A 72,089-nucleotide genomic window follows, 5' to 3' on the forward strand; every position below is an offset into this window, starting at 1 on the left:
TTAGGGATTGTGAAGCCCTGGTGTGTACTCATGCTGCTTCCTGCTACACTCTCTCAGCCCATTGGTCCTGTGACATTGTGCGACTCCGCCTCCACATCCTCTACTGTGTCCTAAGCCTCCACTGCCCTGACAAGTCTCAGTGGCCCTCCAGCATACAATGTGTGCAGGGCACGGCGTTGTCTTGCTGTTCTTTACATGGTTTGCCTTGGCGAAAAAGTCTTGGAAACAATGGCCGGTCAGGGCAATGGAGACGTTGCGCCTACATCTCACGGCCACATGAGCCCTGTGGGGGCTTGTTGGATTTGGTCTTTTGTACCAACACGCTGGGGTCCGGGACACTCAAAATTTGATTTAAATTTCAAATCAAAAAATGATGGTGCTGCTTGGCCTGGGTCTGGGAATTTCAAATTTTCTCATAGGCAGCACCCGCTATCCAAAAACTTTTTCAAAAATTTCTAAAATTGTTGTGTTTTTTGGGGGGATTGTGAAGCCCTGCTGTGTACTCGTGCATCAGCCAACTACAGGCTGTGTCATTCAGGCAATATATGGTTTACTGATGCAGCTGTGGGGCCTGGGTCTGGGAATTTCAAATTTTCTCATAGGTAGCACCCGCTATCCAAAATTTTCTTCATAAATTTCTTAAATTGTTGTGTTTTTTTGGGGGGGGGGATTGTGAAGCCCTGGTGTGTACTCGTGCATCAGCCAACTACAGGCTGTGTCATTCAGGCAATATATGGTTTACTGATGCCGCTGCTGGGCCTGGGTCTGGGAAATTCTAATTTTATCATAGGTAGCACCCGCTATCCAAAATCTTCGGTTTAAATTTCTTAATTCATCTTTTAATCTTAGGGATTGTGATCTCATGCTGCTGGCATCTCCGGGCTGTGCCATTCATCCACTATTTGGTCTGCTCATGCTGCCAACACCTCCACGCTGTGTCATTCAGTCACTATATGGTGTCCTCATGCTGCCAACACCTCCACGCTGTGCCATTCAGCCACTATATGGTCTTCTCATGCTGCCAACACCTCTATGCTGTGTCATTCAGCCACTATATGGTGTCCTCATGCTTCAGCCTCATCCAAGCTATGTCATTCAGCCACTATATGGTGTCCTCATGCTGCCAACACCTCCACGCTGTGTCATTCAGCCACTATATGATGTCCTCATGCTGAAAACACCTCCATGCTGTGCCATTCAGCCACTATATGGTCTCATCATGCTGCCAACACCTCCACACTGTGTCATTCAGCCACTATATGGTGCCCTCATGCTGAAAACACCTCCATGCTGTGCCATTCAGCCACTATATGGTCTCCTCATGCTGCCAACACCTCCACGCTGTGCCATTCAGCCACTATATGCTCTCCTCATGCTGCCAACACCTCCACGCTGTGTCATTCAGCCACTATATGGTGTCCTCATGCTTCAGCCTCCTCCAAGGTGTGTCATTCAGCCACTATATGGTGTCCTGATGCTTCCAACACCTCCACGCTGTGTCATTCAGCCACTATATGGTGTCCTTATGCTTCAGCCTCCTCCAAGGTGTGTCATTCAGCCACTATAAGGTCTCCTCATGCTGCCAACAACTCCACGCTGTGTCATTCAGTCACTATATGGTCTCCTGACACTGATGCCACCACCAGGCTCTGTCATTGCGCTGCTGTGCGGCAGTGATTCTAAGAGCGATGCCGGTAATCTGCATGTTATTCGGAATAACTTCACGGAGTAATTTCACTACCCCAGCACACTCCATATGCGTTTTAGAACACAGCAAAGTGTTCTTTACCCCTATCGAGACTGTATGTAGGCTAGAAATAGCCTATTTTAATATAGATTTGGCGCAAAAATTTTCGGATTGAAACAAACTTTTTCGGCAAATTCGGCAAATCGGCCGAATCAAATTTTTCTAAAGTTCGCTCATCTATAACTATGACTCCCAACAATAAACCAATACCTGCTGTCCTCTGGTTAATACAACTCCTAACAGTTCACTACTACCTGCTGTCCGCTGACTACAACTGCCACCACTGCACCATTACCCTTGCTACCGCTGCTACCTGCCAAGCCTACAAATACACAAAAAAGGATAATTTTTTTCAGTGTTTCTTACTTATTTCTTCTTCACTATTTTGTTAAAACATTCCTTTCAAAAAGTGAGAATTTTTTGGACGCTTGAAAAAAGCCATTGCATCTTCCGATACCTCTGTGTGCATTTTCACACTGGCAGACATCTGCAAACAAAAAGGGATACTTTATGCAGCTAGTGTTAAAAAGCATACAAACTCCCCTAGTGCAGTGTGTTTTAAACAAGCTATTAGTTACCATGAACCACACGTTTCCGAAAGTTCGAAAAGCCCGCCAAATTGAAGCTTTGAAAAGTTCACACAATACTAATTGTAATATTTTATTTCAAAGTATGATCATGTTATTTTATAGTTTCTTTTTCTTTCTTTAAATCATACAGGAATTGTTTTTTTTTTTTAAATTTTAATTCTAGCTGTTCTGGTTCAGTGCTGTGAGCTCCCCGGTGGTTTCGATTTTTTTGATGCAGTGATTTATATCAATGTTCTGTATTTTAGTTAGTTTAAGACTGAAATTACTTGAAACTGGTTATATAAACCTCTCCCTGCTACAACCTCTGCAGTAGAGCTGCATGAATCCTTGTGTGTCTGTGCTGTTGGTCCTGATACATCTGCTGGGACATCGGAGGGTGCACACTGTATACATCTTCTGTTGTCTTGTACTAAACATGTTGTTATTATTATCAGTTCTCTGTGTGACATTCTGCATCTCTGAGATCCAGGACCCTGCAACTCAATGCCATCTTGCAATGAAGAATTATACATTTGAGTACAAATATTCTCAGGAAGGAGATATCATTATCGGAGGGATCTTCACTGTACATTCCTGGGTGAAAAGGTGGAGACAGAAAGGGAGAACTTTATATAACCGGATGTGTATAGGGTAAGTAGAATTCAGCATTTATGAGATAAAGAGCAACCGTATAAAGTATAATAATAACATTTACTATTTCTAGTGGACAATCACTCTTCTACACATTTGATAATTATTATCTGTAATTTTAGTTCTATTGTCTTTTATGCTGATGCCAAGGCCTCTTTCACACTACAAAATTACTCCGTTTTAAAGATTTGTACGAAGTTCCGTCAGAAAATCAGCTGTAAAACGGAAGTTACAAAATCCCATACGGCCGTTAGAAAATCCCATTATAGTCTATGGGATTTTTCTAATAGCTGCTTTAACCCGTTATAGCCCGTTATTAATAACAGCCATTATTTTGTGACGGAAGATAGTAACGGGAGAAATAGTGCATGCAGGCCGTTGCTCAGGTAGTGCAGCTCATCCAGGATGGCGCATCAACGCGAGCTGTGGCAAGAAGGTTTGTTATGTCTGTCAGCGTAGTGTCCAGAGCATGGAGGCGCTACCAGGCCAGTACATCAGGAGACGTGGAGGAGGCTGTAGGAGGGCAACAACCCAGCAGCAGGACAGCTACCTCTGCCTTTGTGCAATAAGGAGCGGGAGGGACACTTCCAGAGCCCTGCAAATGAACCTCCAGCAGGCCACAAATGTGCATGTGTCCACTCAAACGGTCAGAAACAGACTCCATGAGGGTGGTATGAGGGCCCGACGTCCACAGGTGGGGGTTGTGCTTACAGCACATCACCGTGCAGGATGTTTGGCATTTGCCAGAGAACACCAAGATTGGTACAGATGAAAGCAGATTCACACTCAGCACATGTGACAGACGTGACAGAGTCAGGAGACGCCGTGGAGAATTCTGCTGCCTGCAACATCCTCCAGCATGACCAGTTTGGCGGTGGATCAGGAATGGTGTGGGGGGTATTTCTTTGGGGGGGTGCACAGCCCTCCCTGCTTGCCAGAGGTAGCCTGACTGCCATTAGGTACTGAGATGAGATCCTCAGACCCCTTGTGAGACCATATGCTGGTGAGGTTGGCCCTGGGTTCCTCCTAATGCAAGACAATGCTAGACCTCATGTGGCTGGAGTGTGTCAGCAGTTCCTGCAAGAGGAAGGCATTGATGCTATGGACTGGCCGCCCGTTCCCCAGACTTGAATCTGATGCACATCTGGGACATCATGTCTTGCTCCATCCACCAACGCCACGTTGCACCACAGACTGTCCAGGAGTTGGCGGATGCTTTAGTCCAGGTCTGGGAGGACATCCCTCAGGAGACCACCTCATCAGAAGCATGCCCAGGCGTTGTATGGAGGTCCTACGGGCACGTGGAGGCCACACACACTACTGAGCCTCATTTTGACTTGTTTTAAGGACATAACATAAAAGTTGGATCAGCCTGTAGTGTGGTTTTCCACTTTGAGTGTGACTCCATATCCAGACCTCCATGGGTTGATACATTTGATTTCCATTGATAATTTTTGTGTAATTTTGTTGTCAGCACATTCAACTATGTAAAGATGAAAGTATTTCATACGATTAGTTCATTCATTCAGATCAGGATGTGTTATCTTAGTGTTCCCTTTATTTTTTTGAGCAGTGTTGTTGTTTTTGAAGCCTGAATTCTTGTAGGTGGTAGAGCTGCCCATTCATTTTAGTAAAATGCAACAAGATCATGCAAAGTCTTTGGCTGTCTTTTTGAACCACAAGTTTGAGATCTCCCTAGAGGGATAACAAGGGGAAGGAGACTGTGATAGTCACTGCAAAACCATTACTTTTTTCTGTTATCAGCAATGAAGTGTCAACTTGGCCATGAGCTTAGGGTCATTGTCGTGCTGGAAAGTCCATGCGCAGCTTTCATGAAGGAGAATGCAAATTGTTTGTCAACATTTTACATGATAACATTTTACTTTCCTCTTGCTATGACTTTTAACAAGATTCCCCATGGTGCCTATAAAGCATTATCTTACACCTATCCGCATTCAATTTCAGTTGCCAGAGTTCTGAATATTTCTCTATTTTACCTAAAACCTTTCCATCTGGTGTATCCCCCCAAACACAGGGGAAGAGGAACAGTGGTGCAGTTGCCCATAGTGTTGAGCACGAATATTCATAATGTGAATTTTTTTTCGAAAATATTGGCACTTCACGATTTCATGAATATTTAGAATATAGTGCTATATATTGGTAATGATGAATATTTTGTTTTCTTTTTTTTTCTTTTCACTTGCAAATTTTTATGCAAATTTCCCATGCAAATTTTCACATGAAAAAAAAAGGGAACAAACATAGTGAAAATGCGAATTTCACGAACATAGGACAAATAACCGTCAATATATTCACAAAATATTGCAAATTCGAATATGGCCCCTCCCTGCCGCTCATCACTAATAAAAACCAATCAGATTGCTTCTTTTATTTTTCAGAGGCCTTTTCAAAAATTAAATAAGCAATTTGATAAGTTACTCTGGAAAACTGCATTAACCTTATATGAACTTTTGATCAGGGCCATTTGGGTGATTTCTGTTGTCATTGTGATTTAATAAGGAACTAAACAAATATCTGATAAGAAATGGTTTCATATGTTCACTCTCCTCACATAAAAAGCATGGTCAATGATATTTTCTAAATCAATGCCAAAATGTACCAATTTCGCCTGGGTGAGTAAACTTTTCAGCATAACTGTACCACAAACTGAAGCACAGAGAGAGCTTGAGAGGATGATATCGGTTGCTTGTATGGCATATACACAATTTTATAGTGAGGCAATAAATTGCCTTATTTTCTTTATTTTATAAGACCACTCGTTCAGGTTTGTTGCTTGGTGTCATAAAACGTTTTACAAGGGTGTGTTTGTGTAGGGGAGGGGGTTTAGGGCTTCTAGCTACCATAGTAGACCATACTAAGGTTTTGGCTGCAGTGTTTACTAGAGATGAGAGAATCGAAGCTGATGAACCTGAATTAGTTACGAATTTCAGGAAATATTCGATTTACAACGAATGATTCTATCACACAAATCACTTAATTTTACAGCAATCCAGGCTCCAGGCCATTTAAAATGGCAGATCCACATGTCAGTAGATGGGGCAAGAGACGCTGGGAAGGCGGAAAGGCAAGGCGGGAAGGGAAGTAGGCTGGATGACCCTGAATCACATGCAGGAGGCAGCCTATCAGCAACCAGTCACCCCTGTGATGTCAAAGCCCTATATATTCGGATGCCATAATTCCAGCTTCTCACTTCATTACAATACACTGCAGAAGGATCACAGGACACAGAGCCTGTGTGTGTATGTTACAGCAGAGAAAAGCGCAGTCCAGCAGCATTTAACATCCTCCTAGTCACATCAGCATTCTCGTGGACAGAGAGCATTGTTTTTTTCACTGAAAAGGATTTTTACTGCAGCTGCAGGCATTAACCTCCCAGTTACTTTCTTCAGCATAGTATTACAGGGAGGGGCAGAGAGCTGTGTGTTGCCTCATACATTTCAACAAGCTGCATCAACTTCATAAACCTTAGCAGAGGAGGAAGAAATCATTTTTTTTCAGTGCAATTCAGTGTCTTTGTTCCTCAAAAAATCATCTACTGGTTATACTAGTCTGTAGACGGTATAATACCCAGCAGTCCATTCCCAATAATCTTTGACAGAGTCCAATTTTGTGTTCAGTACACAACTTTTTTTTGCTGCAGCACTGTTGTGTACTGCCAGTGATTTATAATTATTTTTTTAAGGGTACTGTACCACAGTTTTCTGCCCTCATCAGTGCATACTGCATACGTACAGGTAGTGTACTATTTTGTACCTGTTAATCTGTCAAGGGCCTATATACTGTGAAAGGACAGACAAAAGTAATCACCGGCTGGTGTTTTACAAAAATACAGAGTTTTTAGGCAAATTGTAGAGCATTTTTTTCCCTCATCAGTACATACCGCATACATACATCTAATTAGTGTACTATTTTGTACCTCTTAATCTGTCAAGGGCCTACATACTGTGTAAGTCCAGGCAAAAGTATTCACCGGCTGGAGTAGTACTCAGATACTTTTTTAAGTGTACTGTAGAGCATTTTTTGCCCTCATCAGTGCATACCACATGCCTACATCTAAGTAGTGCATATTTTGTATCTCTCAATCTGTCAAGGGCCTAGATACTGTGAAGGCTAGCCAAAAGTGCACACCTGCTGCTGTTGTTCTAGACAAATACTGTTTTAAGCATAGTGAAGCATATTGTACTCTCCTCATATACGCACTAAGTATGTCAGGCAGAGAAGTGCCAGGACGTGTACAGAGGAGTGGCAGAGGAATAAATCCTTCAGGCAGAGGTTACAGCAGACTAGGGGTGAATGGCAGCACTGAGAGGCCTGAGCTCCCATTATCAGCTAGCGGTCGTGTCTCGACCAGCAACCCATCCTCCGTCGATTGGTTAACACGGTCATCCACTTCATTACAAGTGACATCTGACACCCCCAGTCGGTGGGTTCCACAGACACAACCCTCAGTTGGCATGGTCTGGGAGCAGTCCCTGTCCTCCCATTGCCTCTGTCCTATACTGTTCCCTCCCTTAAAGAAGTATCTTATGCTGTGGGTTCAGCTCCACTATTCACTGAGGACGATCTAATAGAGAACAGTAAGCAGCTACTGCCCAGCCAAGAAGGGGAGGAGACATCTGCAGTTTCCTCCGCTAGGTGGGCAAGTAGTGATGAGGAGAGTGACGTGGGAGGCGGTGTTGCCAGTGTTCAGGGTCCGGAAGCAGACACTGTTGAGGAACTTGAGGAGGACATCAGTGACGTGCAGACACTTGTTGAAGATGATAAAGCTGATTGCAATTGGGAGCCGGGTGCTTCATCATCATCATCAGGAGAAGAGAGTTGCAGGTTGCCCTTGAGACAGCAGCTGAGCCAGCAAGGTGGTAGCATGGTTGGCAGTCAGCATGGTGGGAGAAGTGGAAATTCTGGAGCCAAACGTGCCCAGGAGAGACCACCTGCTTCGAAGCAGCCTACCTTTCCGGGAGGTAGTGGGACAGGGGTTCCTGGAGACGGCAGCAATAGCAGTCAATTAGTGCGGACTGTTGGTGGGAAAATCAGCTACTCTGCGGTGTGGCATCTGGAGGAGGTTCACATCCGGAGGAGGTTCACATAGCCACATGCAAGATATGTCGGCAGAAGGTGAAGCATGGCCAGGGTCCTAATGTTGGCACCACGACCCTGCGTCAACACATGCTTCGCCACCATAAAGCGGCCTGGGAAAACCATGTCTCTGATGTAGTGGTCCAGCCTGCTGCATCACTCAGTGGCACGCTGCTCCCTCTTTCAGCCAGTCAAGGCCCCACCACCTCAGCTGAAGGGAGCTGTGTGTCATACCCTCCTTCTGTCACTCCAGATCCTCCTTCTCCTCCTACTTTTAGTCAGTCATTCCCCCAACAATCCATCGGCGAAGCCATGTCCAAGATACAACAGTATGCTCCCACTGATCCAACGGCGCAGAAGCTGAATGTGCTCCTGTCTAAGTTATTGGTGCTACAGTCCCTCCCTTTTAAAGTGGTGGACTCTGCACCTTTCAGAGAACTGATGGCTTGTGCAAAGCTGGGGTGGAGAGTGCGAAGCCGACATTTCTTTGTGAAGAAGGCAGTACCAGCCCTGCATAATTTTGTGGAAAAGAAGGTGGTCCAGTCCTTGAGCCTGTCAGTGTGTACCAAAGTGCACGGTAGCGCTGACGTCTGGAGCTGTAACTACAGTCAGGGCCAATACATGTCCTTTAAGGCTCACTTGGAAAGGTCACGCCGCTTCCTCCTCCCAGCTCTCTGCCCGTTGGTCCTGTGACAGTGTGCGACTCCGCCTCCTCATCCTCCACTGTGTCCTCAGCCTCCACTGCCCAGACAAGTCTCAGTGGCCCTTCAGCATACCATCTGTGCAGGGCAGGGCGGTGTAACGCTGTTCTTCATATGGTTTGCCTTGGCAAAAAGAGTCACACAGGGGAGGAACCGCTAAAAGTCATTTGTAAAGAAATCAGAGCATGGCTTACTCCACAAAAACTGGAAATGGGAACCATGGTGACCGACAACGGGAAGAACATCTTTGCATGCACTGTGACTGGGAAGGCTGAGCCATGCGCCCTGCATGGCCCACGTTTCCAATCTGGTTGTGAAGCAGTTTCTGAAGTGTTCCCCCCATTTGCAAGACATCCTAACAATTAAACAGCCACTCGTACACTGCAAAGCACACCCTCCTTGAGCTGCAGCGTCAGAACGGTTTCCCCACAACATAGTCGGATTTGTGATGTTGCCACACGCTGGAATTCCACCCTCCATATGTTGGACCGACTGTACAAACAGAGAAAAGCCATAACCAATTTCTTGATGATCCAAGCGGATAGGGGCACTCCCCTGTGTAACTTCAATGTGAACCAGTGGCAGCTCATACGTGACACCTGCCGTTTACTCAGGCCCTTTGAGGAAGCCACATTATAAGTAAGTCGCCAGGATTACGGGATGAACGATATCATTCCACTGCTTCATTTCTTACAAGATGTGTTGGAAACAATGGCTGGTCAGGGCACTGGAGACTTGGCATCTACACGGTCACATTAGCCCTGTGGGGGTGTAACTGGAGGGGGAATGGCACAGTGGAGCACAGTTTAGGTTTCGCCAAATGGGTGTTTTTTTTTCTAGTAATCTGACAGGAGAAGCAGGAGCAGCCAGAGGAGCTAGAGGGTTATGAGGAAGGTGAGACAGAGGACCCAGATACACAGTGGCAGTATGCAGTGGAGATGGAGGCAGGGAATCCCTCCGAGTAACTTGCACAAATGGCATGATGCATGCTCACCTGCTTGCATAGTGACAGCCGAATTGTCCCCATTTGGCAGCGGGATGACTTCTGGATCTCCACCTTATTGGACCCTCACTACAGCCACAAAATAGAGGCCTTTTTTACACCCACTGAGAGGGAGGACAAAATGACGTACTACAGAGGCATCCTATGTAGTCAGTTGGCCGATACCTATCGGCACCATCGTCCATGCCCTCGCAGGTCTGAATCGGGGGTCCCCCTGCGCTCACCTTCCCCTGCCATGGCTGCTGGGGAGGGGGGGGGTGGCAGGAACAGTACCAGCTCCATCAGCAGCAGCCTGAGTCTACAGTCGCTGATGAGTAGCTTTCTTCACTGCATAGTAAAGCAACTCCTCAGCAGCAGGTAGACCTGGAGCAGGACCTGAACCATCAGGTGGTTGCATACCTTGACATGTCCATGCCAAAACACCTTGAAGATCCGCTGGACTTCTGGGTAGCCAAACTTGATTTGTGGCCTCAAATAGCAGAGTTTGCCCTGGAAAAGCTGTCCTGCTCGGCCAGTAGTGTGCCATGAGAGTGGGTGTTTAGTGTGGTGGGGGCCATCGTCACCCCAAGGATAACTTGTCTGTCCATGAAAAATGTTGAGAGACTGACCTTTGTGAAGATGAATCAGGCATGGATCAGCCAGGATTTCCAACCACCAATGCCTGATGCATGAGAGTAGATTGACCATGGTGCCACACCAACACTTCACAAATATGGATAGTGCCAAACAGATTTAAGGCGCTGCTCCCCAGTTACAAACATTCCTCCGCATCAGACCTTTTTTCACCCACCTTTGTCACTGGGTACTGGTATTGCCACCCACCGTACTACTCCGTCACAAGTCACTTTCAGGACTCCTGATGCTACTGCAGCCACCTCCAGGCTGTCTTATTCAGCCACTATATGGTCTCTTCTCATGCTTCAGCCAACTCCAGGCTGTGTCATTCAGCCACTAAATGTTCTCCTCATTCTTCAGCCACCTCCAGGCTGTACCATTCATCCAATATATGGTTTACTGATGCCTCAGCCAGCTCCAGTGTCATTCAGAAACTACATGGTTTAGTGATGCTGCTGGGCTTAGGAGATTACCTATATCTGTTTATGGTAGCACTTGGTACCATACATCTTCAATGGAAACCTAATCTGCCAACAACTCTAGGCTGTGCCATTCAGACACTATATGATATCCCCATGCTGCCACAAATTCCAGGCAGTCATTCACCCACTATATGGTCTCCTCATACTGATGCCACCTTCAGGCTGTCTCATTCAGCCACTATATGGTCTCTTCTTATGCTTCAGCCAACTCCAGGCCGTGCCATTCAGCCACTAAATGGTCTCCTCCTACTGATGCCAAATCCAGGCTCTGTCATTGTGCTGCCATGTGACATGTGACTCCTTGTTAGATTTGGTCCTTTGTACCCACACGTCGGGGCCCGGGACACTAAAACTTGGGAGTTAAAAGTTCATTTTCAAATCCATCAATTTCAATTTAAAAATCTAAAATTTTTATTTAAAAATCTTAAATTTCAATGGTCTCCTCATGCTTCTTCATACTCCAGGCTGTGCCATTAAGTCACTATATGGTCTCCTCATGCTTCAGCCAACTCCAGGCTGTGTCATTCAGTCATTATATAGTTTACTGATGCTGCTGGGCCTGAGTCTGGGCCAAATTTTTTTTTTTATGGTAGCACTAGCTACCCTAAATCTTTAATTAAAATTTTAAAATTCATCTTTTTTTCTTAGGGATTGTGAAGCCCTGGTGTCTCCTCATGCTTCAGCCAACTCCAGGCTTTGTCATTCAGGCAATATATGGTTTACTGATGCTGCTGGGCCTGGGTCCGGGACTAAAAAATGTTCTTATGGTAGCACTAGCTACCCAAAATCTTCAGTTTAAATTTCAAACTACGTCTCTTTTTTTCTTAGGGATTGTGAAGCCCTGGTGTCTACTCCTGCGGCTGCCAACTCCAGGCTGTGCCACTCAGACACTATATGGTCTCCTCATGCTTCAGCCAACTCCACGCTTTATCATTTAGGCAATAAATGGTTTACTGACGCTGCTGGGATTGGGTCTGGGAATAAAAATGTTGTTATGGTAGCACTAACTACCAAAAATCTTCAGTTTAAATTTCAGTAATGATCTTTTAATCTTAGGGATTGTGAAGCCCTAGTGTCTACTAATGTTGCTGCCAGCTCCAGGCTGTGTCATTCAGCCACTCTATGGTCTCCTCATGCTTCAGCCAACTACAGGCTGTGTCATTCAGCCAATATGTGGTTTACTGATGCTGCTGGGCCTGGACCTAAAAAAAAAATTATGGTAGAACTAGCTACCATAAATCTTCAATTTAAATTTCAAAATTCATCTTTTAATCTTAGGGATTGTGAAGCCCTAGTGTCTCCTCATGATGCTGCAAGCTCCACGCTGTGTCATTCAGCCACTATATGGTCTCCCCATACTGATGCCACCTTTAGGCTCTGTTATTGTGCCGTTCTGCGGCAGTGATTCTAAAAGTGATGCCTGTAATCTGCATGTTATTCTGCATATTATTTCACTACCCCAGCACACTCCATATGTGTGTTAGAGCACAGCTAAGTGTTCTACACCCCTATTGAGGCTCTCTGTAGGCCGGAAATAGCAGTTTGTAATATAGATTTGCCGCAAATAAATTCGGATCGAACCAAATTTTTTCTAACAATTCGGCAAATCGTCCGAATCAAATTTTTCAAAAGTTCGCTCATCTCTAGTGTTTACCTTAATGTTTCTGGTTTTTTTTATTTAGTTTTTTAACTTATAAATTTACTCATTAGCTCAAATAACAAATTTCCCCCCTATAGTTTATTCTTCCTTCTTATAACACAATTGCTGCTGTATGTATCTAGTTACACAGTTGTCTCGTATTATTCCATAGTGCTCACCCCAGAGAATATACACATCTGAGGGCTTTTCTCTTTGCTATAGAAGAAATTAACAATAGATCAGATATCCTTCCCAATGTCACCCTGGGATATCACATATATGACTCTTGTGGACATGAGAATAAAGTTATAAAAGATGTTCTGCAGATACTGTCTGGACACACAGTGACAGCTCCAAACTATTCCTGTATGGAGAATGATGCAGTGGTCGGTTTTATTGGGGATTTACATTCTGGTACTACTCTCCCTATGGCCCAGCTGTTAAGCTTATATGGATATACACAGGTGAGTAAAGTAAGTATCTAAGTGTAAAAATCTACATACAGTATCTGTATCTGATTATTGATACACATGTTGGCCCACATTTATCATTGTAGTGTAAGTGAAAAAAAATGTTACACCTTTTTTGTGTGTGCTGATAATGTGTAGGATCACCAAATTTATTAAATGTTCACCGAGCATTTGATAAATTTTGTGCAGGTAAACATTTTCTAAAATTTCTCTCTTCACATACACTAAAAAGCTATGCCAGGTCTGGGATGGTGTAGTTTTAGACACTTTTCAGTAACTTTGCGCCTTTTTGCGCCTTTTTACAAAAGGCGCAGTTCATAAATCCCTTCTGTATCATGTGTATTGCCAAAATCCGTGGATCGCAACTCAAAATCGGCAGAAATGTGTAAACAAAAAGGCGGAAAAAAGCGCAAATAAACCCTGCTTGCGCCTTTTTGCGCCTCTTGTAGACACAAAAAACAGTCTAAAGACAATGATAAATGTCGGCCGTTATGTCTGTCTGAGTTATTGAATTAACCTGGGAATTGGTATATCCATCTTGTCCACATGACCCCTTAAAGGAGTTATCCAGGAATAGAAGTTTCTTTCAAAACCAGCTCCACGTCTGTCCCCAAGTTGTGTGTGGTATTACAACTTGACTCCATTCATTTCAATGGAACTGAGTTGAAGAACCACACCCAACCTGTAGACAGACAGAGAGTGGTTTTTGAAAGAAGTTAGCTCGGTTTTTCTATTTCTGGATAACCCCTTTAAGGACACAGCCTTTTTTGACCTTGAGGACACAGACAATTTTATTTTTCCCGTTTTAGTTTTTTTTTTCCTTCTTGGGGTTTAAAAGCCATAACTTTTCTTTTTATTTCTACAGACCTTTATAAAATCGATAAGAAAAAACATTTTTGAAACTTTTTTATTTATTTTTTACTTTTATGCAATACATTTTAAGGTAAAACTAATGTTCTCTTTTTTTCTGTGGATCAATATGATTAACCTTAAAGGGGTACTCCCGTGGAAAACTTTTTTTAAATCAACTGGTGCCAGAAAGTTAAACAGATTTGTAACTCACTTCTATTAAAAAATCTTAATCCTTCCAGTACTTTTTAGGGACTGTATACTAAAGAGAAATCCAAAAAGAAATGCATTTCCTGTGATGTCCTCACCACAGTGCTTTCTGCTGACCTCTGCTGTAAATTTTAGGAACTGTCCAGAGAAGCATATGTTTTCTATGGGGATTTTCTCCAGTTCCTAAATTGGACAGCAGAGGTCAGCAGAGAGCACTGTGGTCAGGACATCACAGGAAATGCCTTTCTTTTTTGGATTTCTCTTTAGTATACAGCCCCTAAAAAGTATTGGAAGGATTAAGATTTTTTAATAGAAGTGATTTAGAAATCTGTTTAACTTTTTGGCACCAGTAGATTTAAAAAAAAAAAAAAAAGAGTTTTCCATGGGAGTACCACTTTAAGGATAATGGACAAAAATTAAAGTCCTGCTGTACTGGTACTTAATTTACCAGGACATACAGTACATTTATGTCCTGTACATGAAACGAGCACAGGAACTGCACTCACTTCATGCATGGCAGGTCCCAGATGTTCACCATTTACCCATCATGATCAATATTGATTACAGCATCTGTAGCAATGCAGCGGTTCTGATGGTTGATCTGATCACCCACAGCAGGACTGTGGGGATCAGATCAGCCAAGATAATGGGCAGTGCTAACGGGGGGGTGTGCAGCCTTAGCCAATCATAGCTCATCTCACACACTGAACTGCTCTGGGTTGTTTATAGCAAAGTGAGGGATGAAGTTCTCCCCTGTATAGCTTCAAATGATGTCACGCCTGCTGGGGAATGCCCCTTCCCAATCGGTGAATCTGACTGAGCAGAAAATACAGAGCAAAAGCGATAGACAGAGAGCCGGCACTGTAGTGAGTTTGGGTTATCCAGTGTGTTGCTGAAGCTACGCTGTATGTGAATGGACAGGTGGTGAGGCAGTGATGTCAGGGGTGCGCTTACAGGGAACAAAAAGTGTAGTGTAATACAGCCAGTACATAAAACGCACTCACCCCGTTTCTGCCAAAGAAGAGGGAACTTTATTCCAGGAGTTACATGGAATACAGGAGTATGGGTCGGGAGGAGAAGGAAGGTGAGCTCAGCCGAGCTCGTGGAACAACGGTCCAGTTTCGCGGGTTCTCCACTTGGTCACGCCCACTGGTGATGCTCACGGTGCTTGGTTAAGTACCCTGCCACCGTGGCCAGGGATCATCTGACGCGTCATTGCCAGGCAACGTGACGCTACTGTCAGGCAGCTGCTATGCGGGGTACTCCAGCGCTGCCGAAAGCAGGTACTAACGTCAAGAAGGACGTAATTAACCTGCTTTCGGCAGCGCTGGTGTACCCCACATAGCAGCCGCCTGACAGTAGCGTCACGTTGCCTGACAACTATGTGTCAGCTGATCCCCGGCCACGGTGGCAGGGTACTTAACCAGGCACCGTGAGCATCACCAGTGGGCGTGACCAAGCGGAGGACCCGTGAAAAGGGACCATCGTTCCACGAGCTCGGCTGAGCTCACCTTCCATCTCCTCCCGACCCATACTCCTTTATTCCATGTAACTCCTGGAATAAAGTTCCCTCTTCTTTGGCAGAAACTGGGTGAGTGTGTTTTATGTACTGCCTCATTGGCTGCAGAAAATACAGAGCAATATCAAGGTAGAAAACTAAACAATAATACAAATAAAGGCAGGGGGTGGTTTATCATGATGGGGGCAGTGAACTGGGAGAATTATAAAATTGAACACGATCACGACAGGTATTCTTTAACACCATTTACCAAGATTACTAAGATTTGCCATTTGGAGGCATCCAACCGTTAGAATCTGTCTCTTATAGAAGCCCACAAGGTCTTTATGGTTGCTAATTTTCCTGGTTTCTACAAATCAATTTTAAGAACTGGCTGCCCACTTGCTGCCCCCTTATATAACTGGCCAGTAGTTGCCATTTAATGTTGATCAGTTTTGGTTGATAGCTTGGAGTTATGAATTACTGGTTACAATGAACTTTATATTTAAATGTTCAGTTCTATTTTTGTTCTTTTACAAATTATAGTGCTGTTTAATGTATTTTTCTTCTTTTTGATGGTGAATACTCTAGAATTTATGGTCACAGTATGGACTTGTGTTTTTTTTTCCCTTTAGATCAGTTATGGGGCCAGAGAACCTCTTCTTAGCAATAAAAGACTTTACCCAAACTTTTTTCGAACTGTACCTGATGACAAGATACAATATGCAGCCTATGTGAAGCTATTGGAGAGATTCCAGTGGAATTGGGTTGGGATCATCATATCAGATGATGACAGTGGACGGCGAGAGTTACAGGAGTTGGTCAAACTATTTACATCTCATCAGATTTGTATAGAATTTACTATTCTTGTATCTGAAAATTATTTTAATTATATCCCTCCAGCTTTGAAGGCTTCATCTACTGATGTTATTATTATCTGTGGCTCCTATAGTCTGACTTACATCAAGTTTTTATACAATGTAGCTTCTCTTCTAAAGAACAAGACTCTTATACTTCCAAGTTCATGGTCACTGGCGACGGAACTTATTATTTACAGAGAAAATGTAAGTCCTGGTAATTGTAGTTTAGTGTTTTCAATTCCTATGAACAATATAACTAAAAAAGAGTTTTTCAATATTGTTCAGTTATGCAACCAACCTTCTGATCAATTGCTGGAAGATATTTGGATGACTATATTCCATTGCTATACAGGAAATAAATTAAAGGATTTTCTTATGCCATTAGCAGATCTAAATCCATATCGTCATTGTTCTGAGGAGATGAAACTCAATCAACTGTTTAATTTTTCTGGAGACACAACTCCTTACCAAGTGTATATTGCTGTCTATATTATGGCTCAGGCTTTGCACAAAGTGAACATTTTTCTAAATTACAATAAGAAACCAAATACTTCAAACATTTATGACTATAAAAGAAGGGTGAGTATTGTTAATTCTGGATATTTAATACATTTTATTTTACTGGAAGGAGAAGAACACAAAAATATAAGGAAATAATTTAAAATACATGAATAAATGGGTGATTTTGCCTTGTAATAACACATACTATAGTGCTGGGGTCCTGGATAAAAAGAAAAAAAAAAAAAAAAAAAAAGAAACATATGCTTCTCTACCCCACTGGCCCCACAAACAGATGTAGCGCATATTTTTATGGTCTCCCCCCCCCCCTCACTTTTCTTTTCAACCTACCTCCAAAATAAGTGCTTGATGCAAGACCTTCCCACTCAGCCAATCACTGACCGAGATAGGACAACACTGCTGCCAGTGATTAGCTGAGGTGCAGGAAGATGCTGCCCTGAGTACTCGGTAGCCTGTTGAAGAGAAGAGCAGGGGCCATGTTGTGGGTGTCCGATTAGCTGACAGAGCTAGCCACGATGAAGGATTTAATTCTATAGATGCCTTGATCAACATGCTCACAGCATCTAAATGGTTAAGGACAGGATCATTACTGGCAGGATTATTAGCAGGGTGTCCGGCTACTTATACAGAAGTAGTTAACATTCACCACTATGAAACAAGTGCAGCTACTGTGCTCGCTTCAAAGTTACTTAACACTCCATTGTGCCCTGATGCGTTAAGTTCAGGGCAGCAAGGGTTTACTTGTACATACACATCCGCAACAGGTTATGGTCAAGTGGGGTTACTGATAATAGAGCTATTTTAGGATATCATCTGGTTTGTGATCTTTAGCCATAAAATAAGAGAGGGAATGTATAAATGCTAAACACCTTTAAATGCTTTTTTTTTTTCTTTGTGTATATTTGTTTTGGTATAAAAATAAATTTTCTTCTTTAAGTTTTTATTAAAATTAGTTTTGTAGTTTCTCTTCTACTGCCTTCTTTTTTTTTTTTTTAGTTATTCTTCGGCTGTCTCGAACATCTTCTAAGCTCATTTATGACCAGAGCAAAGTTGACCGCTCTTCTGGTCATAAATCAAATTAGAATAGTGTTCAGGAGAGGATAGATAAGTGCTGAAGACAGAGACAACAAGCTGTTTCTTTGACAAAATCAGACAGAACATCTAGTACTATATGTTAAAAGGAAAATGTTTTAGTAGAGAAACTAAATTAAAGTGGGGCAGTTGCTCATAGCAACCAATCAGGAGGCATTCTCATAGTGGCAAAATCCCATTAAAGTTCAGCCCATCTACTTGAAATGTATCTCATACAATTTGTTGTCTCCTCAACCACCTTGATTAATAAAGTCCAAGGGTTCCCCCCACTACAGCCGTGCGGCAGGTCTGTGAGGCGAGCTCAGGAGCTGTGGGCGCTTCATACCTGTTTGGTCTTGACTGCTGATAGCTAATGCCAGACATTGACAATCAGTTTTAGGTTCAGCATTAATTCTTAAAAAGCCACAACCGAAGTTGATATAAATGACAAAAATCCAGTGCCGGTAACTTAGTGGAGCTAATCAAGTCCATCGCAGCAAAAGCGAGGGATCCTGATCAGCTGAGAGGAAGGGCTCCAATGGTGCAGACAGCCTCAGAAGCCTAATAACACTGACCAATGCTGTGCTATGGCAATAGTCCCATAGGGGTACTAAAAAATTTAGAAAAAAAAAGAAAAAATGTAGTAATAAATGTGAATAAGCCCCTCACCTAATAAAAGTTTAAACAAACCCCCTTTTTATTTTAAAATAAAATAATGTAAAAAAATAAAAAAACATTTACACTGAGTGAGTAAATGTCTAAACTATTAAAATAAAATGTTAATCAAACTTCAGGGCCAATCAAAAAATGCCAAATTTCAGAATTGCATATTTTGGTCAATTCATATACCAAAAGAACATTTTTAAAAAGTGATCAAAAAGTCCCATCAAAACAAAAATGGTACAGACCAAAACTACAAAACTACAAAGTGGACAATCTTAACCCCTTGGGGACGTAGCCCATTATGACCTTAAGGAACAGAGTGTTTTTTGCTAATCTGAGCACTGTCACTTTAACCCCTTCCCGCAGAATGACTTATATAAACATCAGGTTATGCTGGTAGTTCGTGCATCCTGACGTTTATTAAGTCATTCAGTTAACCCGGCGATGTGCGGCATCGCACGGGTTAACAGGCAGAAGTCCTGCTGTTACCAGCAGGAGACAATTTCTGAAAGCCCCCCAAGGACCATCTGTGAATGGTCCTGCTCAGCAATCACTGTGATTGGTCCCTGTGGGGGGTTAAAGTTCAGATCCCTGTCCACCCATAGAAGTCTGGGAAGAGCAGGGGAAGATGACCCCAAGAGCTGCGGGTTGACATACCGCAGGACCGCGTAGGTGGCAGGCAAGTGGAGGAGGCAGCGTCGGCATCAGAGGCAGCAGTGGAGATTGCTGTAATGTGATCTTCACTGCTGCTTCTAGGAGTTTTAAAACTACAACTACCAGCATGCCCAGACAGCCTTTGGCTGTCTGGGTATGCTGAGAGTTATATTTTTGCAACATCTGGAGGGCCACCGTTCCAATCTGTGCATTTCCGGATTTTTCAAAACTACAACTCTCAGCATGCCCAGACAGTTCAAGCATGCTGGGAGTTGTAGTTCTGTGACATCTGGCCCTGTATATGTTGCCGAACAACAACTCCGAGCATGCCTGGGCAGTCTGGGCATGCTTGGAGTTGAAGTTTTGCAACATCTGGAGGGCTACAGTTTAGACACCACAACACAGTGGTCTCCAAATTGTTCTCCTCCAGTTGTTGCAAAACTTCAACTCCCAGCATGCCCTTCGGCTGTCTGGGCATGCTGGGAGTTGTAGTTTTGCAACAACTTCAGGCACACTGGTTGCATAACACTGAGTGTTTGTTACTTAATTCAGTGATTCCCAACCTGTTACATCGGTTATGACATAAACTCACAAACAAAAAACACTCACATGTGACCCCATTTTGGAAATGACACCCCTTAAGGAACGTAACTAAGGGTATAGTAATCCTAAACTACCCACAGGTGTTTGAAGATTTTTTGTTGAAAACGAAACATTTTTTTTTTTCACTAAAATGCTGGTGTTATCCCAAAATTTTCATTTTCACAAGGGGTAATAGGAAAAAATACCCCAAAATTTGTAACTACATTTATAAATACCATATATGCGGATTTAAAGTGCTCTGTTGGCACACTACAGGGCTCAGAAGAGAAGGAGCACCATTTGGCTTTTGGAGAGAGAATTTGGCTGGAATTGAAGGCCAAGTGTGTTTACAAAGCCCCCATGGTGCAAAAACGGTGGATCCCCCCCCCTCCCCAACATGTGACCCCATTTTGAAACCAAACACTCCTCAAAGAATGTAATAAGCGGTACAGTGAGCATTTACACCCCACAGGTTTCCAAAATAGTATGCCATGTGTATTTTTTTTTTTTTTTTTTGCTGTTATAGCACTATAGGGGCTTCCTTAATGTGACATGCCCACCAAAAACCATTTCAGCAAAATTTGCTTTCAAAAAGCCAAATGTGGCTCCTTCTCTTCAGAGCATTGTAGTGCACCAGAAGAGCACTTGATGTCCACACATGGGGTATTTCCATACTCAGAAGAAATGGGGTTACGAATTTTGCGGGGCAAAACCTCTTGTAAAAATGGTAAATTTGGGAAAAAACTGCATTTTTCGGAGAGTGAAAGAAAAAAAATTTCATTTACACATCCAATTTTAACAAAAAGTAATCAAACACCTGTGGGGTTTTAAGGCTCACTGTACCCCTTGTTACATGCCTTGAAGGGTGTAGTTTCCAAAATGATATACCATGTTTTTTTTTTTTTTTCTGTTATGCAACCAAAGGGGCTTCCTAAATGCAACATGCCCCCTAAAACCATTTCAGCAAAATTCACTCTCCAAAATCCCATTGTCGCTCCTTCCCTACTGAGCCCTCTAGTGCAACCGCAGAGCACTTTACATCCACATATGAGATATTTTCTTACTCAAGAGAAATTGGATTACATATTTTGGGGGGATTTTTCTCCTTTTACCCCTTGTTAACATTCAAAAACTGGGTCTACAAGAACATGTTAGTGTAAAAAATGAAGATTTTAAATGTTCTCCTTCACTTTGCTGCTATTCCTGTGAAACACCTAAAGCGTTAACAAACATTCTGAATATCATTTTGTTTACTTTGAGGGGTGAAGTTTATATATTGGGGTCATTTTTGGGGTATTTCTAATATGAAGACCCCTCAAATCCACTTCAAATCTCAACTGGTCCATGAAAAATTCCGATTTTGAAAATGTTGTGAAAAATTGGAAAATTGCTGCTGAACTTTGAAGCCCTCTGATGTCTTCCAAAAGTAAAAACATGTCAACTTTATGATGCAAACATAAAGTAGACATATTGTATTTGTGAATCAATATATAATGTATTTGGTATGTCTATTTTCCACACAAGCAGAGAGCTGCAAAGTTGGAAAAATGCTAAATTTTCTATTTTTTCATGAAATTTGGGAATTTTTCACCAGGAAATGATGCAAGTATCGACGAAGATTTACTACTATGATAAAGTAGAACATGTCACGAAAAAACTATCTCAGAAACAAATTCATAAGTAAAAGCATCCCAGAGTTATTAATGCTTAAAGTGACAGTGGTCAAATGTGCAAAAAATGCTCTGGTCCTTAAGGTCAAAATGGGTTAAGCATTAATAACTCTGGGATGCTTTTACTTATGAATTAGATTCCGAGATTATTTTTTTTTCGTGACAGATTCTACTTTAGGTTAGTGATACATTTTTGTCAATACTTGGTAAAAAATTCCCAAATTTCATGAAAAATTAGATTTTTATTATATATTGATGAATATATATATATTTATTATCTATTATACATTGATGAATAAATGATATATTGATTCACATATACAATATCTCCACTTTATGTTGGCATCATAAAGTTGACATGTTTTTACTTTTTGAAGACATTAGAGGGCTTCAAAGTATAGCAGCAATTTTCCAATTTTTCACATAAATTTCAAAATCAGAATTTTTCAGGAACCAGTTAAATTTTGAAGTGAATTTGAGGGTCATTATGTTAGACCCCTCAACGTATTCAAAATGACATTCAGAAAGTTTTTAACCCTTTAGGTGTTTCATAGGAATAGCAGCAAAGTGGAGGCAAAAATTCTAAATCTTTATTTTTTACACTAACATGTTCTTATAAGCATATATTAAATATATATATATATATATATATATATATATATATATATATATATATATATATATATATATAGTCCAAGTGGAGTGGCACTGTGAAAAGCAGCTTCTGATCTGAAAAATGCGGGTGCTCAGCCACTGCCAAAGTTCAGACCAAGAACTTAAATCCAAGGAACCAAAGAAAAAGCGAACAGGCGGCACTCCAGCGTAGTAATAAACTCAAAGTGATGTTTTATTCACCCATAGTGCAAGGTTTCAACCCACTCAATGGGAGCTTTTTCAAGCATGCTTGAAAAAGACCCCATTGAGTGCTCTGAAACCTTGCACTATGGGTGAATAAAACATCACTTTGAGTTTATTACTACGCTAGAGTGCCGCCTGTTCGCTTTTTCTTTGGTATATATATATATATATATATATATATATATATATATATATATATATTATTATTATTATTTTTTTTACAAGGGGTAAAAGTATGGTCTGTTTAGCATCAATAACGGGAGAAAAGTGGGATAGGAGACAATGGCCGTGTGAACCTAGCCTAAGAGCTCTAAAGCCCTGTTTTAGGCTAAGTTTCTACTTGTTTTTTTTTGTGGCCCAAACAAATGCAAAAAATAAATAAAACACCTGAAAAAAAAACCACAGCATTTTTTTCTTGCGTTTTTTCTGGCATTTTTTGCCTTTGGGTGGAAATTGCACTTTTGCCCCCTTTTGCGTTAAATTTTTTGGGTAAACCAAAGAAACCAATGCGTTTATATGGATCAAAAAGGTACTTTATTACAAAAATCATAAAGACAGACAGTTTACACAATACATAGTAAAATCATTTAAAATGACAAATAACCATAGGGACTCATCCAAAGGTGCTAGTCCAGTGGACCAGAATTAACAGGTGGGGGCCAGGACACAATTGGTGCTGATAAAATAACTGGATCAAAATATGATCTTCACATGGAGCACACCAGGATGCAAGATAATGCAGTCAACAAAGTGCACACCAATATAAAGTGTTAAATTCAAAGGTACAAGAAAAGATATATAATAGCAAATGAAGTGTAAAATAACACTAAACTGCAATATGGTGCATAAAAAGTTCCTAAAAAGGATTGTAGTGCAATACAATAGGGTGCATATATCCCAAAGTTACCAGCTGAGTTACCAAAGGTTTGATACAAAACATTGTCTACAAGTAAGGAATAAATACATATCAGCATGGGAACAATGCAACTTAATACAATGTACAACCTGGTGTATGTGACCTGGCAGACCACCGGACCCGACGTTTCGCTGGACGCTTAAAACAAAATTTGTTGGGTACAAAAAAAAAAAAAGGATGCAATAGTGATAGAAGAAAATGTATTTAATGAAAATTATATTTTTTATAACAAAATGTTTATTAATTTTTAATAAAGTGTGTGTTTCACAATTTTTTACATTTTTTAGGTAGTACTACTCCCAGCATGGAACAGATTGTTCCATGATGGGAGAAGAAGTACTTGTACTAATAGACATATTGCCCCGCGTGTCAGTCGTGACAACCGATGCGATCGTCCATAATATAGCAGAAATGCGGAGCTGCTCTATACAGAGCTCGCATCTCTGCACTATACTCCGGGCCAGCCAGTCATGTTAATAGAAATTCATAATTTAGAGTAGGGATTGGCCAGATGGTTGCAGCAAATGTCCGCTCCCAGAGGGAAATATGAATGAGTGATGTTCCTGCAAGCGCAGGAGAAAGCCGATCCATCTCTGCAATAGATAGGACGACTATATCGGGTGTCAGGAGTGACACCCGCTGTGATCTGTCCTTAATTGCAGGTACTACTACTCCCAACATGGAGCTCACTCTGCTCCATGCTGGGAGCTGTAGTTCCTGCATTAATAGACCGATTGCAGCGAGTGTAACTTCTATCACCCGCTGTGATCCTCCTGGCCAATCACAGCTCTCTGTGGGAAATATGAATCGGTGTATATATATACGGCAATGCAGGGGACCATAAGAAGAGCGGCCAATCGTATCTATACATTATACAGGAGGATCTCAACAGACCTGGGTCGATCTGTCAATTAGTACAGGTACTACTACTCCCATCATGGAACAGTGTGTTCCATGCTGGGAGTAGTAGTACTACCTAAAAAAAATATAAACAATAAAGAAAAAAGTGAAAAACACACACACACACACACACACACACTACATTTTGATTACTGTCGGCTACATTTTTAGTGCCCTGCCCACAAACATAAATTGATCCCTGTTATGAAAATTAATAAAAATGTTGTTATAAAAAAGATAAATTTAGTTAGATACAATTTTTTTCCATCACTACTGTATCTATTTTATTTTATTTTTTTAATGGTACCCTACAACATTTTATTAAAAAAAGGTATCTCCATCACTTTTTTGGACTGCTAGATTCCAAAAAAGAATAAAAACCGCCTGCAAAAACGCCAAAGTTAAAACCCACATGTCGTTTTTCTTAGTGTTGTTTTACTCCCATAGACTTCTATGGGAGAAAAACGCCACGATTTCAGGAAAAAATAACGCCATTGGCTCAACATGCTGAGACTTTGCAAAACCGATGCTGCGACTTTGCAAAACCGCCAAGGAGCTAAAAAAAAGAGTGCAAAAATGCCAAAAGTATTTTTTAAAGAATGGCAAACTGAAAAACGGCAAGTGGAAAAATAATTTTGCGATTTTCTCTGCAAGTTTTTCTCTGTGTTTTTCTCCCAAAAAAGAATACAAGTAGAAACTTAGCCTTGACTACTTTTAAAATACTTGAATACATTTCTAGGTGACTCTAGCAGGGTTAGGCTAAGTTAAAGGAGAACTGTAGTGCAATATAACTTATCCCCTATCTGAAGGAGATAAGTTATAGATCGCAGGGGTCGGACCGCTGGGACCCCCCCGCGATCTCCTGTACGGGGCCGCAGCAGTATGCTGGAAGGGGGTGTTCATCCCCGCATGATGTGGTGGCCGACACACCGCATAATGTGGTGGCCGACACACCCCCTTCATGTATCCCATAGAGATACATGGAGGGGACGACTCTGCTGCGGCTTTCGGCAGACTGCTGCGGCACCGTACAGGAGATCACAGGGGGGCCCAGAGATCGGACTCCCCACGATCTATAACTTATCCCCTATCCTTCGTGTAAGGGATAAGTTATATTGCACTACAGTTCCCCTTTAATATCAATAGTAACATGTGGTAACCAATGGTAACTAACAGCTAGATTAACCCCTTCAGAACACAGGGTGTACAAGTGCCGTCTGGGAAGTACCTGTATGCCCTTGAGTCTTACATGTCTATTAGTAGCTGGGACCTTACTGTTAATAACAGGCAGTGGCGATCCGGCCACTGCTGTCATTAACCCTTTAGATGTGATGGTCAATGCTGATCACTGTGTCTAAAATTAATGTGAAACTTTCCGGCTAGCTCTGTGAAATCCTTGGGACTCAATGTGATTGTAAGGGTCCCGTGAGCTGAAACAGCGGCAGAGGATCCCCTTACTTAGCTTCCTGTTGCATGAGGACTCTAATGAAAGCAAGGAACTTGTAAATTGACTGCTGCAAATCTGGTCTTGCCCGTCTACATCTTCCCCTTGTGTCTGTGTGCAAAAATAGAGGGGGGAGGGGCTTTTGTAGTTGTTTTTTCAATTCCAGAAAGGCAGAGCCATTTTGTTGGTGATTGAAGAGTGGTAAAGTACAGATTACCAAAAGTATCTTACCCACTTTTGCAACTGTGTTAAAAATTTGCGATATATATGTTACATATTTTTATTACCACTTTTTTCCCCAAAATGTTCTAACAAATTTGTATGCAGAGGACTTCTTCTGATTTGTTGGACCTGCGATTGACCACATTTTTTTTTGTTAACTATTAATAAAATGGTTAATGAAGGCTTGTGGGGGAGTGTTTTTTTTTGGGAATAAACGTTTTTAAAACTTTGTTGTGTTCTTTTTTTTATTTACTTAACAGGCTTAGTAGTGGAAGCTATCTTACAGACGGAGTCCATTACTAAGCCAGGGCTTAGCGTTAGCACCAAAAACAACTAGCGCCAATCCGTAATTATTACTCCAGTACCTACCCCCACAGGGGTGTCAGGAAGAGCCAGTACCAACAGGCCGAGAGCATCAAAAATGGTGCACCTAGGTGGTAACAGGCTGGCATTATTTAGGGTGAGAAGGGCCAGAAACAATGGTCCTCGTCCACCCTGGTAATGTAAGGCTGTTGCTGCTTGGTTGTTATCTAGCTGAGAATGAAATAAATAAAACTGGCTGAGAATAAAAACATATTTTTATTCTCAGATACCAACCAAGCAGCAACAGCCTGATGTTACTAGGGTGGGCGAAGACCAATGTTAAAGGCCCTCCGCAGCCTCAATAATGCCAGCCTGTTACCACCTAGGCCCAGGAGCGCCATTCTTGATGCTCCAGGCCTGTTGACACATGCTCTTCCCAGTACCCCTGTGGTGGTGGGTACCAGGGTAATAATTAGGGGTTAGTGCTAGCTGTTTTGTGACTAACACTATGCTCTGGCTTAGTAAAGAATTACGTCTGTAAGACAGCTTCCATTTCTAAGTCTGTAAAGTAAAAAATAAAAAACACAACACGTTTAAAAACTTTTATTCCAAAAAGCACTACCCCACAAGCTCTCATTAATCTTTTCATTAACCCCTTAAGGACTCAGCCCATTTTGGCCTTAAGGACTCAGACAATTTAATTTTTACGTTTTCATTTTTTCCTCCTCGCCTTCTAAAAATCATAACTCTTTTATATTTTCATCCACAGACTAGTATGAGGGCTTGTTTTTTGCGCGACCAGTTGTCCTTTGTAATGACATCACTCATTATATCATAAAATGTATGGCGCAACCAAAAAACACTATTTTTGTGGGGAAATTAAAACGAAAAACGCAATTTTGCTAATTTTGGAAGGTTTTGTTTTCACGCCGTACAATTTATGGTAAAAATGACATGTGTTCTTTATTCTGAGGGTCAATACAATTAAAATGATACCCATTATTATATACTTTTATATTATTGTTGCGCTTAAAAAAATCACAAACTTTTTAACCAAATTAGTACGTTTATAATCCCTTTATTTTGATGACCTATAACTTTTTTATTTTTCCGTATAAGTGGCGGTATGGGGGCTCATTTTTTGCGTCATGATCTGTACTTTTTTTTTATACCACATTTGCATATAAAAAAACTTTTAATATATTTTTTATAATTTTTTTTTTAATAAAATGTATTAAAAAAGTAGGAATTTTGGACTTTTTTTATTTTTTTTCGTTCACGCCGTTCACCGTACGGGATCATTAACATTTTATTTTAATAGTTCGGACATTTACGCACGCGGCGATACCAAATATGTCTATAAAAAATGTTTTTTACGCTTTTTGGGGGTAAAATAGGAAAAAACGGACGTTTTACTTTTTTATTGGGGATGGGGATTTTTCACTTTTTTTTTCTTTTACTTTTACATTTTTTTACATTTTTTTTACACTTGAATAGTCCCCATAGGGGACTATTCATAGCAATACCATGATTGCTAATACTGATCTGTTCTATGTATAGGACATAGAACAGATCAGTATTATCGGTCATCTCCTGCTCTGGTCTGCTCGATCACAGACCAGAGCAGGAGACGCCGGGAGCCGCACAGAGGAAGGAGAAGGGACCTCCGTGCGGCGTTATGAATGATCGGATCCCTGCAGCAGCGCTGCGGGCGATCCGATCGTTCATTTAAATCGCGAACTGCCGCAGATGCCGGGATCTGTATTGATCCCGGCACCTGAGGGGTTAATGGCGGACGCCCGCGAGATCGCGGGCGTCGGCCATTGCTGGCGGGTCCCTGGCTGCGATCAGCAGCCGGGATCAGCCGCGCATGACACGGGCATCGCTCCGATGCCCGCGGTTATGCTTAGGACGTAAATGTACGTCCTGGTGCGTTAAGTACCACCTCACCAGGACGTACATTTACGTCCTGCGTCCTTAAGGGGTTAATAGTAAACAAAAATTATGTTGATCATCGTAATCCACCGAAACCAAAGTAGTCCTCTGCATACACAGATTTGAAATTAGAAGAAAAAAAACACAAAAAACTGGTTCTTACATTTATGACACTCTCCTCTGGGGAGATCACCCATAAAGCAGGGTTTCCAAACAGGGAGCCTCCTGTTTTGCTGTTGCTAAACTATACCACCATCATTTCCCGACAGCCATTACAGGCTGTAGCAACCGAGCACTGATAAAACTGATCAATTGTCTCCTATGGAGCAGCATTGAACAGTGTATGTAATCTAAACATTGCATGTAATAGTTTCCTGATGGGAACTAAAAAATTGGCAATAAAGTGTTTAAAACAAATTTTAACCCCTTAAGGACCGGGGTTTTTTCCGTTTTTGCATTGCATTTAGCATTTTGCATTTTTCCGTTTTCTGCTCCTTTCCTTTAAAAAATGATAACTTTTCAATTTTGAACCTAAAAATCCATATGATGGCTTATTTTTTGCACCACCAATTCTACTTTGTAATGACGTCAGTCATTTTGCCCAAAAATCTACAGTGAAACGGGAAAAATAATCATTGTGCGACAAAATTGAAAAAAAAACCCGCTGTTTTGTAAGTTTTGGGGGCTTCCGTTTCTACGTAGTACATTTTTCGGTAAAAATGACACCTGATATTTATTCTGTAGGTCCATACGATTAAAATGATACCCTACTTATATAGGTTTGATTTTGTCGGACTTCTGGAAAAAATCATAACTACATGCAGGAAAATTAATACGTTTAAAATTGTCATTTTCTGACCCCTATAACTTTTTTATTTATCCGTGTATGGGGCAGTATGAGGGCTCATTTTTTGCGCTGTGATCTGAAGTTTTTAACGGTACCATTTTTGCATTGATAGGACTTATTGATCACTTTTTATTCATTTTTAAATTATATAAAAAGTGACCAAAAATGCACTATTTTGGACTTTGGAATCTTTTTGCGCGCACGCCATTGACCGAGCGGTTTAATTAATGATATATTTTTATAATTCGGACATTTCCGCACGCGGTGATACCATATATGTTTATTTTTATTTTTATTTACACTGTGTTTTTTTTTTTTTTATTGGAAAAGGGGGGTGATTCAAACTTTTAATAGGGGAGGAGTTAAATGATCTTTAATTTTTTTTTCACTTTTTTTTTGCAGTGTTATAGGTCCCATAGGGACCTATAACACTGCACACACTGATCTCCTATGCTGATCACTGGTTTCTCATAAGAAACCAGTGATCAACGATTCTGCCGCCTGGATCTCAGGCACTGAGCAGTCATTCGGCGATCGGACAGCGAGGAGGCAGGAAGGGGCCCTCCCGCTGTCCTGTCAGCTGTTCGGGATGCCACGATTAGCCGCGGCTATCCCGAACTGCCCGACTAAGCTAGCCGGGAACTTTCACTTACGGCTCAGCTCTGAGCGCGCGGCTAAAGGGTTAATAGCACGCGGCGCCGCGATCGGCGCTGCGCGCTATTAGAGGCGGGTCCCGGCTTCACTATGACTGTGTAACCCCGCGTTATATCAGAAGAGCAGGACCAAGGACGTACCGGTACGTCCTTGGTCCTTAAGGGGTTAAACCTTTCCCTAATACAAGTTTGAATCACCCACCTTTTCACATTTTTAAAATAAAATTATGTAAGCAAAAAAATTATAAACAAATGTGGTATCGCCGTGGCCAGAAATTTCCGAATTATTAAAATATATTGTTCACTTAACACATGGTCAATGTCGTAAACTTAAAAATATACCAAAATTAGGAATTGTGTATTTTTGGTTGATTCAGAAATTTGGTTGAGCAGAAATAAAAGCAATCCAAAAGTCCCATCAAAACAAAAATGGTATCAATAAAAACTGAAGACCACGGCGTAAAAAATTTGCTTCATACGTCCCTGTTTATGCAAAAATAAAAAAGGTATAGGGGTCAGAAGATCACAATTTTAAATATGTTAATTCCAAAATAGCACATTTTTGGTCACTTTTTATATCATGAAAAGATGAATAAAAAGCGATCAAAAAGTCCGATCAATGCAAAAATGGTACAGAAAGTGACAATTTTAAATGTATAAATTTTCCTGCATGTATTTATGATTTTTTTTCAGTAGTTATACAAAAAAAAAAACCTATACAAGTAGGGTATCATTTTAACCATATGGACCTAGAGAATAAAGAAAAGGTGTCATTTTTAACGAAAAATTTACTATGTAGAAACGGAAGCTCCCAAAATTTACAAAATGGCATTTTTTTTTTAATTTTGTCGCACAATGATTTTTTTTGCCGTTTCGCCGTAGATTTTTGGGTACAATGACTGATGTCATTACAAAGTAGAATTGGTGGCACAAAAAAATACGCCATAATACAGATTTTTAGGTGCAAAATTAAAAGAATTATGATTTTTTAAAGGTAAGGAGGAAAAAACGAAAAACGCCTGGTCCTTAAGGGGTTAAGGCATTAAGGTTCGGTTCATACATAGTATTTCGATCAGTATTATTAGACAAAACCAGGAATGGGTTCAACACACAGAAAAAGCTACAAATCCTTTATTATAGTTTTTTCTATGTGCCACTTTCACTCCTGGCTTTGGCTAAAAATCTAAATACTGTTTGTGAACCCGGCCTAAAGGTGAGTATTAATATTCTTATCTTGTGTGCCCAGTATGACCAATAGATTGAAATATTTATTGTAACTGATATCACAACCCTGGTTTATCTTTTAAAGCTAACACAATATGTAGAAGAAGAAAATATTATTTTAAATCAAAACAGAGATTGGATAACACCGCTAGATATTATGAATTGGGTAACAAGAAAATACCAAGAAACTGTAAAAAGGTCTATAACGGTTGTCGGAAGATTTGATGCATCTTTTCGGGAAAATAAACAGCTGGATATTAATCCCCAGATAATAACATGGAGACATAACTCAGTAGGTTACCATGAAGTCCTTTACCAGTATTTAACATGTTTTCTAGAAGATCAAACCCAGGAATATGTTAGAGAAATGTATTTATTAACTAAAGGGGCTTTATAGAGGTTTTTATGTACTTTGAATGCCACCAGCTCAGGGTTTGTTGTTTAGTTGAGCAGCCTTTACAGTAGAAATATGATTATTTATCTATCTGGTTAGGGCTGGTGAACAAAAAAAGTGATCACCTATTCCAGTTCCTCACATTTGCCATTCACACAGATCCTGGTCCCCATCCATAGCTGCTTCTTCCTGGATCCATTGAACCACTGTACCCTCAAGAACTACCTGCTCAGCCAATCACTGCCTGAGACCGGACATCAGTGATTGGTTCCTGCGAGGATGATATGTCAACCAGAAAGAATCTGATCAGTTGTCTCAGGCGAAAAATCCTTAGGGGTGCAAAGACTGATGATCAAATGAATATCAATTAATTGTGCCCCTATGGATGTGAAAATAGTGGCAATGCATAAAGAGTAAACATCACCACTCAAAATTTTAAGGGAGCAGAGAGTGTGATGATCCCTGCTCCCATACATACATTTCCCTTTGTCCATAGCTTAGCGCACTATGGAATGTACATACAAGAGCAGGGACCCCTGACCAGTCTGGATTCCCTGCTCCAGTACTTTACTATAATGGTGGGTGCAAGACAGAGGGGTAGGCCGCATGTGATGATGTCATTTCATTGCACGCACCCTGCAAGAGAAGTCCTGTGCCTCTGCAGATGACTGGGCAAGGAGGACGAAGAATAGAGTAGGTGTGTGAATTATTTTATTTATTTATTTTTATATTGATGAGAGGTGGGAACATATTGGTGCCCCTGTATGAAGAAAATTGCCTTCCTAAAGGGGACATTCTGAGGTTAAATGACCTACCTACTCTGGACATCTACCTAAAGTAGGCCTGAAATTATCTACTTGTTGGTGATATCTACCTGTTTGGGGTATCTACATACTTGGGGCATCTACCTCATGGGGGGGGGAACTATCTACTGGGGGAATTATCTAACTATTGGGATATCTACCTAATGGAAAAAAAATACCTAACTGCTGGGGTATGCATGTCGTTTTTTTATGATAGATTTAGGTCAATTAAATTATATATCTTTCCCATATATATATATATATATATATATATATATATATATATATATATGCACAGAAAACTAAGAATGAAGCGGCACTCCAAAGGATTCAATCCAAAAAGTGGTGCTTTATTCACCCATCAGTACAAGATGCAATGTTTCGATGCACATTCAGGATCTTTTTCAAGCATAGTGGAAATTGAACTTTTATATTTACTTATACTTAGGTTCCTAAAGGTCGGTGTAATGACCACTGTCTGCCAGGAACCCGAAAAGTTCTCAGAGGAGGATATCACATCTGCTGTTATGACTGCGTCCCATGTCCAGAAGGAGAATTTACAAATCATCCAGGTGTATAATATACATTAATATATTATATTTCCTTTTTTAACCCAGAACATTTACACATTTATTTATATGTAAATGTTATATAAAAGAAGGACTTTAGGCACAGAGCACTCAGCTCAGCAAGTATAGGGTGTCAAGTGATGAACAGGTGTGTTTGTCTCTTGTTCTGCCAGCAGTGTGTTCAGCTGCCTGTCACATTGACAACTAACAGGCCAATCAGAGGACAAGGACGAAAAGCCAATGGCATTGGGCCTCGGTGTCCTCGTTCTCCTGAGATTGGATATTTAAATGGGTACTCCGGTGAAAAACATTTTTTTTAAATCAACTGGTGCCAGAACGTTAAACAGATTTGTAAATAACTTCTATTTACTAATCTTAATCCTTTCAGTACTTATCAGCTGCTGTATGCTCCACAGGAAGTTATTTTCTTTTAAAATGTCCTTTCTGTCTGACCACAGTGCTCCCTGCTGACACCACTGTCTGTCTCAGGAGCAAATCCCTAGAGCAACCCTAACCTGCTCTTCACAGTTCCTGAGACAGACAGAGGTGTCAGCAGAGCACTTTGGTCAAACATAAAAAAAACGTAAAAGAAAAGAACTTCCTCTGCAGTATACATCATCTGATAAGTACTGGAAGGATTAAGATTTTTTAAATAGAAATGATTTACAAATCTGTTTGATGTTCTGGCACCGGTTGATTTAAAAAAAAAAAAAATCACTGGAGTCCCCTTTAAACCTCAGTCTGTCCTCTACACATCACCTGTAATAGAGATTCTTCCTTGCACTGGTTCTATATTTACTTTGTTTAGTTTTGACTTGCTTATCGTCTCTTTATCTGTCTGTTCGTTCATTCCCTGTGTTTTGGTATTGCTCCCTAAATTGTGTCTGTTTAACCCATTTTGTCCTGACTTTTTTTTTTTGTATGTGTGTCATTATTTTTTGTTGATGTTGTTACATTGTGCACTTTATTCAGAGTAGGGAATGTTGGCAAGTTGGGGGTCTGACTTTTTGGCTGATCGTAGGGTAGTGAGTAGCCTAGGACTGTGTTTATACCGCACCAATGAGCAGTTTTTAAGCAGGAAGTAACTTGATCCCACATGCCCATAATTTGTAAACTTCATGCTCACTATGCTCACAAGAGAATACTATGTATGGTGTAGACTCCATCTGATGAGATCACCTTTTCAAGGTGGGATGGTGTACACTATGTGATCAGACAATATGCTAAGAACCTTAATCTTTCCGTAACAATATTGCAATTGAATATAGTCATCTGTGCCAGTTGAAACTGTCGAGTCCCATATTCCAACTGTGCATGAACTGTCAAGGGCATCCCAAATGCCATCAGCCAAGATATCAATATCAGGGGCTTGACCCAGATGACTAAATAATAACACATGCAGTGGCACTCTTTGATGGTCTAAACACCACTCTAGTCCCTGTAAACAAGGTCTCCTACCAATGTTGGGATTACAACTACCAGCTGGTTCTGGCTAGACCATCGGTACCAACCCTCATATGCAAACATTCTCCCTTCTTAAGAGCACACTTTCACTTAACTTGACGAAGGAAAGAGAAAGTCGGCACTACCTTGTGGCTCCTTGAAGACGGTGTTGAACAGTCCTGCAACAGCTGCAGGTCCACTGGTAAAGTAAAAAAGTTAATCCAATAATGAATAGCAGAAGAAAAGGAAATGTGGCAGCTCATCGGTAAGGTGCAGTCAGACTTCTTTATTCTTTAAAACATGTTGCAGGTACAAAACATGTTCAATCGGGAGAGAAAAGATGCTGTAAACTTCTGAGTAGCAAACAACAGGTAATGCCATTTCACACAACACATGTGCTTCTACAGAGGTCTGTAAAAGCACACGAGTTGTGTGAAACGGTGTTACCTGTTGTTCGTTGCTAAGAAGTTTTACAGTTTCTTTTCTCTCCCGATTGAACATGTTTTGTACCTGCAATGTGTTTTATAGGGGTACCCCGCCCCTAGAAATCTTATCCCCTATCCAAAGGATAGGGGATAAGATGTCAGATAGCGGGGATCCCGCTGCTGGGGACCCCCGGGATCTCGGCTGCAGCACCCACTTGTAAGGCTTCCACCTCACACTGGCAACGCTGGAGGCTTCGGATCCCGACCACAATGGCAGAAGAGTCGACTCCGCCCCTTGTGATATCACGCCCCACCCCTCAATGCAAGTCTATGGGCGGTCCATCACGCCCCCTCCCATAGACTTGCATTGAGTGGGCGGGGCATGATGTCACACTGGGCGGAGTCATGATGTCACGCTCTTCCGCCATTGTGGTCGGGATCCAAAGCCTCCAGCGTTGCCGGTGTGAGGTCCCCTATCAGCGGGACCCCTGCAATCTGACATCTTATCCCTTATCCTTTAAATAGGGGATAAGATGTCTAGGGGTGTGGAGTAACCATTTAAGGCTTAGCAGTGCCCACTGTTCATCAGACATCATGGGCACCAACGGTTTAGCTGGTAATTTGCCTATTAATAAAACTGTATACAATGGTGGACATGTCTGCTACTTGGGCAATGTTAAGGCATCTTTAAGACCTGTATAAATCATGGTGGTGCAGTTGCACACTCTACCAGCTGACTAAGAAACATATTGCACAGACTCCAATTATCAGCAAAGGGATTATCACTTCTTTTACTTCAACACCCTCACTAAGTATGGGCTTTCCCAGAAGCATTGTAGATCCCTCAAAATTTACAAAAGCAACAGCTGGGTAGAGGCAAAGGAATCATCAAGAATAATTATAGTTAGACAAGCCAGAGGTCCAGACAAACAGGCTTCAGGTATAATAATCCACACAATGGAGCAGTTCATTGACAGACATGTCATGGGTCTCCTGTGCACCGTTTTATTTAAAACTGGAAACACATGATATTAGAGTAAAAGGTTCCAGCAAGAAGTAACATCAGTGAATTCTGATCAAACTAATAGACTGATCCAGCAAATAAGGATAGAATGATTGACTACTAGAGATGAGCGAATCGAACAAATCGTAATTTGTTACAAAATTTTTGAGAAATTTGATTCATAACGATTCTGAATATAGCCGCAACTCGATAAAATGAATTGTTTCATTAAACTCCATTTAGTGCGGTCCAGGGGATCTAAAATGGCAGATACACGTGTGTAGACATGGGGCAATGAACTCTGGGAAGGCGGGTAGGCGGGATCACCCTGAATCACATGAGGCATGCAGCCTATCAGCAGCCAGCCATCCCTGTGATGTCACAGCCCTATATATTCAGCAGCCTTCGCTGCAGACAGGCATTGCTGGGATATTGTCCTGAGAGCAGACAGTGTCTGTCTGTGTGTTACTGAGAAAAAAGATCTTTACAGCGCTTAATCAATTCACCCACATCACTGCAGGCAGGCAGATAGACAGAGACAGTAGAGAGAGAGAGTACACTTTATGTTGCAACTGTACTGGGGTGTATTACTCTAAAGCTAATGGGGGCCAGTTAGTGTGAGCACTAAAAGACCTAGTCACCTGCTTTTAATGCCTAATTCGGGTGTAACTTACTGGGGATTATTTTCCTAATATAAGTGTAATATATACGCACTCAGCGCTTTTACGTTTTTTCCTTTTAAACTCATAGGGGCCAGTTATTGTTAAAGGCCATAAATACATAAACACCTGCTTTTAATGCCTTATTAAGGTGTAACCGTACTGGGGCATATTTTCCTATAATAAGTGTAATATATACACACTCAGCTGTTGTACATGTATGTCTGGCAGAGAAGTGCCAGGACATGCACAGAGGAGTTGCAGAGGCCTAAAGTTATCAGGCGCAGGCAGAGGTCGCAGAAGAGTAGGGGTGCCTGGCAGCTGGATTTGCAGCAAGAGTTCTGAGCTCCCGGTGTCGGCTAGTGGTCGTGTCTCGACCAGCAACCCAGCAGCCGTCATTGATTGGTTAACTCGGTCATCCACTTCATCTCAAGTGACATCTGACACCCCCAGTCAACAGTCGGTGGATTCTTCAGACACAATCCTCAGTTGACATGGAGAATACGTCCCAGTACAGTTACACCTGAGTTAGGTGTTATAAGCAGGTGCGTAGGTGTTTATGGCCTTTAACAATAACTGGTCCCTATGAGTTTCACAAGTAAAAAACATTAAAGCACTGAGTGCATATATATAACACCTATGATAGGAAAATACATCTCAGTACGGTTTGTATTGTAGGTATTGTATACTGTGGGCTCAACTCCACTATACAGCTAGGACGATCAACTAGATGACAGTCAGCAGCTACTGCCCAGCCAAGAAATGGAGGAGACATCCGCTGCTACCTCTGCTAGGCGGGCAAGTAATGATGAGGAGAGTGGTGTGGGAGGTAGGGTTGTGAGTTTTCAGGTTCCTGAAACATACACTGTTCAGGAACTTGAGGATAAGATCAGTGACGTGCAGACACAACTCGATGATGATAAAGCCAATCGCACTTTGAAGCTGAGTGCAGAAGGGGCTTCATCATAAGGAGAAGAGGGTGGCAGGTTTCCCGTGAGGCAGCAGCTGAGCCAGCAAGGTGGTAGCATGGTTTGGAGTCAGCATGGTGGAAGAAGTGGAAAGTCTAGAGCTAAACATACCCAGTGTAGACCTACTTCTTCATGGTAGCCTTATAGCCCGGGAGGTAATCAAGCAGGGGTTTCAGGAGTTGGCTGCAGTAGCAGTCAGTCAGTGCGGACTGTTGTAGGAAAATCAGCTACTCGGCAGTGTGGCAGTTTTTATCAAGTATCCGGAGGATGTTAACATGTCCACATGCAAGATGTGTCGGCAGAAGATGAAGCGTGGCCAGGGTCCCAATGTTGGCACCACGGCCCTTCGTCAACACATGCAGCATCACCATCAAGTGGCCTTGGAGAACCATGGCTCTGATGTGGTGGTCCAGCTTGCTGCATCACCCAGTGGCACACTGCTCCCTGTTTCAACCAGCCAAGGCTCCACTACCTCAGCCGAAGGGAGCTGTCTGTCATTCCATTCTCTTTTGGTCCAGATGCTCCTGCTCCTCTTACTTCTTGTCAGTCATTCCGTCAGCAATCCATCACAGAAGCGATGTCCAAGAAACAGCAATTTGCGCCCACTCATCCAATTATGCAGAAGCTGAATGTGCTCCTGTCCAAGTTGCTGGTGCTGCAGTCCCTCCCTTTTCAAGTGGTGGACTCTGCACCTTTCAAAGAACTGATGGCTTGAAGCCATCATTTATTTTCAAGAAAGGCAGTACCAGTCCTGCATAAACATGTAGAACAGAAGGTGGGCCAGTCCTTGAGCCTGTCGGTGTGTACCAATGTGCACAGCAGCTCCGACGTGTGGAGCTGTAACTATGGTAAGGGACAATACATGTCCTTTATGGTCCACTGGGTGATTGTGGTTCCTACACAGCCTCCCCAGCAACATGGCCCTCCACGATATTATGCCGTTGTTCCTGCGACAATGTCCGACTCTGCCTCCTCATCCTCTGACATTCCCTCAGCCTTCACTGCACGGACAAGTCACAGTGTCCCTCCAGCATACTATGTGTGCAGGGCACGGTGGTGACGCGCTGTTCTTCACCTGGTTTGCCTTGGCGAATGGAGTCGAAAAGGGGAGGAACTGCAGAAAGTGATTCGCCATGAAATCGAATCATGGCTTTCTCCGAGACAACTGGAAATGGGAACCATGGTGACCGACAATGGGAACAACATCTTGTCTGCGCTGCGTCAAGGAAGGCTAAGCCATGTGCCTTGCATAGCCCACTTGTTCAATCTCATTGTCAAGCATTTACTAAAGTCTTCCACCCAATTGCAACACATCCTAACAATGGCTGGGAAACTTTGTATGCACTTCAGATACTCGGACACCCCAAAGAACACCCTCCTTGAGCTGCAGCGTCAGAACAGCATCCCCCAACATAGTCTGATATGCTACGTTTTCACTTGTTGGAATTCCACCCTCCATTTGTTGGACCGACTATATGAGCAGAGAAAGGCCATCACCGATTTATTGATGATCCAAGCGGATAGTGGGACTCCCCTATATAACTTCGATGTCAACCAGTGGCAGCTCATATGTGACACCTGCCTTTTGCTCTGGCCCTTTGAGGAAGCCACATTATTAGTCAGTCGCCAGGATTACAGGATGAATGACTTAATTCCACTGCTTCATTTCCTACAACAGATGGTAGAAACGATGGCTGGTCAAGGCACTGGAGACGTGGTGCCTTCCTCTCACTGACACATGAGCCCTGTGGGACTGAAGTGGAAGAGAAGGAGTAGGAGGAGGAGGGGGAGGGAGACAGTAGAGCACAGGCAATATGTAGCAAAATGGGTGGTTTTTACAGTCATCTGATCGGAGAGGAGGAGCAGGAGCAGCCAGAGGAGCTACAGGGTGATGAGAAAGACGATACAGAGGACCCAGACACCCCGTGGTAGTATACAGTAGAGATGCAGGAAGGGAGTCCCTCGGAGTCACTTGCACAAATGTCATGATGCTTGCTACTTATTGACTGCCAAAATTGTCACCATTCAGCAGCAGGATGACTTCAGGGTTTCCACCTTGTTTGACCCTCGCTACCGGCACAAAATGGGGGCCTTTTTTACACCCACTGACAAGGAGGACAAACTGTTCTACTACAGAGACATCTGCGCCATCGTGCAGCCTCTCGCAGGTCTGACTTGGGGGAGGCCCTCTGTGCTCACATTCCACTGCCATGGCTGCTGGGGAGGGGTGGCAGGAGCAGTACCAGCTCCATCAGCAGCAGCCTGAGTCTACAGTCACTGATGAGTAGATTTCTTCACCCACATAGTGAAGCAACTCATCAGCAGCAGGTAGACCTTGAGCAGGAACTGAACCAGCAGGTGGTGGCATACCTTGACATGGCCATGCCAACAAACCTTGAAGATCTGCTGGACTTCTGGGGAGCCAAACTGGATTTGTGGCCGCAACTAGCAGAGTTTGCCCTGGAAAAGCTGCCCTGCCTAGCCAGTAGTGTGCCATCAGAGGCAGGGGCCATAGTAACTCCAAGGAGGACTCACCTGTCCACCAAAAATGTGGAGAGACTGACCTTTGTCAAGATGAATCAGGCTTGCATCTGCCAAGATTTCCACCCACTAATGCCTGATGCTTCAGAGTAGATTAGCCATGGTGCCACACCAACACTTTACAAATATGGATGCAGCAAAAAATGTTTAAGGTGCTGCTCCCCAGTTACAGAAATTCCTTGGCATCAGACCACGAGTAATTATTCAGGATATACATTAGCTAAAACTTAACTTTTCTTAGGATAAAATATATGAACCAAAAACTTTGTTGAAATCAAACAAAAAGAAAGGTGTGCAAAAAACATCATGTGCCACCTAAACCACCAAGTATTGATGTGATGCAAAAACCTCTATAAGGTGGAAGGGAATAACGTATGGTCCATTGTAACAGGTATTTGTAAAATCTTCCCTGTAAAGCCCTACACTCGCCCTATTAATTCCCTTTTTGGCAAGTGTGACTCTCCCTAAAAAGGGCAGCCCCACACAGGAACCTCTCCCTATTTCCAAATAAAAACCCTGTTATTTCCCAGGGTTTTTTGGTGGAAATAGGGAGATGTTCGTGTTTGGGGATGCCTTTTTTAGGGCAAGTAACACTTGCCAAGAAGGGAATAGATATGACGAGAGTAGGGCCTTTAAGAGTCAGTTTTAACCCCCACCTTTTACAATGGACCATACGTTGTTCCCTTCCACATTTTTAGAGGTTTTTGCATCACATCACTACTTGGTGGTGTAGGTAGCACATGGTGTTTTTTGCACACCATTCCTTTTGTTTGATTTTTTTTTTAAAATTGGTTCCATATATTTTATCCTAAGAATATTATTAAAACTTAACATTTAGCTAATGCATATCCTCAATACTTACTTGTGCACACCAACACTTTGACAAAAGAGATCAGTTTCTTCTGCCTACCTGCCTCAGCTACTTCAGCTACTATTCTGATCCAGCCACCTGCCTGATGCCACATATCTGTTGCCAAGTGCTCCTTCTTTCACCCACCCTCATCATTGGGTACTGGTAATGCCACCCACGCATGCTGCTGCTGCCATCTCCAGGCTGTGTCATTGTACAGCCATACAGTCTCCTCATGCTGCTGCCACTTCCAGGCTGTCATTCTGCCACTATATGGTCTCCTCATGCTGCCACCACCTCCAGGCTGTGTCATTCTGCCAGAATATGGTCTCCTCATGCTAAAGCCACCTCCAGGCTGTGTCATTCAGCCACAATATGTTCTCCTCATGCTTCAGCCACATCCAGGCTGTGTCATTCTGCTGCCATTTGGTCCCCTCATGCTTCTGCCACCTCCAGGCTGTGTCATTCTGCTGCCATATGGTCTCCTCATGCTGCCACCAACTCCAGGCTGTGTCATTCTGCCGCTCTGTGGCCTATATAGGCTGCCGCCACCTCCAGGCTGTGTCATTTTGCCACCATATGGTCTCCTAATGCTGATGCCACCTCCAGGCTCTGTCATTGTGCTGCTCTGCGGCCTATATAGACTGCCGGCACCTCCGGATTGTCATTCTGCCGCCATTTGGTCTCGTCTTGCTGCCGGCACATTAAATTAAACTTGTAATGTTCATCTATTTAAAATCTTCAACTTAAATTTAAAAAAAAAGTTTCTTTAATCTTTTCAACTGTGGGGCCCTATGGTCGTCGTCATATATTAGCTCTGGAATTACTACAAGAATCCAAGGAAACAGGTTTGAGCAATAAAAATAAATCATATCTGATTAAATGAAACATTTACAGTTTCATACGCAGTTTCACAGTACCAGCCGTATTTACTTACACGTGCATGGCTTAATATTTTAGACAAGCATATGATACTGGCAGGATCTATCCAGTAGCTTTCCAGGGTCAGGTCTGCACCACTGGGATGGTGGACAAATCGATATACTATTCTGTTGTTGTGCCGCCATTGTGTTTCCCTATGTGTCAATGTGCCGCCATGTGATCTCCTTGTTATTTTTCTTTGGTTGTCACACTGTATTTTTTCAAAGTAAATGCTTCGGGTACCTGGGACACTCAATCATGAGCATCGGGGGGTAGTGCTAAGAGGAAGGGTCTGGAACAGGTGGCAGCTCGCCTTGCGGCAGACTGCTAGATAAATGCTCACCAGACTTGCCCTCCAATGGGTTCTCAAAAAATAATTTTTAAAATAAAAAAATTGGGTCATCAAAAAATTTTTTTTTACATTAAATAAAAATTGTATTAAATAATAATTAAAACAAAATATCTCTTTAATCTCCTTAATAGTGATGTCATATGGTCTCCCTGCTGCCACATCCAGACACTCTGTGGCAGTGATTCTAATAGAGACGCCTGTTATCTGCATGTCATACTGAATAAGAGTATTATTTCACGAACCCAGCACACTCCCTATGCGTGTTATGGCAAAGCAAAGTGTTCTACACTCCTATAGAGGCTCTCTGTAGCCCGTAAATAGCCATTTTTAATAGAGATTTGCAGCAAATAAATTAGGATCAAACCATTTTTTTTGGCAAATTGTCCGAATCAAATTTTTCTAAAATTTGCTCATCTCTAATGACTACACTGCAGAAGAAGGTTGTAACCACGATGTAACATGGTTTATTGTTACACCAACTATTACAGAAAAACCTTGATGTCACGTATGGGCAGGGAACAGTGAAGCCCTAACTCACCCACAGCCACTAACCCTACCTATTGCCTATCCGCCCTAAGTGACGGATCGACAACCATGATGACCAACCCTCCCTGCTAAGTGCTAGGGCAGCGTTGTCAACATAATAAAATACAAAAACAGTAGGAGTCGGAAAACAGCTTGAGGCACACAAACTAAATGAGATACACTAAGACACACACACGGTCAAAACAATGTCAGTTTCAGTCTAGCCTAGTTAATTACTAGGAAATAGCCGAGTACAGGGAAAGAGTCAAGGGAAATGCCAAAAATCAATAAATAAGCAGGAGGTGTCAGCTATGGTATAACCTTTCACAAACAATGAACTGTTCACTGCCCTTAGCTTATATAGGAAGTTGATCGAGGATATACCTCCCTGATAGGTAGCAGAGCTGAGAACAACACCCAGATGACACAGGTGAGCTCCAAGCAGTTCCAGCCCAACTAGAGTCATTTAACTCTTCATGTTCGACCAGAGCCATGTTTTACACTTGATGTATCCCATGTCAGATTAATATTTTTATATAATACATGCATTTATATTATGATGGTTTATATTATATACTATACACTGAAATTATATATTTTTATTTCTATTCATAGATAGTGAAAATTGCCAGATATGTCCTGAAGATGAATGGCCAAATGAGAAAAAGAACAAATGTATTATAAAGGATTATGAGTTTCTGTCATATGACACTGATGTTTTTTCTTTAGTCCTTTCCATCATCTCCATATTATTATCTCTTATAACTTTATTTATAATTGGAATTTTTACTTTATTCCAAAAATCTCCTATTGTCAGAGCCAATAACCAGAACCTAAGCTTAATTCTCCTGACCTCTCTCATGTTCAGCTTACTCTGTGTGTTTCTATTCATCGGTCGTCCAGTGGATATAACCTGCATGCTGAGACAAATCTTCTTTGGGATCTTCTTCACAGTAGCCGTGTCTTCTGTCCTGGCCAAGACCATCATAGTCTGCATAGCATTCAAGGCCACCAGACCAGACAGCTCCTGGAGAAAGTGTGTGGGAGTTAAGCTTCCTTATTCTGTAGTGTTGGTCTGTTCATCTCTTCAGATCCTGAATGCAGTTATCTGGTTGTCATTGTCTCCTCCATATCAAGAGCTTAATCTGGATTATCCTGGGAAGATCATCATTCAGTGTAATGAAGGGTCTGTCTTGGCCTTTTACCTCATGTTGGGTTATATGGGGTTTCTGGCAGCTGTGAGTTTTGTTCTAGCTTTCATGGTGAGGACATTGCCTGATATCTATAATGAAGCCAAGTACATCACCTTCAGCATGCTGGTGTTCTGCAGTGTATGGATCGGTGCCATCCCAGCCTATCTGAGCAGTACAGGGAAACACTTGGTCACCATAGAGATATTTGCCATATTGGCCTCAGGGGGAGGAATATTGATCTGCATGTTTCTACCTAAATGTTACAATATCCTTATGGAGCCTGAAGTAAAGAGTAAAGGACCCTTGTTCCAGAGAAGCATTATGTGAAACAAAGTGTTTATCTGGAAAGATATAAAGCCCATATATTATTTAGCAAATATAACTGTTTCTTTGTTGTCTCTTGTTCTAATTATATGTAGCCAAGCTGTGGTGGTATTATTGTTTCATGTATGCTTGTATTGATAGCCTAAGTATACAGGATTTGGTCAGTAACACCATGATGGGTACATGAATGGTGATAATTAGAGATGAGCGAACTTTTCAAAAATTTGATTCGGCCGATTCGCCAAATTTTCCGAAAAAGTTTGTTTCGATACAATTTTTTTTGCGGCAAATCTATATTAAAAAAGGTTATTTCTAGCCTACATACACCCTCTATAGGGGTGTAGAACACTTTTCTGTGTTCTAAAACGCATATGGAGTGTGCTGGGGTAGTAAAATAATACTGTTATTTAAAATAACATGTAGATTACCGGCATCGCTTTTAGAATCACTGCCGCACAGCAGCACAATGACAGAGCCTGCTGGTGGCATCAGTGTCAGTGTCAGGATCCGGACTGGTATGCAGAGAGGACACTGGAGGTGGATCCTCCTTGTCAGTGAGGTGATGGCGTGGGCCGTACCAGGGGAACGGAATCTAAGGGGTTACTGGTTTTCACCAGAGCCCGCCGCAAAGCGGGATGGACTTGCAGCGGCAGGTAACCCCCAGGTCGTTCCACCTGATAGCGACTCAACCCCACTGACAGCTGAGACAGGCACGAACACTGGGACAAGGCAAGAGCAAGGTCGGACGTAGCAGAAGGTCAGGGCAGGCAGCAATGGATCGTAGTCAGGGGCAACGGCAAGGGTCTGGATACACAGGCTTGGGATACACAAACGCTTTCACAGGGCACTAAGGCAACAAGATCCGGCGAGGACAGGAAGGGGAAGTGGGTTTTTATAGGAATGGGAAGTGATTAACAACTAATTGGACCAGGCACCAATTAGTGGTGCACTGGCCCTTTAAATTTCAGAGAGCTGGCGCGCGCGCCCTAGAGTAGGAACGGGACAGGTGAGTGGATTTGGATGCGACCCGTGGGCGGGCGCGTCCCGCTTCGCGGATCACATCCCCGCCGGCAGTGACAGTGCAGCGCTCCCGGTTAGCGGGTCTGACCGGGGCGCTGCAGGCAGGAGAACGCCGCGAGCACTCCGGGGAGAAGCAGGGACCCGGAGCACTCGGGGTAACAGTCAGGAGACCATATAGTGACTGAATGACATAGTGTGGAGGTGTTGGCAGCATGAGGAGGCCATTTAGTGGCTTAATGGCAAAGCATGGAGGTGTTGGCAGCATGAGGACACCATATAGTGGCTGAATGACACAGCTTGGATGAGGCTGAAGCATGAGGACACTATATTGTGGCTGAATTACACAGCGTGGAGGTGTTGGCAGTATGAGGACACCATATAGTGGCTGAATGACACAGTGTGGACATGTTGGCAGCATGAGGAGACCATATAGTGGCTGAATGACACAGCATGGGCATGTTGGCAGCATTAGGAGACCATATAGTGGCTGAATGACACAGCATGGAGGTGTTAGCAGCATGAGGACACCATATAGTGGCTGAATGACACAGCTTGGAGGAGGCTGAAGCATGAGGACACCATATAGTGGCTGAATGGCACAGTGTGGAGGTGTTGGCAGCATGAGGACACCATATAGTGGCTGAATGACACAGCATGGACATGTTGGCAGCATGAGGACACCATATAGTGGATGAATGGCACAGCCCGGAGTTGCCAGCAGCATGAGTAGGCACTAGGCCTTCACAAACCCTAAATTTTAAAAAAGATTTTGGATAGCGGGTGCTACCTATGAGAACATTTGAAATTCCCAGACCCAGGCCCCACAGCGGCATCAGTAAACCATATATTTCCTGAATGACACAGCCTGGAGTTGGCTGATGCACGAGTACACAGCAGGGCTTCACAATCCCTCCCAAAAAACAACACAGCAGCGTCATAATTATTTTTTATTTGAAAATTTATAAAAACTTTGCGTGTTCCGGACCCCATCGTGTGAGTACGAAGGACCAAATTCAACAAGCCCCCACAGCAACATCAGTAAAGCATAGATTGCCTGAATGACACAGCCTGGGGTTGGCTGATTCATGAGTACACAGCAGGGCTTCACAATCACCCCCAAAAAACACAACAATTTTAGACATTTTTGAAAAAGATTTTGTATAGCGTGTGCTACCTATGAGAAAATTTGAAATTCCCAGACCCATGCCCCACAGCGGCATCAGTAACCCATATATTGCCTGAATGACACAGCCTGGAGTTGGCTGATGCACGAGTACACAGCAGGGCTTCATAATCCCCCTCAAAAAACAACACAATTTTTGAAATTTTTGAAAAAGATCTTAGATAGCGTGTGCTACCTATGAGAAAATTTGTAATACCCAGACCCAGGCCCAGCAGCGCCATCATTTTTTGATTTGAAATTTTAAACAAACTTTCAGTGTCCCGGACCCCAGCGTGTGGGTACGAAGGACCAAATCCAACAAGCCCTCACAGCAACATTAGTAAAGCATATATTGCCTGAATGACACAGCCTATGGTTGGCTGATTCACGAGTACACAGCAGGGCTTCACAATCCCCCCCCCAAGAAACAACACAATTTTAGAAATTTTTGAAAAAGACTTTGGATAGCGGGTGCTACCTATGAGAAAATTTGAAATTCCCAGACCCAGGTCCCACAGCGGCATCAGTAAGCCATATATTGCCTGAATGACACAGCCTGGAGTTGGCTCGACTTCTGTCTCTAACCTCCTCCTTTGCCCTTTCACAGCTTACTGACTCTCCCACACACAAGGATGGGAATACACTGGACTTGATCTTCTCTAGACTTTGCTCTGTCTCTAAATTCACTAATTCTCCTTTTGAGCTCTCTGACCACAACCTTCTCTCTTTCTCTATCAGTGACTCCTATCCTCTTCCAGACACTCCAATCTTGTACACTTACAGAAGCCTGCGTGCCATAAACACTAGTCAATTTATAGACATTCTACAATCTTCACTATCACCAATCTCTTCTCTCTCTTGCCCTAATCTAGCAGCCAAACATTACCATGACACCCTAAAGTCTACCCTGGATCAAATGGCACCCTCTAAAACCCGAACCTCCTGACACAGACGAAAGCAACCCTGGCACACGCTAACAACCTGCTTTCTCAGGCAATGCTCTAGGTGTGCTGAACATCTGTGGAGGAAAACTAAGACTTCTTAAGACTATCTGCACTATAAATTCATGCTTAAATCCTATTACTCCGCTCATCATCTCGCCAAACAAACATATTTTACCTCCCTCATCTCCTCTCTGTCTAACAACTCAAAACGCCTTTTTGACACGTTCAACTCTCTCAGTCTGCCTAAAGTACAGACCCCAATCACTGATCTCTGTGCTGAAGACCTGGCCAAATACTTCAAAACCAAAATCGATGACATTCGAGATGAAATCCTCTCCCAGTAACCTAAAAGTTCTGATCCAATTCCCAGCCACATCTCCTCTTCATCACTCAGTTTTTGAACCTGTAACGGAGGATGAGGTTTCCAGGCTTCTCTCCTCCGCCCACCCCACTACCTGCTCTAGTCACCCCATGCCTTCACACCTCATCCAGTCTCTCTCTCCTGCTATCAGCTGTCACCTAACTAAAATATTTAACCTCTCCCTCTCTTCTGGGGTCTTCCCCTCCTCTTTCAGACACTCTATCATAACCCCACTATTGAAAAAAACATCTCAGGACCCGTCCTGTGCAGCCAACTATCGACCCGTTTCAAATTTCCCCTTTATCTCCAAACTCCTGGAACGCTTGGTCTACTCCCGCCTTATCCGCTATCTCTCCGAGAACTCTCTCCTTGACCCCTTACTGTCTGGTTTCCGCTCCCATCACTCCACAGAAACGGCCCTAACCAAAGTCACTAACGATCTTCTGACGGCCAAATCAAATGGCAATTTCTCTTTACTGATTCTCTTGGACCTGTCTGCGGCTTTTGACACTGTGGATCACCAACTCCTCCTCAGTAGTCTCCGCTCCATCGGTCTCAAGGACTCTGCTCTCGCCTGGTTTTCCTCCTATCTCTCTGGCCGCTTCTTTAGCGTCTCGTTTTCTGGCTCTACTTCTTCTCCTCTTCCCCTTGCTGTCGGGGTTCCCCAGGGATCGGTCCTGGGTCCTCTACTCTTTTCACTCTACACATCCCCCATTGGAAAAACAATCAGTAGATTTGGTTTCCAGTACCACCTCTCTGCCGTCTCAGACATCATGTCCTCTTTATTTCTGAAAATAAATCTTTTGAAAACAGAACTTCTTGTCTTTTCTCCATCAACTGATACTGTACCTAACCCTGACATTTCCATCTCGGTATGTGGTACTACGATAACTCTCGGGCAGCAGGTTCGCTGTCTTGGAGTTATACTTGACTCTGATCTGTCTTTCACTCCCCATATTCATTCTCTTTCACGTTCTTGTCACCTGCATCTCAAAAACATTTAAAAAATCCGCCCATTTCTTACTATTGAAACTGCTAAAACTCTCATTATTGCTTTGATTCACTCCCGCCTCGACTACTGTAACTCTTTACTAATAGGCCTTCCTTTCTCCAAACTCTCTCCTCTCCAGTCCATCCTTAATGCCGCAGCCAGACTCATCTTCCTCTCCAGCCGCTACACCGATGCCTCCTCCCAGTGCCAGTCACTACACTGGTTACCAATTCAGTCCAGAATACAGTACAAAATCCTCAGTCTCAGACACAAAGCTCTCCACAATGCTGCACCTCCCTACATCTCCTCTCTCATCTCTGTCTACCATCCTACACGTTCTCTCCGATCTGCTAATGACCTCACACTAACATCTTCTATAATCCGAACTTCTCACTTCCGTCTCCAAGACTTCACTCGTGCTGCACCGGTTCTCTGGAATGCTATCCCTCAATTCCTCAGACTCAACAACAACATCCATAGTTTCAAACGTGGCCTAAAAACACATCTCTTCAGACAGGCCTATAACAGTCTCTAATTGGCCTCAACATATCCTCAACATATCCCGAACATATCCCGAACATATCCCCAACATATTCCAAACATATCCCCAACATATCCTCAATATATCCCCACACCTCTTGTTTGAATAGTTATTGTGTAATATTATGTCTGATACTTGTCTTTGTTTGTACCCCATAATTGTAAGCGCTGCGGAATCTGTAGGCGCTATATAAATAAATAAATAAATAAATAAATAAATTCAGTGTTATACCCCACGTTATACACCTGCCGGTGTATTAAAGAAAATACATTTTTTCCTGAGTAAAAATACGCTTAACAGTGGCCTTATCATTGCAAAGGGCCTAAACACAAGCAAATAGCGTACCATATACTACCTTTTTTTCCGTCTCTGTGCTAAATTAAGTGTTATACCACACGTTATATACCTGCCGGTGAATTAAAGAAAAAAAGGTTTTACTGCGGAAAAATACGCTTAACAGTGGCCTTATCATTGCAAAGGGCCTAAATTCAAGCAAATAGTGTACCATATACCACCTTTTTTTCTGTCTCTGTGCTAAATTAAGTGTTATATCACACGTTATACACATGCCGGTGTATTAAAGAAAAAAAAAAAGGTTTTCCTGCGTACAAATACCCTTAACAGTGCGCTCATCATTGCAAAGGGCATACATACAACCAAGTAGTGTACTATTTAGTACCTGTATTTCTGTCTCGGTGCTAAATTCAGTGCTATTCCACACATTAGTATACACTAGCTGGTGTATACAAAAAAAAATAAAGAGTTTTTTTCTGCGTATAAATACGCTTAACAGTGCGCTAATCATTGCAAAGGGCATACATACAACAAAGGAGTGTACTATTTAGTAACTGTTATTCTGTCTAGGGCCTATATACTTTGAAAGGACAGCCATAAGTAATCGCCTGCTGCTGTTCTATACCCTCATAAATGCATTAAGTATGTCAGGCAGGGAAGTGCCAGGACGTGCACAGAGAAGGGGCAGAGGCCTACATATGTCAGGCAGAGTTGGCAGCAGACTTGGGTCGAGTGGCAGCAGGAGTCGCAGCAATAGGCCTGAGCTCCTGTTAACACCCAGCGGTCGTGTCGTTGACCCATCTCTCCTCGTCAATTGGTTTGCACACTCCTCCCCATCATCACAAGCGACATCTGACAACCCCAGTCAAGAGTCGGTGGGTTCCTCAGACACAACCCTCAGTTGGCATGGCCCGGGAGAAGTCCCCATAATCAAATTGGCTTTGTCCTATGCTGTTCCCTCTCCCAAAGAAGTATCTCATGCTTTGGGTTCAGCTCCACTATTTAGCAAGGACGATGTAATAGAGAACAGTCAGCATCTAATGGACAGCTAAGAATGTGAGGAGACATGCGTCCCTTGCTCCGCAAGGCGGGCAAGTAGTGATGCGGAGAGTGACGTGGGAGGCGGTGTTTCAATTGCTCAGGGTCCTGAGGCAGACACTGTTGTGGAACACAAAAAGGACATCAGTGACGTGCACACATCTTTTGATGATGATGAAGCCGATCGCAATTGGGAGCCGGGTGCAGAAGCCGGGGCTTCATCATCATAAGGAGAAGATATTTGCTCTTTGTCTATGAGGCAGCAAGGCGGTAGCACGGTTGGCAATCAGGGTTGTGGTGGCAGTAGTGGAAATTCAGGAGCCAAACGTGCCAGGGGGAGACCACCTGCTTCGCGGCAAGCTACCATTCAGGGAGGTAGTGGAACAGGGGTTCCTGGAGACGGCGCCAATAGCAGTGAAATAGTTCGAACTGCGGGTGGGAAAATCAGCTACTCTGCAGTGTGGTTGTTCTTCATAAAGAATCCGGAGGACCTTAGCGTAGTCACATGCAAAATCTGTGTGCAGAAAGTGAAGCGTGGCCAGGGTCCCAATCTCGGCACCACGGCCCTGCTTCAAAACATGATTCTCCACCATAAAGTGGCCTGGGATAACCGTGGCTCCGAGGTAGTGGTCCAGCCTGCCGCATCACCCAGTGGCCATCCGCTCCCTCCGTCATCCAGCCAAGGCTCCACCACCTCAGCCGAAGGGAGCATTGTGTCAAACCCTCCTTCTTGCGCTCCTGCTTCCTCCGCTCGTAGTCAGCCATTCCGCCAACAATCGAAGGGCGAAGCCATGTCCAAGAGACAACAGTATGCGCCCACTCATCCAACGGCGCAGAAGTTGAATGTGCTCCTGTCCAAGTTGCTGGTGTTGCAGTCCCTCCCTTTCCAACTGGTGGACACTTTTAGGGAATTGATGGCTTGTGCTGAGCCGAGGTGGAGAGTCCCAAGCCGTCATTTCTTTGCGAAGAAGGTAGTACCAGCCCTGCATAAGTTTGTACAAGAGAAGGTGGGCCAGTCCTTGAGCCGGTCGGTGTGTTAAAAAGTGCACGGCAGCGCCGACGTGTGTAGCTGTAACTACGGACAGGGACAATACATGTCTTTTATGGCCAACTGGGTAAATGTTGTTCCTGCACAGCCACAACAGCAACTTGGACAGGTCACACCGCTTCCTCCTCCACGCTCTTGCTCCCAGGCAGTTGATCCTTTTACAATGTGCGACTTCTCCTCCTCCCCCGTGTCCTCGGCCTCCACTGCACATCCAAATCTCGGTGGCCCTTCATCGTATCACGTGTGTAGGGCACAGCGGTGTCAAGCCATCCTTCACATGGTTTGCCTTGGCGAACTGCTGAAGTTCATTAGGGAAGAAATCCGAGTATGGCTTACTCCACGAAATCTGGAAATGGGAACCATGGTGACCGACAATGGGAAGAACATTGTGACCGCGCTGCGACAAGGAAGTGTGAACCATTCGCCCTGCATGGCACACGTGTTGAATCTGGTTGTCAAGAAGTTCATCAAGTTCTTCACCCCATTTGCAAGACGTCCTGACAATGGCAAGGAAACTGTGCATGCACTTCAGCCACTCATACACCGCCAAGCACACTTTGCTTGAGCTGCAGCGTCAGAACGGTATCCCACAACATAGTCTCATTTGTGACGTTGCCACACATTGGAATTCCACCCCCCATATGTTGGACAGACTATACGAACAAAGAAAAGCCATCATGGATTTTTTGATGATACAAGCAGATAGGAGTACTCCCCTGTGTAACTTCAAGGTGAACGAGTGGCAGCTCATACGTGACACCTGCCTTTGCTGAGGCCCTTTGAGGAAGCCACATTTTTTGTTAGTCACTCGAATTACACTATGAACGACGTAATTCCACTCCTACATTTACTCCAAAAATTTTTTGAAAACATGGCTGTTCACGGCAATTGAGAAGTTGCGCCTACATCAGAAGGCTACATGAGTCCTGTGGGGATGAACTGGAGGAGAATGATGAGGAGCAGAGCGGAGCACAGTTTACGGTGGATGAGATTGCCCGTGTTTCTGGTCATTGGACAGGAGAGGAGAAGCAGGAGCAGCCAGAGGAGCTGGAGGGTTATTACGAGGGAGGCGAGACAGAGGACCCAGACACACCGTGGCAGTATGCAGTGGAGATGGAGGCAGGTAGTCCTAGCGAGTCACTGTCACAAATGGCACGATGCATGCTGAGTTGCTTGCGTAGTGACCCCAGAATTGTCAAAATTCGTCAGTGCGATGACTTCTTGATCCCCACTGAGAGGGAGGACAAACTGACCTACTTCAGGGAGCTTCTATGTAGTCGGTTGGCCGATGCCTATCAACCAGATGGTCCATCCACTCGCAGTTCTGACTCGGGGGGCCCTCTGCACTCACCTTCCACTGCCACGGCTGCTGGGGAGGGGAGGGGTGGCAGGAGCAGTACCGGCTCAATCAGCAGCAGCCTGAGTCTACAGTCGCTGATGAGTAGCTTCCTTCAGCCGCATAGTGAAGCTACTCATCAGCAGCAGGTGGACATGGAGCAGGACCTGAACCAGCAGGTGGTGGCTTACCTCGATATGACCCTGCCAACAACCATTGAAGATCCGCTGGACTTCTGGGTAGCCAACCTCGATTTATGGCCGCAACTAGCGGAGTTTGCCCTGGAAAAGCTGTCCTGCCCGGCCAGTAGTGTGCCATCAGAGCGGGTGTTTAGTGCGGCCGGGGCCATAGTCACCCCAAGGCGAACTCGTCTGTCCACTAAAAATGTGGAGAAACTGACGTTTGTCAATATGAATCAGGGATGGATCAGCCAGGATTTCCAGCCACCAATGACAGATGGGTCTGAGTAGATTGACCATGCTCCTACAACAAATTTTTCTCTATTGTGGTTGGTTTTGAAACTCTCTGGGGCAGACCTGGGGATTGTATGGCCCGCTTGACACATACGGCCCTTTGAATGGCTCTGACCGGCCTGTGCTGATTGGGGGACAACTATGCTGCTTAGTCTGGGGGACAAGTATGCTCCTAATCTGGGGGACATCTATGCTGCCTACTCTGGGGGACAAGTATGCTCCTAATCTGTGTGACATCTATGCTGTTTAATCTGGGGGACAACTATGCTCCTAATCTGGTTGACATCTATGCTGCCTAATCTGGGGGATAACCATGCTCCTAATCTGGGTGACATCTATGCTGCCTAATCTGGGGGACAACTATGCTCCTAATCTGGGGGACATGTATGCTGCCTAATCTGGGTGACATCTATGCTACCTACTCTGGGGGACAAGTATGCTCCTAATCTGGTTGACATCTATGCTGCCTAATCTGGGTGACATCTATGCTGCCTACTCTGGGGGACAAGTATGCTCCTAATCTGGGTGACATCTATGCTGCCTAATCTGGGGGCAACTATGCTCCTAATCTGAGTGACATCTATGCTGCCTAATCTGGGGGACAACTATGCCCCTAATCTGGGGGACATCTATGCTGCCTAATCTGGGGGACAACTATGCTCCTAATATGGGGAAAACTGAAGCTTCTGGCCTTGGGCCTATAATTTTTAGAAGTTTAGCAGTAGCTAAATACATGCTTAAAGGGTACCTCTCATCCAAAAAACTTTTGATATATTATAGATTAATGTATGGAGAATAACTTTACAATTGCATGTTATTAAAAAATATGCTTCTTTCTATTAAATTTTCCACTTTGAAGAAATGACCACTAGGGGTCTCCCTACCAGTCCTGGCAGCAAGCATTTCAGACTCATGCTGGAGTCCTAAACACTATGAGCTGCCAGTCTGCTTTTTTTCACAAAGGAGAACACTCAGAGCTGCCAGCCTGCTTTGTTCACAGCCTGTTTGGCTGTGAACAAAGCAGGCTGGCAGCTCTGAGTGTTTAGGACTCCAGCATGAGTCAGAAATGCTTGCTGACAGGACTGATCGGGAAAAATACAATAGAAAGAAGCATATTTTTCATTAACTTGCTATTGGAAAGTTATTCAACATTCATTAATCTAAAATATATCAAAAGTTTATTTGATGAGAGGTACCATTTAATGCAAATGTCAACATTGATCTTTAAATGTAAGGGGTTATGAAACCCTCTTGGTTACTGCCAATGACTGCTCCAGACTCATTCTGTGTCTTTCACAAACGACTTGCCTCTCTGGTGCCTCAGGCCTTGGGCCTATAATTTTTTGAAGTTTAGAAGTAGCTAAATACATGCTTAATGCAAATGTAAACATTGATCTGTAAATGTAATGCGTTATGAAAACCTCTTGGGTACTGCAAATGCATGCCCCAGACTCATTCTGTGTCTTTCAGGAACTACTTGCCTCACTGGTGCCTCTGGCCTTGGGCCTTAAATTTTTGGATGTTTAGCAGTAGCTAAATACATGCTTAATGCAAATTTCAACAATGATCGTTAAATTCTCGGCTCTCTGCCAGGGCCTTCTCCTACCCCACCTGGGCTGATCTGAGGACCTCACTAACCAACTCACTAACTAATCCAATCGCTTATAGCGACGGGTGGTGTGTACAAAGGGCAGGGACTTAATAAACGCCAGCTTATGACCCTCACTCACTGGTAATTCCTCGTTTTAAGATAATAATTGCAATCACAGATCCCTATCACGAACTGGTTTCAGCGTGCAACACGCACCTTTCCTTGAAAGATAGAGAGACGCTAATCCGTTCAGTGGAGCGCTAGTGCGGCCCCGGAAATTTGAGGGCATAACACACCTGTTATTGCTTGATCTCGCAATTGATCGGGCAAGGTAAGGGGTTATTAAAGCCTCTTGGGTACTGCTGAGGCCTACTCCTGACTGCTCCTGGTGCAATGTATGGGGTAATTAAACACTCTTGGGTAGTGTTATTGTTAAATTTACTGGTAATTTTATCAGTAATAAAATAGAATTTTGCAGAATGCTAACCGTTACACAACGGAACGCTTTTTGTGTGTGATTTTTTAATGAAAAAAAATAAATACATGGAGAGGGATTAACTCTGCTTAATCCTTTTTGGCGATTAGAATCCTTTTGCCATCTGATTTTTTGGAGACAGATGCACTTACACTCATGTAATAATTTTTTTAAACAAATTTCAAACATTGTGTGGTTTATTACTTTTGAGAAGAATGTCTTTGGGTGGTCAGCCATCCTGCATTATAGAGTCTTCTGAACTGCTGTATATGTGCTTGTTTTAACAAAAAGGTATTTTGTCCGACAATTTCGAAAAAATGTTGCAGTTTTTTGGGGTGGATTGTGAAGCCCAGGTGATGGGTGTGTAGTGTGTACTCGTGCATCAGTGAACTCCAGTCTGTATCCGTTAGGCAATATATGGGTTACTGATGCAGCAGAGGTGGGGCCTTGGTCTTGGAATTTCAATTATTTAAAAAAATTTGAACATATTGTGTGGTTTATTATATTATAGAAGAATGTCTTTGGGTGGTCCACCGTCCTGCATTATAGAGTCTTCTGAACTGCTGTATATGCGCTTGTTTTAACAAAAAGGTATTTTGTCAGACAATTTCAAAAAAAAAATGCAGTTTTTCGGGGTGGATTGTGAAGCCCGGGTGTGTACTCGTGCATCAGCAAACTCCAGGCTGTGTCTTTCAGGCAATCTATGGGTTATTGATGCAGCTGAGGTGGGGCCTGGGTCTAGGAATTTAAATTTTTTAACAAAAAATTCAACAACTGTGTGGTTCATTATTTTTGAGAAGAAAGTCTTTGGGTGGTCCACCGTCCTGCCTTATAGAGTCTTCTGAAATGTTGGATATGCGCTTGTGTTTACACAAAGTTGTAAATTAAAAAAAAAATTATACAATTTTGTTGATTTTGGGGCGGATTGTGAAGCCCTGTAGGTGCATCAGCCAACTCCAGGCTGTGTCCTTCAGGCAATAAATGGGTTCCTGATGCCGCAGAGGTGGGGCCTGGGTCTGGGAATTGAAAATTTTTGGATTGCGGGTGCTACAAAAAAGATGAACACACCCTAATCCGTTCAGTGGAGCGCGCCTGCGGCCCCGGACATCTGAGGGCATAACACACCTGTTATTGCTCGATCTCAGGAGAAGGGGGGTTCATCATCGGGAGAAGAGAGTTGCAGGTTGCCCTTGAGTCAGCAAGGGAGTAGCACGGTTGGCAGTCAGCGTGGTGTGGCAGTAGTGGAAATTCTGGAGCCAAACGTGCCTGGGGGAGACAACCTGCTTCGCGGCAGCTTACCTTTCTGGGAGTTAGCGGGTTTCCAGCACCGGTCGATGAAAGATAGAGACACGCTAATCCATTCAGTGGAGCGCGCCTGCGGCCCCGGAAATCAGAGGGCATAACACACCTGGTATTCCTCGATCTCGCAATTGATCGTGCAAAGGTAGGGCTTACACACATATTGAATTTGTTTCTGTAAAAAAATTGTGTGGTGGATTGTGAAGCCCGGGTGTGTACTCTTCCATCAGCCAACTCCAGGCTGTGTCATGCAGGCAATATATGGGTTACTGATGTCGCAGGGGTGGGGTCTGGTTCTGGAAACTTCACATTTTTGGATAGCAGGTGCTACAAATGAGAAATCTTTGACAAAAATTTCATATATTGTGTTGGTTTTTTGGGGGGGATTGTGAAGCCCTGGTGTGTACTCTTGCATCAACCAACTCCAGGATGTGTCATGCAGGCAATATATGGGTTACTGATGCCACAGGGGTGGGGCCTGGTTCTGGAAATTTCACATTTTTGGACAGCGGGTGCTACCAATGAGAAATCTTTCACAAACATTTCATATATTGTGTTGTTTTTTGGGGGGGGATTGTGAAGCCCTGGTGTGTAGTGCACTAGTGCATCAGCCAACTCCACGCTGTGCCATTCAGCCACTAAATGGTCTCCTCTTGCTGCCAACATGTCCACGCTATTTCATTCAGCCACTATATGGTCTCCTGACACTGATGCCACCACCAGGCTCTGTCATTGTGCTGCTGTGCGGCAGTGATTCTAAGAGTGATGCCGTAATCTGCATGCTATTCTGAATAACAGTGTTATTTCACTACCCCAGCACACTCCATATGCATCTTAGGACACAGCAAAGTGTTCTATACCCCTATAGAGGCTGTATGTAGGCTATAAATAGCCTTTTTTTAACATCGATTCACCGCGAATAAATTCGGATCGAAACAAACTTTTCGGGAAAATTTGGCGAATCGGCCGAATCGAATTTTTGAAAAGTTCGCTCATCTCTAGTTGCAAAACTTCAACTCCCGGCATTCCCGACAGCCGTTAGCTGCAGCAAATGGCTGTCTGGGCATGTCCAGGCATGCTGGGAGTTGAGGTTTTAGCAACATCTGGAGGGCCACCAGTTTGAGACCCCTGCTCTAAAATGTCTAACAGCCAGACCTCTTCCACAGGCAGTACATTTTAGAGATTTGCCTCATCTGTGTAGTGCACTTTTACTCCCCGATTCCGTTAGTTATCCATTGGGGAATTTATGTCCTCCAGACAACAATATTCTCCCAGTCACCCTGTTGTAGTGGGCCTCAATTTGTACCTTGCCAATTTGTTGGTGGCACATGCCCTCCCACACCATCTCATGGACTCCATGGCCTTCAGGCAACTAATAGAGTGTGCCCAGCCTAGGTGGTGCGTACCTAGACACCATTTTTTTAGCAAAGAAAGCTATCCTCGCTTTGTGGCGGAGAGGGTGGGCCACTACATGAACTTGTCTGTGTGCCAAACAGTGCATGTAACGGTTAATACATGGATTAGTAGCTTTGGCAAGGGCAATACATGTCTTTTACGGCCCATTGGGTCAACATCCTGAAGAACGAGGCTCCACCACAACAAGGCTTGGAAATTTTTGTGATACCGCCATGGTTGCGCCGATCCATAGACAACTTGCACCCCACGGGGAAGAACATAGCCTTCTCCACACTCCTTTCATCCCTGCAAAATCAAGTGTTGCCATGCAGTGTTATACCTGCTGAAACTGGGTGAGAAAAGCCACATGGTGGAGGAGCTTCTGCCCTCTCTGCAGCTAGAGGTTTCACACTGGTTCCCAAGTCGTGAGCTGACATTGGGAATGTCGTTGCCGATAATGGCACATTGTCAAAGCGATGCGTGTAGGTGACATGACACACTCTCCTTGTTTGGCACACGTGCTTAAAGGGGTACTCCAGGCTTCCAGTTCCGGCGCGCTGATGGAGTAGTCGCAGCAGAGGGAGCTCCGTCCCACCGCCCTGCATCTGCCGCTACACTGCCACGTTAACCGGCTTACCTGGGGGTGATCTACTGCATGGATCCCCTCACATCGTTCTCCGATGGAGAAATTTGTCACCCGCGGCTCCACAGCTTCTCCCCAGCCCTCCTCGACCTCACAGGCGCCAAGCAGTGCTGCGCCCTAGATGGCGCCGGGCAGCGATACTCCGGAGCAGGAGACACAGCAGTCGCAGGCACCCCAGGACTCTCAAGTAAGCGGGGTGATGGATGTTGTGATACCGTCCCTGGGGATGACTGGCAAGCAGTATGCCATGGAAATGGCTAAGCTGCTCTCTCCTCAGATAACCGCCACCATAGCGACATCCATCTCTGCAGCTGTGGAGCAACTGAAGCTAGAGGTGGCTGCTCACACCTCACAGATCACAGACCTGGAGCGAAAGTATGTGCACCTGGATAATGAGATTATGAGACACTTTTGCCAGAGATATGCGTTTACTATCTAAAGCTCAGCAGGCTCTCCAAGATAAGGTGGAGGATTTGGAAAATAGATCCAGGAGGAATAATTTGAGAGTGGTGGGGCTCCCAGAGACAGTTCCACATAATCAGCTTGCTGCTTTATTTTCCATGGACCTTCCTAAAGCACTGGGCCTGAATGGAGGGTACCTGATTGAAAGTGCGCATAGAGTGGGCCCCCCCCCCCACCTCAGGCTGAAGCGAACAGGCCGAATCGCACCCCAAAGGCGCGTCAAGTAATCGCCCGCTTTCTTAACTACACCGACAAGGAGCTGGTCTTGCGTACAGTTAAGAAACGTACAACACCACTGCTTTTTCAGGGACATAAGCTACCCATATTTGGCGATTACTCAGCAGAAGTAGCTCAGAGGCGCAAGGCTTTTGCCCCCATCTGCACCAGCCTGGTCAAGAAGCAAATACGGTTTACTTTACAATACCCGGCCATTCTGCGAGTCTTTCTTAAAGACGGCACTTCCTCCACCTATCAGTCGCCTGAGGCGGCGGCCATCTTGTTAGATTCCTCTGAAGAAATGGAGGTCTCTGCACGATCTGCCCAAAAGCGCAGGCGATGACAAGCCGGATTCTAATCCGGACCCGATGGGATGAACACCACCTAGTGCAGCCTGCACATTTCCCTATCTTTGAGCTATGTACTGCTCCCATAGAAGATGTCGTGTCATGGATGGACGGTCTAGGGACGGTTCCTTTTTGTTCTCTTATTAGAGACCACAGGCACACTTTTTGTTCCACAGCGGGGACACTGGGTCTCTGATATATGTGCCTGCCCTGGAGAAGAGGCCTATTGTGTTACCTATGTCTGTTGTACTATGTTACCATTTTGGTATTACGGGATGTTAACTGCTGATTTATGCTGGGAGGGGGGGTTGGGATAGTTTTCTATTTTTACAAGGGGTGGGTGGGGACGGGGAATGCTTATTGGGATTAGTAACTATTGGTAGTATATGTTGGTGGTTCAGTGCCCCACCGGATGCTGTCAGCGAAAAAAGTGAAGCCCGATATGTACATGGCACTAGGGAAGTGTACCTCGCACTTCTGATTGTCCTGTTTTTTTTTGTTTTGTTCCTATGTGTTCACCAGGTTTTTGCTTCTCTCCCTTCAGACGGCTTAAGCAGAGTTCTTGTGATGAGCGATGTGTGGCTTGGATGTGTCCTGTTCCCGAGTTAACGCGGCTGATACCCCTGAGATGTAAGGTCCCATGACAGTCATTTCATGGAAAGTGAAGGGACTCCGCTCCCCAGCTAAACGTAGGATGATTCTTAGACACTTGCAAAAACTTAAGGTCTCTATTGCACTGTTACAGGAGACACACTTGGGAGAAGGGGATTTTGTTAGGATGAGACAGATGTGGGTTGGTAAGGTGTATGGTTCCCCGGCAGTGGAGGGAAAGGCGGGAGTTCTCATTTTAGTTAGGAGAAACTTTGCACATACTCTCATATCGCATACTACTGACAAGGAGGGGAGGATGTGTCACATTGTTATCGATTCTGCACTGGGTCGCTTGAGTTTATATAGCATCTACGCACCTAATGACAACAGGGCTCCTTTCTTTCGAAACTTACAAGACACTAAACAGGTTGATTCTGAACGGGATGTTCTACTGGGGGGCGACTTTAATACGGTACACTCAGGTGAAGAAGACAGACGACGCACTTTGACGGACACGGACGGTGGGAGGAGGGAGGGGACTTGGTTGGCTGACCTTCTGGAATGCACTACTCTCACAGACACTTGGCGTTACCTACACCCAGATGGGAAGGAATTTAGTTTTTTCTCGCCAGTATGGAATGCATGGTCCCGAATAGATTATTTTCTATCGTCTCCCTCCCTGCTCCATAGAGTAGAGGATGTGGAGATCTCAGATATAGCCATTTCGGATCATGCGCCTGTGCTGCTGCACTTAAAACCAGTGATACTCAAGGGTCAGGACATATTGTGGCGCTTCCCCTCAGCTCTGACCAACGACTCTGAATTTAAGGCGCAGCTAAAAGGCTGGTGGTTGGAATACTGTTCCACGAATGCTGCCTATGACGTTACCCCGAGATTGTTCTGGGACGCTGCTAAGGCAGTACTGAGGTGAAGGATAATGGCATATGTTACGCATAAAAAACGGGTGGCGGTGACGGCGTTCCAGACAGCTACACAAACTCTTAGGGCTTCCTATACGGAGTTCCTTGACTCTCCAACCTCTCACAACAAAGACAAGTGGGTGGAGGCGAGGGAGAACTTCTTGGAGACACAGGGAAGGATTGATGCTCTGTTTAGTGATCAATGGGTGGCCACTTACTATAGATTTGGAAACAAGGCAGGGAAAATGATGGCTAACTTAGTGAAGGGCTGGAGACAGGTGATGGACATTCGCGGGACAACACAGGCAACATTAAAACCCACCCCAAACAGATTAATATGATCTTGGGAGATTATTATTGGACCCTTTACCAAGGGGATGTTCAAAACAGGGACAGGGGTCTGGATTTCTTGCGCTCCCTAGATTTTAGCATGTCTGACAGTGATCTGGAATCCCTCAATGCTCCCATAACATTGGAAAATGTTACTTCATCCATTCGGATGTTACATCAAGGTAAGGCTCCAGGACCTGATGGGTTCGGGCCGGACTTTTATAAAATGATGGGGGAGGAGGTGGCTCCTAAGCTAGTACAGGTTTTTAATTCTGTACTGTCTGAGAAGGAGATGCTGCCATCGGGGGATATGGCCTACATTAAAGTGTTGCCCAAGCCGGGTAAGCCGGCGGACTCTGCATCCTCCTATAGGCCAATATCCCTTATTAACCAGGATTGCAAATTGCTCTCTAAAATATTGGCGGATGGGTTGGCAGAGATCCTACCGAAACTAATAGGTACACACCAAGTGGGCTTCATTAAGGGAAGGTCAGCTGTTACAAATATCAGGGCGGTAATTGCAGCGCAGGATATAGCGGGCAGGCTGCATCCCTCCGAGACTCCCCCGGCCCTGTTAGCCATCGATGCCGAGAAAGCCTTCGATAACATCAGCTGGACATGGTTGGGGGATGTCTTGGACAGATTTGGGGTCAGGGGGGCCTTTCGGGATTATATCCAAACCATGTACACTGCCCCTGTAGCAAGGGTTTATACCCCAGGATTTTTTTCACAGCCTATTCCTATGTTAAAGGGGATGCGCCAGGGGTGTCCATTGTCACCGCTTCTGTTTGATCTGGCTCTGGAACCACTGGCGCGTCGTCTCATATCAACTCAAGAGTTTAGGGATATTAGAATAGGGTCAAGAGAGTTGAGGCTCACATGTTTTGCAGATGACATGTTGATTTTCCTTGAGTCCCCGGGTTCTCACGTCCCAACCGTCCTCTCTTTATTACAAGACTTTGGAACCTTCTCAGGTTTCAGAATCAACCCCGCTAAATGCCAGCTCCTATTCTTGGGGACGGGGCAAAGACCAAGGGTACCCATCTCAACAGTTGAGGTCCCGACGTCGCAACTGACATATTTAGGTATTAAAATTGGCCGTACTGCGTCCGACTTATATAATTTAAATTATAAACCCATATTTTCTAAGATAAAAGGGGACTTAACTAGGTGGGCTTCCCTTCCCTTGTCGGTGGTCGGTAGGGCTCATTTGCTCAAAATGATGTGCTTCGGCAAACTTCTCTACCCGCTACAAACAATACCCCTGTTGCTCCGACATAGTGATGTCCGCTTTCTCCAATCTCTGATGATAAAGTTTTTATGGAAAGGAAAGAGATCACGTATAGCCTACGCTAAGTTACAGTTGGGCAAACACCTGGGAGGGCTAAATATGCTGTGTATACGCACTTATAACCTAGCAGCCTTATACAGACATGCCAGGGACTGGATATTAAGTAGCTCATACTTTTCTGACCTGTCGGTGGACGGGCAGCTGGCGGCTCCTTGGGATCTAAATGCATTATTGCACTCCAAATATTCAGAGCTTCCACCGGAGGTCAGGAGAAGTTCCCTATAAAGAGACACGATAGTGGCTTGGAGGGCGATTAGGAGACTCTATAAACTGCCCTTTGGGATATCACCGGTTATGTCCCTCTGGGGTTTCCCTGCCTTTGTTGCTGGACATACTAATAAACTCTTTGATAAATTGAGGGAAGGGGGGGTCACACATTTAGGGAGTCTCCTGTTGCCTCCTAGGGGTACTTTTATGTCTTGGCCTGAAATAAGAAATAGATACCATCTGCCCTCTTCCCACATACTACAATATTATCAAATCAAGACTTTTTGTAGGTCTAGAGCCAGACATTTTGATGAACTGCCTGGGGAAGTCCAATTCTCAGATTTAATAGGCCAACCCACGAATCACTACTCCATGTCCTATATATATATAAAACCATGAGGGAACACGCAAGTCGCAGTCTTTCCGGAAGGGTTTGCGTGGGCCCCTGTTCTGAACACGGATGATATCACCACTAAATTGATGCAAGGCCTGAGTCATGTACGGAGCGCAATAGTGGGGAGGACTGGAGGGAAATGCACTTCAAGATTCTCCACAGGGCGATTTATGCTTTTAATTTTTCACATTGGGAAGTTCCTGCTCATTATTTAACAGCATGTCCGAAATGCCATTTGGACAGGGCAGACCTGTGGCACTGCCTTTGGGAATGCGAACAGGTGAGGGAGTACTGGAAGACTATTCAGGCCTTCATTTCCCATACTTGGAACATAAACATTCCCTTGGAACCACTACACTTTATCTTTCACTATATTCCTAAACCGACAAATGTTAATGCTTTGGCCACGCTAGCAGGGATACACTAATTCACCTACTGGGATTGGAGGCAAGGGAGACTCTGAAGGATCCAGACAAGCACACAAGGGCCTTCTTCTCCAAGTGGAGAAAAGTTATAGAGAGAATCATGCCTGATGGGGACAGGAGACATGTGATGAATAAATTCAGTATGACTGAGTGGTATGCTATGGAGTCTTTACGGGGAAACTTTAGGAGTGCTTGCAGTAGAGGGGGAGTGAATGAATGCTTGAAGAGAGCCGGTTATAATGTTTCTATGTTTTGTTCTCGAATACTGTTTATTCGTTATTTCTGATATTTCCAATGTGGTCATCGCAATTATATACTTCTTATCAGTGGAGCATCTGTGATGGCCGTTGCATACAACCATGATGGAGACAGGTGATCGAGGAGCGATGCGAAGAATATAGCGGATTTGATACATTACTATACTTCTTGCAAATGTTTTGTCAATACTCTGATTGTCACGATTACCCTTTGACGATGTATCACGCTTTTTTTCTTATTATTGCATCTAAGACATTGGAAAATTAATAAAATTGTTATTATAAAAAAAAAAAAAAGGGGGTACTCCAGTGGAAAACTTTTTTTTTTTAAATCCTCTGGTGCCAGAAAGTTAAACAGATTTGTCAATTAATGAATTTGGGTTTATAATTATAAAAAATAAAACATAGTGGGACGTGCTTCAATAATAATATGTTGAATTTATGAAAATGACAATGTAAAAAGTTACTCCTCACAGGGCCCTGTGTGGAAAACACATAAGATACAGGTAATAGATATTAATGCATAAAAAATATATATAAATATATGTACCACTGGCATATATAGTAGTTTCTTGTGTGCAACAAGGAAATGCCTATTCTGGATAAGCAAATACTCAATGCACAAAACAAGCCACGTGCAAGGCTAGAATAATGCGCTAATAAAGTGGCTAATTACCACATTCAAATACATATAAGCAAAATATGTCCTTATTTTATGCTAGACAGTTTGTAGCAATTCAAAATATGTTACCGGTCTTATGTAAAGTTCTGGCAGTCCGCACTGTGAACAGATAATATTGTAGCAGTGCCTGGATGGTAAGGCGCACTGAATACTCTGTGCGGCGGTCCCGGATGGTAGCAAGAAGATAGCCTGGCAGAGTCCTTAGTAAGGGGCGGTGGTGGTCATCACGGGCTGTTGGCGCTGGCAGGCGCCGAGATGGAAAAGCTGCCGGAGGACCGTTGGCGCTGGCAGGCGCTGTAGCTGGAGAAATTCTCACCGCTGGACTGCAATGCTGGCTGTGTGGGACCGGAGACCGCACACTGGATACGAGGATCTCACCTCGTGTTGGCGGCGTGTGACGTCAGCAGGTGTTGGAGCTGGAAACACTGCACCTCAGTTTGCTTTGCAAAGGCTGGACCGGACAGATGCTGGACTGGACTCACTGAAGTTCACAGAGATCGTGGACACAGTTCATACATAGCGTTTCATAGATAGCGTTTATGCCAGTGGTTAGTGCATGCAAGACTAGACGCGTTTCAGGGTGATATAATGCAACCCTTTCCTCAGTAGTCATAAAATTTGCCATGAACACTTGTCTTTTTATAGGAGCACGAATCCCACAAATTAACAAATTACTGAGTGATAATAAAAACACTTAATGGAATTATCGGATCAGTTACCTAGAGAGCAATATTTGTATAAAAGGCTATGGATATATGTCATAATGTGTATGAATTGTTCATAGATATGGAAAAACATGGATAATTCTATAAATAAGGTTATTTTTACCAATGAGATTATCTATAGATAAAAATAATGTAAACACGTATTAGGAGTGAATGTGAATAGAATCTGATAGATTGAATTTAACAACAAGACAATTATAATGAAGAATAGAATGTGTGAAGGGATGTGTAGACAACTTACAGATGGGATACAATAAAGTGCAATGAAAATGAAAATATAAAATAAAATAGAAAATGGATAAATAATAAGCGAAAAAAATTATAATAGAAAAAAATATGAAAAAATATAAATAAATGAAATAAAATAGAAGATAAAATAAAATAAAGACCAAGAGATATAAAATTAAATAAATATAGAAATAAAAATAAAAAGTGAAAAAATAAATAAAATAAAAACACAAGTAAAAATAAAATGAAATACTAATAAATATGAAAATAAAAATATAAATGCAAATAAAAATAAAATAATAAAAATAAAAATGAGAATAGGTGAGATAGTAAGGGATGAAGTCAGTTTGTGGGGCACCCCCATTTTCGAACATATGGGAATGTCCTCACAAACCGAGTACATCCTCTACAGAAATGCAAAAAGTTCAAAATTGGAGTTGAGTCCCCCAGGTTCTAATGTTGCAAATTCAAATATTTTTTTGCTTTCAGCTGAAGATGTCCAAAGCTGAAAGCAAGAAAATATTTGAATTTGCATCATTAGAACCTGGTGGACTTAACTCCAATTTTGAACTTTTTGCATTTCTGTAGAGGATGTATTCGGTTTGTGAGGACACTCCCGTATGTTCGAAAATGGGGGTGCCCCACAAACTGACTTCATCCCTTACTATCTCACTTATTCTCATTTTTATTTCATTTTTATTTCTATTATTTTATTTTTATTTGCATTTATGTTTTTATTTTCATATTCATATTTATTAGTATTTCATTTTATTTTTACTTGTATTTTTATTTTTATTTTATTTATTTTTTCACTTTTTATTTTTATTTCTATATTTATTTAATTGTATATCTATTTATCTTTATTTTATCTTCTATATTATTTCATTTATTTATATTTTTTCATATTTTTTTCTATTATAATTTTTTTCACTTATTATTTATCCATTTTCTATTTTATTTTATTTTTTATTTTCATTTTCATTTCACTTTATTGTATCCCATCTGTAAATTGTCTACACATCCCTTCACACATTCTATTCCTTCATTATAATTGTCTTGTTGTTAAATTCAATCTATCAAATTCTATTCACATTCACTCCTGTTACGCCTAGCGCTCGGGGTCCCCGCTCCTCCCCGGAGCGCTCACGGCGTCTTTCTTCCTGCAGCTCCCCGGTCGGTCCCGCTGACCGGGAGCGCTGCACTGTCATGGCCGTCGGGGATGCGATTCGCACAGCGGGACGCGCCCGCTCGCGAATCGCATCCCAGGTCACTTACCCGTCCCGGTCCCCTGCTGTCATGTGCTGGCGCGCGCTGCTCCGCTCTCTAGGGCGCGCGCGCGCCAGCTCTCTGAGACTTAAAGGGCCAGTGCACCAATGATTGGTGCCTGGCCCAATTAGCTTAATTGGCTTCCATCTGCTCCCTGGCTATATCTGATCTCCTCCCTTGCACTCCCTTGCCGGATCTTGTTGCCTTGTGCCAGTGAAAGCGTTTAGTGTGTCCAAAGCCTGTGTTACCTGAACTTCTGCTATCCATCCTGACTACGAACCTTGCCGCCTGCCCCCGACCTTCTGCTACGTCTGACCTTGCCTCTGCCTAGTCCTTCTGTCCCACGCCTTCTCAGCAGTCAGCGAGGTTGAGCCGTTGCTAGTGGATACGACCTGGTTGCTACTGCCGCAGCAAGACCATCCCGCTTTGCGGCGGGCTCTGGTGAAAACCAGTAGCCTCTTAGAACCGGTCCACTAGCACGGTCCACGCCAATCCCTCGCTGACACAGCGGATCCACAACCCGTAAGCCGAATCGTGACAGTAGATCCGGCCATGGATCCCGCTGAGGTGCCGCTGCCAAGTCTCGCTGATCTTCCCACGGTGGTCGCTCAGCAATCGCAGCAGATTGCCCAACAAGGACAGCAGCTGTCGCAGTTGACCGCCATGTTACAGCAACTTCTGCCTCTGCTACAGCAGCAACCATCTCCTCCGCCAGCTCCTGCACCTCCTCCGCAGCGAGTGGCCGCTCCTAACCTCCGCTTGTCCCTGCCGGACAAATTTGATGGGGACTCTAAACTCTGCCGTGGATTTTTGTCTCAGTGTTCCCTGCATATGGAGATGTTGTCGGACTTGTTTCCTTCAGAACGGTCTAAGGTGGCGTTCGTAGTAAGCCTTCTTTCAGGAAAGGCCTTGTCTTGGGCCACACCGCTCTGGGACCGCAATGATCCTGCCACAGCCACAGTCCAGGCCTTCTTCGCTGAACTCCGGAGTGTCTTCGAGGAGCCAGCCCGAGCTTCTTCTGCCGAGACTGCCCTGTTGAACCTGGTCCAGGGTAATTCTTCAGTGGGCGAGTACGCCATCCAATTTCGTACTCTTGCTTCCGAGTTATCATGGAATAACGAGGCTCTCTGCGCGACCTTTAAAAAAGGCCTATCCAGTCGCATCAAGGATGTGCTGGCCGCACGAGAGATTCCTGCCAACCTCCAAGAACTCATCCATTTGGCTACCCGCATTGACATGCGTTTTTCTGAGCGACACCAAGAGCTCCGCCAGGAAAAAGACTTAGATCTCTGGGCACCTCTCCCACAACATCCTTTGCAGTCTACGCCTGGGCCTCCCGCCGAGGAGGCCATGCAAGTGGATCGGTCTCGCCTGACCCAGGAAGAAAGGAATCGCCGTAGAGAAGAAAATCTCTGTCTGTACTGTGCCAGTACCGAGCATTTCTTGGTGGATTGCCCTATCCGTCCTCCACGCCTGGGAAACGCACGCACGCACCCAGCTCACGTGGGTGTGGCGTCTCTTGGCTCTAAGTCTGCTTCTCCACGTCTCACGGTGCCCGTGCGGATCTCTTCTTCAGCCAACTCCTCCCTCTCAGCCGTGGCCTGCTTGGACTCTGGTGCCTCTGGAAATTTTATATTGGAGTCCTTTGTGAATAAATTCAGCATCCCGGTGACCCGTCTCGTCAAGCCGCTCTACATTTCCGCGGTCAACGGAGCCAGATTGGACTGCACCGTGCGTTACCGCACAGAACCCCTCCTCATGTCTATTGGACCCCACCTCGAGAGGATTGAGCTCTTCGTTCTCCCCGGCTGTACCTCTGAGGTCCTCCTCGGTCTGCCATGGCTCCGGCTTCATTCGCCCACCCTTGATTGGACCACCGGGGAGATCAAGTACTGGGACTCTGCCTGCCACAGGAAGTGCCTCTCCCCCCCTCCCAGTCCCGTCAGGCAAGCCTCTGTGCCTCCTCATGGCTCCCGTCCTTGTGTCTCCCTGCCCCGTGCCAAGCTTCACCCTCTGCCCTCCCTCCCCATTCCTACTCCTGCTGTACTGCCTGCCATTGAGGAAACCATCCATTCTTTCCCGGTGTCCTCATCCCAGGGGAGGCAGTCACCGGACAAAAAAAAGGGGAGACCTAAGGGGGGGGGTACTGTTACGCCTAGCGCTCCGGGTCCCCGCTCCTCCCCGGAGCGCTCACGGCGTCTTTCTTCCTGCAGCTCCCCGGTCGGTCCCGCTGACCGGGAGCGCTGCACTGTAATGGCCGTCGGGGATGCGATTCGCACAGCGGGACGCGCCCGCTCGCGAATCGCATCCCAGGTCACTTACCCGTCCCGGTCCCCTGCTGTCATGTGCTGGCGCGCGCGGCTCCGCTCTCTAGGGCGCGCGCGCGCCAGCTCTCTGAGACTTAAAGGGCCAGTGCACCAATGATTGGTGCCTGGCCCAATTAGCTTAATTGGCTTCCATCTGCTCCCTGGCTATATCTGATCTCCTCCCTTGCACTCCCTTGCCGGATCTTGTTGCCTTGTGCCAGTGAAAGCGTTTAGTGTGTCCAAAGCCTGTGTTACCTGAACTTCTGCTATCCATCCTGACTACGAACCTTGCCGCCTGCCCCCGACCTTCTGCTACGTCTGACCTTGCCTCTGCCTAGTCCTTCTGTCCCACGCCTTCTCAGCAGTCAGCGAAGTTGAGCCGTTGCTAGTGGATACGACCTGGTTGCTACTGCCGCAGCAAGACCATCCCGCTTTGCGGCGGGCTCTGGTGAAAACCAGTAGCCTCTTAGAACCGGTCCACTAGCACGGTCCACGCCAATCCCTCGCTGACACAGCGGATCCACAACCCGTAAGCCGAATCGTGACAACTCCTAATACATTTTTACGTTATTTTTATCTATAGATAATCTCATTGGTAAAAATAACCTTATTTATAGAATTATCCATGTTTTTCCATATCTATGAACAATTCATACACATTATGACATATATCCATAGCCTTTTATACAAATATTGCTCTCTAGGTAACTGATCCGATAATTCCATTAAGTGTTTTTATTATCACTCAGTAATTTGTTAATTTGTGGGATTCTTGCTCCTATAAAAAGACAAGTGTTCATGGCAAATTTTATGACTACTGAGGAAAGGGTTGCATTATATCACCCTGAAACGCGTCTAGTCTTGCATGCACTAACCACTGGGATAAACGCTATCTATGAAACGCTATGTATGAACTGTGTCCACGATCTCTGTGAACTTCAGTGAGTCCAGTCCAGCATCTGTCCGGTCCAGCCTTTGCAAAGCAAACTGAGGTGCAGTGTTTCCAGCTCCAACACCTGCTGACGTCACACGCCGCCAACACGAGGTGAGATCCTCGTATCCAGTGTGCGGTCTCTGGTCCCACACAGCCAGCATTGCAGTCCAGCGGTGAGAATTTCTCCAGCTACAGCGCCTGCCAGCGCCAACGGTCCTCCGGCAGCTTTTCCATCTCGGCGCCTGCCAGCGCCAACAGCCCGTGATGACCACCACCGCCGCTTACTAAGGACTCTGCCAGGCTATCTTCTTGCTACCATCCGGGACCGCCGCACAGAGTATTCAGTGTGCCTTACCATCCAGGCACTGCTACAATATTATCTGTTCACAGTGCGGACTGCCAGAACTTTACATAAGACCGGTAACATATTTTGAATTGCTACAAACTGTCTAGCATAAAATAAGGACACATTTTGCTTATATGTATTTGAATGTGGTAATTAGCCACTTTATTAGCGCAATATTCTAGCCTTGCATGTGGCTTGTTTTGTGCATTGAGTATTTGCTTATCCAGAATAGGCATTTCCTTGTTGCACACAAGAAACTACTATATATGCCAGTGGTACATATATTTATATATTTTTTTTATGCATTAATATCTATTGCCTGTATCTTATGTGTTCTCCACACAGGGCCCTGTGAGGAGTAACTTTTTACATTGTCATTTTAATAAATTCAACATATTATTATTGAAGCACGTCCCACTATTTTTTATTTTTTATAATTATAAACCCAAATTCATTATATTCATACTCACCTAGAAGGTCCGGGCACAAGTATTTGTTTCTGGTTTTCTTTCCTTTTTTGCAACTAAGGTATAGCTGCATGCCCTAGTTTGACCTCGGTGTGTATTAGTAATTGTGAGCTGCACATACCTATTTCTCAGATTTGTAAATTACCTCTATTAAAAATATCTTAATCCTTCCAGTACTTATTAGCTGTTGAATACTACATAAGAAATTATTTTCTTTTGGAACACAGTGCTCTCTGCTGACATCTCTTTGTCCATTTTAGGAACTTTTTAGAGCCGCATATGTTTTATATGGGGATTTTCTCCTTTTCTGGATAGTTCTTAAAATGGATAGAGATGTCAGCAGAGAGCTCTGTGTTCCAAAAAGAAAATCATTTCCTCTGTAGTATTCAGCAGCTAATAAGTACCGGAAGGATTAAGATGTTTTAATAGAAGTAATCTACAAATCTGTTTAACTTTCTGGCACCAGTTGATTTAAAAAAAAAAAAGTTTTCCACTGGAGTACCCCTTTAACCTTGTGGTCAAATGTTTATTAACAACTTGTCCAGGTGTGAAACCAGTGGTGTCATGTACATGTAGGAAAATTTGCGTTCGGTTTAGCCATTAGTATGCTTTTAACCCCTTAACACCTTATGGACCAGGCACGTATGAGTACGTCCCTGCGCCCTGGGTCTTAAGGACCAGGAACATACTCATACGTCCTGGCGAATTTCGCATCCTGCCGCGCGCCGGGTGGGTTACGAACCGGACGCCTGCTGAGATCGTTCAGCAGGCGTCCGAGGCAAACGCCGAGGGCGATCCCGGGACCCCCACATGTCGGCGATCGCCGCAGATCGTCCGCGAAATCGCGCGGGCCATCTGCGGTGATTCCGGTCATTCGAGTCAGTGGTGACCTGATGACCCGGAACTAGATGGTGATCGGCGGTGTACGATACACCGCCAATCACCTGGCATTGCTGGGGAGAGGTGACATTACTGTCACCTCCCCAGCAACGCTACTATTGGCTGGCGATCGTCCAGCCAATAGCAATGCGGCAGAGGAGGGGTTAACGGTCCCTTCCCACTGCTGCACCCGCTCTCTGTGTTCAGTCAGCGGGTGCAGCAGTGAGTAGAAGACCGTGAATCCCCCCTCGGAGCTCCGGAGTCCCCTCACCAGCCTTAGAATAGGGACAGCGGATTGCAGAGACAGGTAGGAGTTAATAAAG

At 43.9% G+C, this 72,089-nt stretch overlaps 1 pseudogene; it reads left to right on the forward strand.

The window, feature by feature from the left end:
* Positions 1-3,350: 3,350 nt before the first annotated feature.
* LOC130366990 (vomeronasal type-2 receptor 26-like) lies at positions 3,351-43,825 on the forward strand (annotated as a pseudogene).
* The last annotated feature ends 28,264 nt before the right edge of the window (positions 43,826-72,089 follow it).

This window comes from Hyla sarda, chromosome 1 (assembly GCF_029499605.1).
Source record: "Hyla sarda isolate aHylSar1 chromosome 1, aHylSar1.hap1, whole genome shotgun sequence".
Classification (NCBI taxonomy): Eukaryota; Metazoa; Chordata; class Amphibia; order Anura; family Hylidae; genus Hyla; species Hyla sarda.